We start from the raw sequence: 70,804 nt of genomic DNA, 5'->3' as shown, positions 1-70,804 counted from the left end.
GCTGTTGTTTCAGATCTCTTTTTCCTCAGGAGGGAACTGTAGCCACATGATTTGGGCACCACTCCCCTATGCCCTTCAGGCAGCCTTAGTAATGTGGGAACTAGCATTGGAGGTTCCTTCACCCCTCCATCTCCCCCCTCCACAATTTGCAGCTTTTCCTACGGTGTCTGGTATATTTTGTGTGGAGTAACCTTAATAAGTATGGATAGAACCTGCATATTGACTATTAGGGGGTATAAAGCTTGTCTCTTAGGTGAGTTCTTTCTTCTTTAGCCCTCTCTGCTCTCCAGATTCCTGTTCTTCCTGAAGAGGGGAAGCATCAGAGATCAGGAAATACATGGCTACTATCCATGCTGCTGGGTCCCAGGTAATGTACCATTCATGCTTCATTCTGAAAGCATATCCTTTGTTTCAGCACATAATCTGTACCCAAGAAACACTAAAATTAATCCATCTTTTATGGCCAAAGTTATTACATTTTCTCAGAACTCCATCCTCAGCAAGAGATTGGGGCATGAGCATTAATATAATTTCCTTGTTCTTTGTGCCTTTTCTCTTTCTCTCCCTCTCTCATTCTGGAATGAGAGGTAACTTGATGATTAGTAAAAGCTTCAAGGTTTGAATTAGAGTCTCCCTATTCCACAAAGTTTGTTCTTAAGAAACTATTGTCTGAATGTTGCCTGCTGATGAGGAATCAGGGCTGGGAAAGGACCTAGAGGGAAAACCTGGACCAGATGCCCCTCTGAGCCTGAGAATTCTCCCCTGGCTTGTGCTAGGGACACTGCCTAAATTTGTCAGCAAACTCTTTCCTTTTGGTCTTTTGGTTGTGGAATTCAGATATATCCAAACAATCAATCTAATACTAAGTGTGAAATGTATATTTTATCCCAGGCCATCCAAAAATATTTCCATTTGCTAACTAATTTTGTGGCCTTTTCTTTGATTCTTTGTTCATTTCTATAAAATGAGGGAGTTGCAGTACATGACTTTTAAGGTCCCTTCCAGCTCTGCTTTTATGAGCTCATGAACTGTGACATTAATTACAAAATATCACAACATATGTATAGTAGTACTGCAAATGATTTGGGTACCATTAAGCACAGGGGAGTGACTTTTATTGGTATCATTTGAACATATTATTTACTTTGTCCTGTATGAACATGTATTATTACATATGAGATCATAGAGCTGGAGGGAGTCTTAGAGATTATCTATTCCAGATTCCTTATTTTGCAAATGATGGATTTTAGGCATGAGGCATTTCCCATATGGGAACTGGTTGAGTAAACTTTATGTTTTTAGCTTGGAGAAACGACTTGCAGGAGCATGATCGTTGTTTTTCAAATATTTGAAAGGCAGCGTGGCTTAATGAATATCTGGGATCAAACATACTGATCCATACTGGCTGTGTGACCTTTGGAAGTCACTTAACCTTTAAGTGTTCTAGGCCAATCAATTGTAGTCAACAGTGTAAATGGAAAGGAAAAAGCAAAACTAAATACTTCGTAATTATAATAACCAAGCTTGGACCTAAAGAAGAGTTAAGAAAATAGACCTTCCTTCTTTGCAGAGGTGGGGGACTAGGGCTATAGAATACTGCATATGCTGCCAGATGTGGTTGATGTAGTGTTTTGACAAACTGTTTTGTATCTCTTTTTTTAAAAAAATTCTTTGTAACAAGGGATGATAGACTGGGTAGGGAAAGGTATATTTATAAATGATGATAATATAAAAAGATTAATAATAAATTTTTTAAAAAAGAGAGATTGGTTTAAATGGACTTCCTTCACATGGTGAGAGCCTTCTGTACTGAGTCAGGTAGGGGTTGGGTGGGGTGTCTCATGTTGTTTCAGGCATCTTTGATGTTCGAGGATTTAGCTGTCTATTTCTCCAGAGAGGAATGTGTGAGTCTGGACCCTTCTCAGAGCCCTCTTTGCTGGGAATCTGTGCCAAAGAACTGCAAGGATCTACTCTCATTTGGTAAGGCTTTCTATATTGAACAGTCCTGGTACATCACAAATTGCAGGGCAATTTGAGAGCTGAACTTTAATAATTTTGGAAGAGAACATCATTCCCAATCAACTTATAAACCAGTTTCCTGAATAGCATTGAACTCGTTCTCAGTTCTGAAGAGAAAGCAGTTTTTATATACCTTATTCTATATAGTAAGTTCCCTTGGGATCATGGGACTGTAATCAGACGGATTTTTTTATTTGTGGTTTGTTCTTTTTAATAAATTAGTAGAAAACTGAGTACATTACTTGGGAGAAACTTCCAGAGTTGGATCATCTCTAGGAAAGAGAATACATAACTTTTTGTCTTGAACTGTGATTTCAGTGGTGTAAGGAACTCCTAATGAGAAAACTCTGTCCACCAATGCAGATAGTCAACTGTTCTGCAACTTACAGTCTTAGAGAGTAGTTTGAGATAATTAGAAATTAAGTGACTTGCCCAGGGTCACACGCAAGTATGTGACAGAGAAGGGATATTATATTAATATATTAAGATGTGAAAACTAGGACCAGTAAAAACTGGGCCTTAACTGCAGAAGCTTCTTCAGTTTCGGGTGCCATGTGTTATCATCTTAGGTTGATACACACTGGTGTGTATCCCTATGATAGTTCTATGCCTCTCTCTCCTACGGTATTCTTGTTTCCAAATGCTCTTGAACAGGTACCCAGAGGTATTCATGAAGTTCCATTACACATTGGGAGAGGCTTTGCCTTTATGGTTATTAGTTACTTCTTATGATATTACTTTCCTGGCCCATCTTTTTAAAAAAAAAACCCAGATATTTTGAATGATTATTTATGGGGAGTTTCTGCTTGTTCCTTAACTACTTCAAGCCTGTAAAACATCATTGGAATGCATTACCTCAGCCATCTCTTAATCGAATACTTTGGCAAAACAAAAATTCTTTTGTAATATGAATAATAAGCCTATGATATATCTTTTTAAAAAATAAATTTGGGCTTTTAAAATTGAGTTTTCTTAAAGTGAAGAAATATCTATAGCTATTTATTTAATATTATGATATTGCATCTTATTCAAAATGTCCTCAAGTCACAAGTACTACAATTCATGATGTTTAAAACACAAGGTAATAAAAACATGAAGCAATGGCAATGCATTTAATTCATTTTATATTTATTAAGCACCTACTGTTTGCAGTGGGAAATAAAAAAGAAATATATGACAAGTTGCTTTTAGTTTTGTTAGGAAAAAATAAACAAAAAGTCAGTGAAGAATAAAGTACTAAGAAGAATACAACCAAGTGCCAAAATGTATTCATTAGATAGTAAGTGCAATTGACATCATCAAAAGAAGAGATCTGTGGAATTATTAAGGCAGGCTTTGTTGAGGAAGTGATACAAGCAGGCACAAAAAAAGTTGAATTTGTATAGCGGGAGCAGTCAGGGGAATAGAATGATCCAATGCAGAAATATGGGATCATGGCCAAGATCGTGGCATTAGGCGTTAAGGAGGTGGATCTGGTTGGATTAAAGACCATCCACTGGGGAACAGTGACTGGGAAGTAAAAGCAAAGCCAGATTACAAGTGGCTATGGATGTTAGGATGAATGAGGACCCAGTATACTAAAAATGGAAAGTTAAAGAGTGTTTTTGAGTTCAACAACAGCATGAGGAATATCATTATTTTAGAAGGATTTGTGCTGTGGATACTGCATTGGAGGGACAGAGACTAGAAGAGGTATTCCAAGGAAGAGGAAGTTGGAATCTAAATATGAGGTGATGAGATCTCGGACCTAGTAGAGCGGCTAGAAAGATTCAGATTTTGAAGAATCACAGGGTTGGACGGTTAACATAAAAAATGAAAGTGATTGGTATGATGAGCTTGGGTCATTGGTTGTACAATTAGCTGAAATGAGAAAATTGAGAAAGGAGATAGAGAAGAGGGAAGATGATGAGTTCTGTATAGTATATTAGAGAAATCAAGTTTGAGGTAGATGGGGCCTCCAAGTCAGTGTTATCCAGTAGACACTGAAAATTTTGTCAGAGGATCAACTAGAGTTTGGGGAGTCATTAGCATTCAAGTGAGAAAAAATTGACCAAGGAAGTGAAAAGAGAGAAGAGGTTGAAGAATGAGCTTTGGGGTAGCGGCAACAATTAGGGGTTGGGATGAGGACGAAGAGCCTGGTAGCATGGTACAATTAAAAGAGGACTGTTGTTGGGGTCAGCAGATCCAGGGTCAAGTCCTAGCTCTGCCATTCATTTGCTGTGTGACCATGTGAAGTCATTTATCACCACCATCCTTGACTTTAGTTTCCTCATCTGTAAGTGAAAGGAATGGACTAAATGATTTCTAGGGCCTCTTCTAGCCTACTGAAAGGGTAAGAATAGAAAGGGAATAGTGTATTATCAGAGAAACTAAGGGAGAAGAGAGTTTTACAGAAAAAAGGATGGCCAGTAGTGTTAAATTAACAGAGAAGTCAAAGAGAGAGAATGGGTGATGATCTAAAAGTGGTCTTACCCTCCCCACCCTCATCGGGGTTTCTCATGTCCCCAGGAGGAGATTGCTAATAAAACCTGGTAACTATGACCCTCTCTTAGAAATAAATCCACAAACCAGTGTTCCCATGAACAACAGTTCACATTTATATCATGCTAATAGTTTATCTTCAAGAAAAAGAAGTACACTATTCCCTGGGGGGAGTGGGGAAGAATGTGCCTCTTTCTCTTTCCTTGTTTGGGAGCGCTAAATCCTAGTCCTAACCATTTGATTTTGTAGCTGGGAGAACTTAGGCCTTCCCAAACATTGTCTTCTAACTCTACCCCAATATAGGCAAGATTCAACATAATTAGAACCCACTTGCAGACTTTTTTTAGGCACCACATAGGGAGAGGATGGTGTTTGGATTCTCTCTTTGTGTCAGCAGGAGACAACAATGAAAAGGAAGAGGAACATTTTCAACGAGAAAATCCAGAAAATGGGGAACTAGAAGCAGTGCCTTCAGAATGGTACAAAAGAGACAGTTCTCTGCATCCTAAATTGGGGAGAGACTGTAAGAATGAACCAGGATTCCTTGATCAGAAAAGGGTAGGTATGCCCACACCTCAAGAAAGGAGATTTATAAGTCTTTTGATTACTATTGAAAATTCCACTCAATTTGAAGAACTTTCCCACTTTGTAGAAACTAGAATCTCTTGTCTCCAAGAACAGGCAACATCAACATCCTTTAAATGTCTCCTGTGTGATAAAGCCTTCATCAAAAGATCATACCTTGTTTCACACCAGAGAAGCCACACAAGAACAAAAACCTATAAATGCATTGTCTGCGAGAAAAACTTCAATAAGAAGTCAAATCTCAGTGCTCATGAGAGAGTCCATACAGGGGAAAAGCCATATAAATGTGATGCTTGTGGGAAAAACTTTGCTCAGAGATCCAACCTTGTTGCACATGAGAGAATACATAAGAAATCCCAAACATATGAATGTGCTAATTGGGGAAAAAACTTCAGTGAAAGAACACATCTCATCCACCATGAGACTATCCACCTAATAGACAATACTAATAAATGTGATAAATGTGGGGAAAGTTTCATTTGTAAATCAAAACTTATGCAACATCAGAGAACCCATACAGGGGAAAGACCTTACAAGTGTTCAACATGTGATAAAAGATTTAGTCAAAAATCAGATGTTTTAATTCATCAGATAACTCACACTGGAGAGAAACCTCATAAATGTACTGAGTGTGGCAAAAGCTTCACTCAGAAAACAAATCTCGCCAGGCACGAGAAAACACATACTGGACAGAAACCCTTTAAGTGCATTGACTTTGGTAGGCCTTCACACCTTATCATACATCAGAAAATCCACACAGGAGAGAAACCCCACAAATGTAATCAGTGTGGCAAAAAATTTATTTGGAACTCAGATCTGATACACCATCAGAAAATGCATACTGAAGAAAAACCTTATAAATGTCTCATATGTAAAAAAAGATTCACTAAGAATTCAAATCTTGCTGCCCATCAAAAAATTCATACAGGAGAGAGGGCCCATAAATGTAACAACTGTGAAAAGAGCTTCAGTCGGAGTTCACATCTACTTACACACCAAAGGATCCATACTGGAGAAAAACCTTATAAATGTCTTATGTGTGAGAAGAAGTTCAACTGCAGTTCAAACCTCATTACTCATCAAAGAATACATACAGGAGAAAAACCATATAAATGCACAATGTGTGAGAAAAGTTTTAGTCGCAGCTCAGACCTTGTTAATCATGAGAGAACCCACACAGGAATAAAACCATTTAAGTGTGCTACATGTAAGAAAAGCTTCAGTCGAAGTTCCCACTTGATAACTCACCAGAGAATCCACACAGGAGAGAAACCCTTCAAATGTGTCAAGTGTGGGAAATGTTTCAGTGATAAATCATACTTCAGTTACCATCAAAAAATTCATATGCATTAAGACCGAAGAAATGAAAACTTATATTCTTTGAGTTGGCAGAAGATGCCAAGATGAATGGAACTTACCAGAAACTCAGTGAACAAAATTAGAATCTGAAGACTGAATTGTTTGGGAAATGTAAAGATGAAGTTAAATATGTTCATTGTATAAACAGACATATTTTACATTTGTGTTGGTGTTAGTTAAAAGATGAATTGTTCAAGGTTAATGACACCAGCCTGAAGCGAAAAAAATGCAATAGCTGCCTTTCATTCTTAATTTCTACATAGTTGTTCTATTCCTCCCCTTTTAATACCATTGTGACTCTCTTATGGCTGTGTTGTGGAATGTGTAGGCAAAGAAGCATTGGGATTGAATAAATAAAGAATAATTTTTTAAGTAGGCTGAGAATACCAATTTCATTGGAAATAGATAGAACCTTGGTGAACAAGATTAGAATTTGAAGATTGAGTGCTTTGGGTGGTGGAAAGATAAAGTTTAAAGTTCAGATTTATGACCAAATTTTCCATTTGTGTCGGTTGGTCAATACATCAGATGGACTTTTCAAGGTAAATGATACTAGCTTGATGAGAAAAACCAAAGAAGCCAGGTTTTATCATTGATCCCAACAATTAAAACTGTTTCATTTTTCTTTTCAGACCATTTTGTTTCTTCAGGTTACATTCTGGGCTAGATTCCCAGATGGCAAACTTGTCATTCTCTAGCCTACCTAGCTCCAATTCAGTAATGTCACTATTTGGTGATAGTTCCATTTTTCAGATATTTACAAACTACCATTCTGCTGCCTAGTCAAAAACTAAGTGGTATACGTGACTATAAAGTAATGTAAAGTCAATTGTTTTTTAAACAATCAGGCCACAGCTTTGAGTTCTCAGTGAGTGTTGGAACTTTCAAAGTAGTTCCTCCTTGGAAGCTACAAACATATTTCATTGATGCTGCTTATTGTTCAAGGCACATGTGGAACTCCTCTTTGGGAACTGGGTTTAGAGCCTATCTCATACTACTTCGAATATCCCAGCCATCTTTTGAATGTAGATTTGGTTTTTGGAAAGCTATTCTGAGCCAAGAATCCAGTTGTGACCACTTGGGTTCAAAAAGTAAGGTGTAAATAGGAAGTAAGGAGTAAATAATAATAAGTAAATGTGTAAAATGTAACAAGTCTGACTTTCTCTATGTCTGTTTTGAATGGAGCACCCAAAGAGGATTTGCTGAAGTGTTTTGAGCAGCTTCATTGGAATTAGGATATGGCTTCTCAAAGGGACTGCTGTTAGGGGATTGGAGAAGCAGTGTGGTATAGTAGAAGAAGCCTTGGAATCAGAAGATTTAGGGTTCAAACTCTGGTTCAGTCACTTACAAGTTATTTGTGGCCAAGTAACCTTCCCCTCTGAGCTCTGGTTTCCCCTCACTGTGAAATGGGGATAATACCTTACAGCTACTTTACAGGGCTATTGCAAGGAAACAGATTTGTAAACTATTCAGTACTCTTGGGGCATTATTTTTTTTAATTTATTGTTTTTATTTGATATTTCTAGTCCTCAACACTGATTTCCACAAGATTTCGAGTTACAAATTTTCTCCCCATTTCTACCCTTCCCCCAACTCCAAGATGGCATATATTCTGATTGCTATTCCCCAGTCATCCCTCCCTTCTGTCACCCCACTCCCCCCACCATCTCCTTTCCTCCTACCTTCCTGCAGGGCAAGATAGATTGCTATACCCCATTGCCTGTATATCTTATTTCCCAGTTGCATGCAAAAACAACCTTTTTCTTTTGAGCCTCTGATTTTAAAACTTTGAGTTCCAAATTTTCTCCCTTCTTCCCTCCCCACACACCCTCCCTGAGAAGGCAAGCAATTCAACATAGGCTACACATGTATCATTATGCGAACACTTCCATAAAAGTCATGTTGTGAAAGACTAACTATATTTCCCTCCATCCTATCCTGTCCTCCTTTATTCAGTTTTCTCCCTTGACCCTGTCCTTTTTCAAAAATGTTTGCTTTTGATTACCTCCTTCCCCACTCTGCCCTCTCATCTATTATCCCCTGTCTCTTATCCCCTTCCCCCCTACTTTCCTATACGGTAAGATACCCAATTGAATGTGTATGTTATTCCCTCCTTAAGTCTAATGAGAGCAAGATTCATCCATTCCCTTTCACCTGCCCCCTCTTCCCTTCCAACAGAACTGCTTTTTCTTGCCACCTATATGTGCGATAATTTACCCCGTTCTATCTCTCCCTTTATCCTTCTCCCAATATATTTCTCTCTCTTCCTTTAATTGTATTTATTTATTTTTAGATATCATCCCTTCATATTCAACTCACCCTGTGCCCTCTGTCTATATATATATATATATTCCCTTCAACTACCCCAATACTTGGAAAGGTTTCATAAGTTACAAATATCATCTTTCCATGTAGGAATGTAACCAAAACAGTTCAACTTTAATAAGTCCCTTGTAATTTCTGTTTCCTTTTTACCTTTTCATAATTCTCTTGATTCTTGTATTTGAAAGTCAAATTTTCTATTCATCTCTGGTCTTTTTTTTTTCCAAGAATGCTTGGAAGTCCTCTATTTTATTGAAAATCCATATTTTTTCCTGGAGTGTTATACTCATTTTTGCTGGGTAGGTGATTCTTGGTTTTAATCTTAGCTCCTTTGACCTCTGGAATATCATATTCCAAGCCCTTCAATCCCTCAGTGTAGAAGCTGCTAGATCTTGTGTTATCCTGATTGTGCTTCCACGATACTCAAGTTGTTTCTTTCTGGCTGCTTGCAATATTTTCTCTTTCCCCTGGGAACTCTGGAATTTGGCTATAATATTCCTAGGAGTTTTCTTCTTGGGATCTTTTTCAAGAGGAGATTGGTGGATTCTTTCAATTTATATTTTACCCTCTGGTTCTAGAATATCAAGGCAGTTTTCCTTGATAATTTCTTGAAAGATGATATCTAGGCTCTTTTTTTTGATCATGGCTTTCAGGTACTCTAATAATTTTTAAGTTATCTCTCCTGGATCTATTCTCCAGGTCAGTGGTTTTTCCAATGACATATTACACATTGTCTTTCATTTTTTCATTCTTTTGGTTCTCTTTTATAATATCTTGATTTCTCATAAAGTCACTAGCTTCCACTTGTGGTATTTTCTTCAGTGGTCTTTTGAACCTCCTTTTCCATTAGGCTAATTCTGCCTTTTAAGGCATTCTTCTCCTCATTGGCTTTTTGGAGCTCTTTTGCCATTTGGGTTAGTCTATTTTAAGATGTTATTTTCTTCAGTATTTATTTGGGTCTCCTTTAGCAAGTCATTGACTTGTTTTTCATGATTTTCTTGAATCACTCTCATTTCTCTTCCTAATGTTTCCTTTACTTCTCTTACTTGCCTTTCCAAATCCTTTTTGAGCTCTTCCATGGCCTGAGATTAATTCATATTTTTCTTGGAGCCTTTTGATGTGGACTCTTTGGTTTTGTTGACTTCTTCTGGCTGTATGTTGATCTTCTTTGTCACTAAAAAAAGATTCAATAGTCTGCATCCTTTTTTGCTTCCTGGCCATGTTCCCAGCCAACTACTTGACCCTTGAGGTTTTTGTCAGGGTATGACTGGCTTCAGAATGGCGAGTGCTTTGTCCCAAGCTTGGGGGTGTTGCGCTGCTGTTTTCAGAGCTACTTCTACACGGCAAGCTCTGCCACACCAGCACTCCTCCTCCCCCAAGAACCACCACCCAGGGCCAGGACCCAGATCCAACCAGGGCTATCTCTGCACCAGCAAAACACTCCCTGCACTCCTGCTCTGAATCGCTGCTTGATTCCTCCTACCAGGCCTGGGGCCGGAAGCAACTGCAGCCGGAGCTCTGGAAGCAACTGCAGGAGCTTCCTGCTGCTGCAGCCTCTATAATACACGACCTCCTCCACCCCTGGGGCTGGGGCAGACTGAGCACACTCCTCTCACCCTGTTCTAGCAGTTTTCCCACTGACCTGCTAAGTTGTCTTTGGTGTTTGTGGTTTGAGAAGTCTGGTAGCTGCCACAGCTCAGTGATTGAGGGCCCTACGGCTTACTCAGCCCCATCTCCTCAGTGCCTGGTTTGTCCCGGGCTGTGCTTCACTCCCAGCACAGTGTGATAGACCCTTCCCAGCAACCATCCAAGCTCTCTTGGGCTGGAGACCTGCTTCCCTCTATTATTTCATGGGTTCTGTAGGTCTAGAATTTGTTCAGAGCCATTTTTACAGGTGTTTGGAGGGATTTCGGGGAGAACCTAAGCGAGGCCGGCTTTCCTACTGCCATCTTGGCTCTGCCCCCTTGGGGCAGAGTTTGTAAGTTTATAAGTTGTGGTGTCTTTCCTTCTTTAGGAGTCATACTCCTTTTTCAGCTTCTTCAGTCTTTTTTTCATAAATGAATCCCTTCAACTCTGTATCAGTGTTATGACTTCTCTTTTTCCCCTTTCCTTGGTTCTATGAGAATGGAGCATCTCAGAAGTCTGTCATTTGAAAGGTCTTGTCTTGAAGAGCAGTCAACAGAGAAGCAAAGGAATACAATCAGTTCTGGATTTATCATGTGGGGACTGTCCTCAGTTCCAAATTATACAGATATTTTTGTTCAGATGCAACTGAATAGCTCCCTCTTTATATGGTGGTGTGTGTTCCTCAAAAATTTCATGTAAAGTTAAATTACTTTAGCTGTGCTAATAGAGTTTGCCATTCAAAGGAAGTCTGTGTGCGTGTACATGTGTGTGTGTACATGTATGTGTGTGGCAGGGTGTGTGTGTGTATGTGTGTGTGTGTAGGTGTTTTCTTAATGTAAATGATCCCCCTCAATCCTTGTCATTTAACTTTTTAAAAAAATAAATGTAAATGTCTGTATATTGGATTTGCTTGAAGGTATATCTGTATTGTGTACTCTTCATCACTACCCTTCTTAATGAAATTCTTTTCTTATTAACATTGACAGGTGCTTTAGTCAGCCAGTGGTCCTCAGATTATTCACTTTTGGACCCCTCTTTCGCAGAACAAGAGGACTAGCATCCACCAGAATGCCTTGTGCATTGGACAACTGTTTTGTTCTTATTGAATATCAACTCCACCTACTCCTGCTTGCCATGGCAAAAGAAACAAAACTGTTTTGATCCCAATCACGGTAATTTAGTAAAGGATAAATCTGTTTTCAAAACATTTGCGTGTGTCCTTGGTTGAGTCACTTAAACCTCCCTGAGCTTTAGTATCTTCATCTGTAACAACAATATTGAGAATAAGAGTTTCTATCTACATAATGCGTTATAAAGGCATTTCATTTAAGGCAAAATGCCTCGTCCTTCCTATATGATAGTCTTATAAAGTGAAATGGTTGGTTAGAATGATGTTGAAAGTTCCTTTCCTTTCTAACATTCCGTGATTGCTTTTGAACATAGTTTGAAATCGTCAATGTCCTTTAAGTCTATGTTTTCAAAAAGCAAAAAACCAAAAAAACAAGATTCACCCTTTTTTCCTTCAGCATTTTAGGTGAGGCTAGGGAGCCATTCCTCTGGCCCAATGGCAGTGGTAGGAAGAAATGTTAAACCATGACACAAAACAAAAATGAAAATATGTAAATATAAATTTACCTCCCAACCTGAGAAAAGGCATCTATGAGCTATCTGTATGGTGGAGTATTAGGCTGAAGTAAGTAGTATCCAGATCACAGAAAGCAATAGGCATACTCTGCTCTCTTGGTGAAACTGAATTAATAGCATTGTGCTCAGTTTTGGACACCACAGTTTAGGAAGGGCATTGGTAAACTGAAGTTTGTTCAGGGAAGAGTGACGAGGACAGTTTGGGAACCATGTCACAAAGGGAATGGTTGGATTAATAGAGGATGTCTAGCCTGGATAAAGACAACAGTTCCTAAGGGGAGACATACTAGCTATCTTCAAATACTAGAAATGTCATCTAGAAGAGTGAGTAGATCTGTTTATTATTCCAAAGGGCCGAAGTGGGAAAAGCGCCTAAAAGTTATAGGAGGATAAATATTGACCGATTATGAGAACCAGCAGCTCCAGCTAGAAACAGATGTTTGGGTTTACCCAGGAATTAGCTCTTGGTGCCAAATATATTTAAGCAGAGATGATTATTTGTTACAGATGTTATTTAAAAAATTCTACCATATATTGGAGGGGGTGGGGTGGGTGGGGAAGAAAGGGAATATGGGCCAAGCACTTCACTAAGGGCTTTTACAAATAGTATCTCATTTGATCCCCACAACAAACCTGGCAGGTAGGTGCTATTATCACCTGTATTTTACAGGTGAGTAAACTGAAGCAGGCAGAGGTTAAGGGACTTGTCCAGGATCACAGCTAAAAGAGTCTGAGGTCAAATTTGCACTCAGAACCTTCTGACTCTAGGCCCAATGCTTTGTGCACTAGCTGCCCCTAATATGACTTGTTATATATAAGCTGCCAACTTATATTAAGTTATACCTATACTTTATATGCCATACTTTATCTGAGATGTTAGATTAGATGAATAGAGTACTTATTAAGAATTTACTCTGTGTAAGGCACTGTGCTAAGGCACTGGGAATAGGAATAAAAGCAAGCAAGACAATCCTTTCCTTTAAGGAACTACCTTCTAAAGGCAGAATAACAAGTAAAGGAGGACAGGAAAGATTGGGTGGGGTAGGGATGGGAGTGGGTTAGGACAGAGGCAGACTGATGGCATGGTAAAGAGGTGACCAGGCTTGGAGGCCTGTTTCATAACAAGGCAAAGCAAACACTCATCTGTGAGAGCTAGGCAACCCAAAGGCAAAGTCCAAGGTGGGGGAGGGGGGCAAAGATGAGGATAATAGAAATGCTAAGGTTTCTTGCGACTTTAGGATTATCAGCTTTACTATAGCCTAATGCTTGATTGCCATCATTCTAAGAGCTTCTGAGGAGTCAATTTTGATTTCCTCCAGAATTAGTTAGATCTTTAGATGTTAGTTTCATTATTGAGTCTGAATATTGTGAATTCTCAGAAGTTCAGACACCATTTTAAAATGTAAGCATAAAAATACATTCCCAAGCCAAATATGAATCATTTTAAAACTTTGTCTGTCATTTCATACCATATATGTCATGGTTACTCTTCAAGATACTAACCAAGATTTAATAATATGTAATCAGGTGCTGTGGTGCTAATACCATGTTATTTATTATAGTACGTCACATAAATATGATATCAAAATACAATTATAGTGGCTCACATTTGTAGTTTATAGCTTATAAAGTATTTTCCTCACAATAATCCAGCGAGGTAGATAGTACAAGGATTATTAGGCCCATTTTTGCAGATAAACACACTGGAGGTTCAGTGATTTGCCCATAGTCAGACAGTAAGTGCTAGAACTATGACAAAGCTGGGTTTTCTGATCCCCAAGTCTAGTGTTCTTTATATGATACCGTGCTGCTTCTCTAACACTTCTATGGTCCCCTTATTTTGTTGTGCTATATAGGATACGTTATCCTGTAACTGACAATGAGGAAAGGTTACTTATCTGGCTTGTTTGATTATAGGAGCATACATATAGAACTGGAAAGGATCTTAGAAGTCACCTAATCCAACTTCCTCATTTTACAGATGGAGCGACCTGAGCCCAGAGCAATTTCGTCTCTCTCTCTCTTTCTCTCTCTCTCTCTCTCTCTCTCTCTCTCTCTCTCTCTCTCTCTCTCTCTCTCTCTTTCTCTCTCTCTCTCTCTCTCTCTCTCTCTCTCTCTCTCTCTCTCTCTCTCTCTCTTTCTCTTTCTTTATTTTTTTGGAGATCAAGATTTTGAGTTCCAAATTTTCTCTCCATCTCTCTGTTATCCCCCACCCCAAGGTGGCATGCATTCTGATTACCCCTTTCCCCATTCTGCCCTCCTTTCTATCACCCCCCCATCCCTGTATCTCCTTCCCCATTACATTCTCGTAGGGTAAGATAGAGTTGTATACCCCATTGCCTCTATATCTTATTTCCAAGTTACATGTAAAAACAATTTTTAACATTTGTTTCTAAAACATTGAGTTCCAAATTCTCTCCCTTATTCCCTCCCCACCCATCCTCATTGCGATGGCAACCAATTCAATATAGGTCGTTATGTAAAATATTTCCATAATATTCATGTTGTGAAGGTGTAACTATATTTCCCTCCATCCTATCCTGTCTCCCTATATTCTATTTTCTCCTTTGACCCTATCCTTTTTCAAGAGTGTTTGTTTTTGCTTACCTCCTCCCCCACTCTGCCCTCCCTTCTATCATCCCCTCCCTTATCTCTTTCCCCCCTACTTTCCTGTAGCGTAAACTACCCAATTGAGTATGTATGTTATTCCCTCCTTAAGCCAAATCTGATGAGAGTAATGTTCACTCATTCCTTTTCACCTCCCCCCCTTCCCTACCATTATAACAGCTTTTTCTTGCCTCTTTTATGTGAGATAATTTACCCTATTCTATCTCTCCCTTTCTCCTTCTCCCAATATATTCCTCTCTCATCCCTTAATTATTATTTTTAATTTATATATATATGTATGTATGTATGTATATTTCCTTCCACTACCCTAATTCTGAGAAAGGTCTCATGAGTTATAAATATCATATTTCCATGTAGGAATGTAAACAGTTCAACTTTAATAAATCCATTATGCTTTCCTTTTCCTATTTTCCTTTTGTGCTTCTTTTGATTCTTGTATGTAAAAGTCAGTTTTTCTGTTCAGCTCTGGTCTTTTCATCAAGAATGCTTGAAAGTCCTGTCTTTCATTGTGTATCCATATTTTCCCCTGAAGTATTATACTTAGTTTTGCTGGGTAGGTGATTCTTGGTTTTAATCCTAGCTCCTTTGACCTCCGGAACATCATATTCCAAACCCTTCAGTTCTTTAATGTAGAAGCTGCTAGATCTTGTGTTACCTGATTGTGTTTCCACAATACTTGAATTGTTTCTTTCTGGCTGCTTGCAATATTTTCTCCTTGACCTGGGAACTCTGGAATTGGACTACAATATTCCTAGGAGTTCTCCTTTTCAGATCTTCTTCAAGGGACAATTGGTGGATTCTTTCAGTTTCTATTTTCCCCTCTGGTTCTGGATTATCAGGGCAGTTTTCCTTGATAATTTGTTGAAAGATGATGTCTAGGTTCTTTTTTGATCATGGCTTTCACTTAGTCCAATAATTTTTAAATTATCTCTTCTTGGATCTGTTTTCCAAGTCAGTGGTTTTTCCAATGAAATATTTCACATTGTCTCATTTTTTCCATTCCTTTGGTTCTGTTTTATAATTTCTTGATTTCTCATAAAGTCATTGGCTTCTATTTGCTCTATTCTAATTTTTAAGGAATGATTTTCTTCAGTGAGCTTTTGGACCCCCTTTTCCATTTGACCAATTCTGCTTTTTCAGGCATTCTTCTCCTCATTGGCTTTTTGGACCTCTTTTGCCATTTGGGTTAGTCTTTTTTTTTAAGGTGTTATTTTCTTCAGTATTTTCAGGGTCTCTTTTAGCACACTGTTTACTTCTTTTTCATGATTTTCTTGCATCACTCTCATTTCTTTTCCAATTTTTCCTCTACTTCTCTTGCATGATTTTCAAAATCTTTTTTGAACTCTTCCATGGGCTGAGATCAATTATATTTTTCTTGGAGGCTTTTGATGTAGGATCTTTGACTTTGTTGTCTTCTTCTGGTTATATGTTTTGATCTTCTTTGTCACCAAAATAAGATTCTATAGCCTGTGTTTTTTCACATTGTCTGCTCATTTTCCTAGCCAATTACTTGACTTTTGAGCTCTTTGTCAAGGTGTGACTCAGCTTCTAGAGTGGAGAGTGCTCTGTGCCAAGCTTCAGGGGATTTCTGCTACCAGCACTCCTCTTTCCCCAGGACTGCAACCCAGATCCAAGCAGGGCAAAGCAAGAGAATCCTGCCTCAGCACCAGCAAAGAGATCTCTGACCTCCCGTTCTGATCAGCCACTTGATTCTGTGGTGCTGAAACTCAGGAAGCAGCCACTGCCCCTGCTGTTCTGTTAATGATCAACTTGGTGATCTGGGGGAAGTCCTTTCCTTTCTCCAAACCTCAGTTTTCTTTATAAAGTATGGAGGTTGGACTAAATAGTCATTTAATTCACACCCATCTCTAGTTTCCTGTGGTTTTGTGAGTCTGGCCCCTTCCTCTGTCATCCCCTTCCAAGCCTGGCTCTGTCTCTCTCCAGAAAACTTGACATGCTTCAGGGTCCAGCAGTGAGACCAAGACCTCAGAAGGTCCAGGGCATGCCAGGGCATGTTGCCAGGGAAGCTCTCTGCTAGACCCCAGCCCATGGTTTTGAGAAATGGTGCTTTTTAAAAAATCAGATTTGTTGTCTCTTATTTGGCTTTTGTATATGTTAATCTCTTGAGGCTGATTTGAAGCAAGGTCACAGATTCACAGAATCCCAGATTAAGAAGGGACCTCAGAGCTATGTGTTTCAATTTATCCTCTGAATGAGAATCCCCTGTACAACATAAACCACCATCCAGCCTTCTTTGTTTGAAGACTTCCAGTGAGGGAGACCCACTTCCTCATAAGGCAAGCCATTTCTGATTTTGGAAAGCTCCAATTGTTAAGAAGTTTTTCCTTACATCAAGCCTGTCTGCCTCTTTGTAATTTCCACCCATTGCTCCTAGCTCTCCCCTCCACTGGTAAAGAAGACCAATCAAATCTCTTTTCCACTTGACAGCCCTTTAAACAGTGAAAGACAGTTATCATATTCCCCTGTTGAGGCTTCTCTTCTGCAGGCTAAACCTCCCCATTAACTTTCACTGATCATCATGTTTCTGAGGCCCTGCACTATCTTGGTTGGCCTCCTCTGGATGCACTTATTCTTATTAGTGTCCTTCCTAAAATATAGAACTTAAGATGAAACAATATATTCTAGATGTGGTCTGACCAGGGCAGAGTACAGTGCTAATATCACCTCCCTAGTCCTGGATACTCTGCTTCGATTAATGTAGCCTAACGTTGTTAGGTTTTTTGGTTCCCAAAATATTCTTTGAATTCCTTCTTCCCTTCCCCTCTCTCCTTACCTTTCTCTATTTGTTCTCTTCCTCCTTTCTCCTTTTCCTTTTTTTCTCCTAACTTTCATCTCTTTTGCCCTCCTTTTCTCTCTCCTTTCTTCCCTCTCTTCTTTCTTCTCTTTTCCCCTTTTTTCTTTTGGTGACTTTCATTTTCATATTGATTCAGTTTGAGGGGAAGCTTACCATAATTCAGAGAATGCCTGAGACCTCAGACTGTGCCTCACATTGGGTGACAAAGAAATGATGCAGTTTGAGTGGGGGGGAATCAGGGACCACCCCAAGGACTGAAGTACAGGAGAGGTTCCTCTGGAATAAATTCGAGGACTCAAACATTCTTTAAGTGAAGGTGGAAAAGATTTATTGCAATGCCAATATAGGGGGCAAGAGTTATAAAGGAATCTGCAACTTACCAGGAATGATGCTAATGCTTATATAGGAAAAGTAATGGATCATCTGGCAGATATGCTAATTAAGTGATAAGTTAAGACCTTGGTCACTGTCAGCATTCACTACTAGAAGGGGTTTCTCAGGGGAGTATTTTTGGTCTGTTATGTCTATAGCAAGATAGCTTTGAGAGTGGATGACTATAGCTTGACCACTGGATTAAACATGATAGCTTTGGGAATCAATACATAATAAATCTGTGGTTGCAACATAGTCTTGTTTTTACAAGAGAATTTCTTCAGAGATCAGCTTGTTCTTGTGATGGAAAGGTAGTTTGTCTTACTGGGGCCTACTTGTGAGTTATTGCTAGGCATAGTGTCCTTGGGTTGCGGAGAAAACTGTCAGGGATAGTGTTTTCAAGGCAGGGAAAAATGTGATTTTAAAACTGGGGTCCAAGCAGAAGCACCCCATCAATAGTGTATTTGTTTATATTACTATAGTCAAGTATAATGTTCAGGCAGCTGGGTAGTATGGTGGAGAGTCCTGGACTTGTAGTCAGGAAACTGAGTTCTTAGCCTTTATCCCCTACTTTCCCCACCCCTTCCAATCTTCCCAAGTATTGTTGAGAGCACTGCTATCCTCCTAGTCCCCCAGACCTGAAATGTAGGTGTCGCCCTTGACCCCTCACTCTCGCCCATCCCCCACATCCAATCTGCCACCAACGCCTCTCAATTTTACCTTTCTAACATCTTTTGCATGCACCCCCTTCTCTCTTATGCCACCACCCTGGTACAGGCCATCATCACTTTAAACCTGGACTATCGCAGTGGCCTCCTGGATGATCTCACTGCCACAAATCTCTCCCCATTCTAGCCTATCCTCCAATCAAGATGTCAAAGTAATTTTCCTAAAGCACTGATCCAACCATGTCATCCCCCTACTCAATAAACTCCAGTGACTCCCCATCACCTGTGGAATCAAATATAAAAGCCTCTGGTGTTCAAAGCCCTTCATAACCTCTCCGGGACACCTTTCTAATCTTATTCTTTACTTAACCTCCCCAGCCTTGACAACCATGTACTCCCCCATCCAGAGACACTGGCCTTGTTGTTGTTCCTCAAACGAGACAAATCTCCTGACTGAGCATTTTCACTAACTGTCTCCCACACATGGAATACTCTTCCACTTTATCTCTGTCTGTTGGCTTCCTTCAAGCTCCAGCTAAAATCCCACCTTCTACAGGATATACACTAATGTGTATCCCTGTGATAGTTCTATGCCTCTCTCTCCTACAGATATTCTTGTTTCCAAATGTTCTTGAACAGGTACCCAGAGATATTTATGAAGTTCCACCCTGGGAGAGGCTTTGCCTTTATTGTTATTAGTTACTTCTTACAATATTATTTTCTGGCCCATCTTTTTAAAAAAAAACACAGACATTTTGAATGTTTATTTATCAGGAGTTTCTGTTTGTTCCCTAACTACTTCAAGCCTATAAAACATCATCGGAATGGGTTATCTAAGCCATCTCTTAAGTGAATACTTTGGCAAAACAAAAATTCTTTTGTAATATGAATAATAAGCCTATGATGTATCTTTTTCAAAAATAAGTTTGGGCTTTTAAGATTGAGTTTTCTTAAAGTGAGGAAATATCTATAGCTATTTATTTAATATTACGACATTGCATCTTACTCAGAATGTCCTCAAGTTACAAATACTACTATTTATGATGTTTAAAACACAAGGTAATAAAAACATGAAGCAATGGCAATGGATTTAATTCATTTTATATTTATTAAGCACCTACTGTTTGCAGTGGGAAATAAAAAAGAAATATATGACAAGTTGCTTTTAGTTTTCTTAGGAAAAAATAAACAAAAACTGAGTGTAGAATAAAGTACTCAATAGACTGCAACCAAATGCCAAAATGTATTAATTAGTAAGTGCAATTGACATCATCAAAAGAAGAGATCTGTGGAATTATTAAGGCAGGCTTTGTTGAGGAAGTGATACAAGCAGGCACAAAAAAGTTGAATTTGTATAGCGGGAGCAGTCAGGGGAATAAAATGATCCAATGCAGAAATATGGGATCATGGCCAAGATCATGGCATTAGGCGTTAAGGAGGTGGATCTGGTTGGATTAAAGACCATCCACTGGGGAATAGTGACTGGGAAGTAAAAGCAAAGCCAGATTACAAGTGGCTATGGATGTTAGGATGAATGAGGACCCAGTATACTAAAAATGGAAAGTTAAAGAGTGTTTTTGAGTTCAACAACAGCATGAGGAATATCATTATTTTAGAAAGTGCTTTGTGAATTGTTAAGTCCCACAGAAATGTGAGTTATTATTTTCCACATAGTTTGTTCCTCAGCCCCTTTATCTCACATACAACCCAAAAGAGAAATTGGAGCTGAGATCTTGCCCATTCAAAATTAAGGTCAGTGGTGAGGCTAGTATATCACACTTCCTTAGAAACATATAATATTTTCTAAGGAATCATTGGGTCACACCTGAAATATGCTCCTAAGTTAGTAACAAATCATTGTCAAGGTGACTGCTACTCCTAGCTCATCAGCGGGACTTCAACAGAATTCCAGGCACACACAGAACCCAACTGAAAAATAACAGGATTGCATTGTGAATGCTTAGTCAATCAAATCAGCAAGTATTCCACCTCTGACACCATGTGACAATGGGTAAATTCTTCTAGCTTCAGCTTACTCATATGTCATCCTGATCTGTATCTTGCCACTAGACTCAGATGGCTCCAGAGGAGAAAGGGAAGCTGGTGACTTGCACAGCCCTCCCTCACTTAAATACAATTTACTTGCAAGTCATGGCATAACCTTCCTGATGTCGTGATCCATTTACAGAACAAAGGATAAACAAGAATAACCACCTCATCTGTAAAATGGGGATACTAGCTGATATCTCTATAGCACTTTTGAGTTTTGTGTTTTTTTGAGTTTATATTTACACATCTTCTTTGACCTTCATAACTAATCAGTGAAATAAATTTTATTGACATCATCTCCATTTTACAAATAGAGAAAGTATGAGTCGAGAATCTCTCCTGATTCCAGGTACAGCTCTGTATCCACTGTGCGATGCTACCTGTATTGTCCTCCTCATTGGGTTGTCGTAAAGTTTAAATGAGATGTGTATACTGGCAGAATAGCTATCTGGGCACTACTTAGCTGAAGTTACATGGGTTGGCACCAATCCTTGTCAATTATATGTCACCTCACTTTACCCAGTCATGTAATGTCAAATGCAAGTATAATATATTCAGAATTCTGGCCCAGAAACAAAAAGACTTTTCATCAAGATTATATAGTACACTGGCTAAGAAACAGAGTGGTGGACCAGTCGAATAGGTTAGGTACACAAGACACAGTAGTCAATGACTACAGTAATCTACTGTTTCATAAACCCCAAAACTCCAGCTTGTGGAATAAGAACTCACTATTTGACAAAAACTGCTGGGAAAATTGGAAAACAGTATGGCAGAAACTAGGCATAGACCAACATCTTACCTTGTACATCAGGATAAGGTCAAAATGGGTACATGATTTAGACATAAAGTGTGAGACTATAAGCTAATTAGGAGAATAAGGAATAGTTTACCTGTCAGATCTATGGAGAATGGAAGAATGTATGACTAAACAAGGGATAGAGAACATTATAAAATACAAATGGATAATTTTAATTACATTAAATTAAAAAGATTTTGCACAAACAAAACTACTGTAATCAAGACTAGAAGGGAAGCAGAGCGGGGGAGGAGCCAAGATGGTGGCTGGAAAGCAGGGACTTGCTTAAGCTCTCCCCGAGGCCCCTACAAACACCTGTAAAAAATGGCTCCAAACAAATTCTAGAGCTGCAGAAGTCACAAAATACCAGAGGGAAGCAGGGCTCCAAGCCGGGAAAGCCTGGATGGTTGCTGGGAAGGGTCTATCGCACGCAGCTGGGAGCAGAGGGGACTATTCATTTTCATTTACCTGCTTAAGTGTATTTTATGTTTCTTAAATGCTATCCTAGTAGCTAATTTCCTTTTTGACTGTACTGTGATTGTATTTGTTTCGTTCACAACATAATGGAAAAATAAACACCTCAACATTATTAAAAAAATTACATTGGAGCAAGTAGAAGCTAATGATTTTATGCGAAATCAAGATATTATAAAACAGAACCAAAGGAATAAAAAAATGGAAGACAATGTGAAATATCTCATTGGAAAAACCACTGACCTGGAAAATAGATCCAGGAGAGATAATTTAAAAATTATTGGACTACCTGAAAGCCATGGTCAAAAAAAGAGCCTAGATATCATCTTTCAAGAAATTATCAAGGAAAACTGCCCTGATATTCTAGAGCCAGAGGGTAAAATAGAAATTGAAAGAATCCACTGATTGCCTCCTCAAAAAGACCCCAAAAAGAAAACTCCTAGGAATATTGTCGCCAAATTCCAGAGCTCCCAGATCAAGGAGAAAATACTGCAAGCAGCCAGAAAGAAACAATTTGAGTATTGTGGAAACACAATCAGGATAATACAAGATCTAGCAGCTTCTACATTTAGGGATCAAAAGGCTTGAATATGATATTCCAGAGGTAAAAGGAGCTAGGATTAAAACAAAGAATCACCTACCCGGCAAAACTGAGTATAACGCTCCAAGGCAAAATATGGATTTTCAATAAAATAGAGGACTTTCAAGCTTTCTCAGTGAAAAGACCAGAGCTGAATAGAAAATCTGACTTTCAAACACAAGAATCAAGAGAAGCATGAAAAGGTAAACAAGAAAGAGAAATTATAAGGGACTTACTAAAGGGGAACTGTTTTGTTTGCACTCCTACATGGAAAGATGATGCATGTAATTCATGAGACCTTTCTCAGTATTAGGGTACTTGAAGGGAATATACATATATATAGACGGCAGGCACAGGGTGAGTTGAATATGAAGGGATGATATCTAAAAAAATAAAATCAAATTAAGAGATGAGAGAGGGAGAAAGGGAGAGATAGAATGGGGTAAATTATGTCACATAAAAGTGGCAAGAAAAAGCAGTTCATTGGAAAGGAAGAGGGGGCAGGTGAGGGGGAATGAGTGAATCTTCCTCTCATTGGATTTGAGCTGAGGAGGGAATAACATACACACTCAACTGGGTATCTTACTCCACATGAAAGTAGAGGGAAGAGGATGAGAAAGGGGGGATGATAGAAGGGAGGGCAGATAGGAGGAAGAAGGAATCAAAAGCAAACACTTTTGAAAAGGGACAGGGTCAAGGGAGAAAATTGAATAAAGTGGGACAGGATAGGATGGAGGGAAATACAGTTAGTCTTTCACAACATGAGTATTGTGTCAGGGTTTTACATAATGATACATGTGTGGCCTATGTTGAATTGCTTGCCTTCTTAGGGACAGTAGGTAGGGAGGGAAGAGGAGAGAGAATTTGGAACTCAAAGTTTTAAAAGCAGGTGCTCAGAAATAAAAGTTGCTTTTGCATGTGACTAGGAAATAAGATATACAGGCAATGGGGCATAGAAATCTATCTTGCTCTACAAGAAAGTAAGGGGAAAAGGGATGGGGGGGATTGGGGTGACAGAAGGGAGGGCTGACTGGGGAACAGGGCAACCAGAATATATGCCATCTTGGAGTGGGGGGGAAGGTAGAAATGGGGAGAAAATTTGTAACTCAAAATCATGTGGAAATCAATGCTGAAAACTGAAAAATATTAAATAATGAAGTATGGAATTTAAAAAAAAAAGAAGGGAAGCAGAAAGGCGGGAAACAATTTTTATAGCCAGTGTCTCTGATAAAGGCCTCATTTCTAAAATATATAGAGAACTGAATCAAATCTATAAGAAAACAAATCATTCCCCATTTAATAAATGGTCAAAGGATATGAACAGGCAGTTTTCAAATAAAGAAATTCAAGCTATCTAGAGCCATATGAAAAAATGCTCTAAATCACTTGATTAGAGAAATGTAAATCAAACAACTCTGAGGTACCACATCACACCTATCAGATTGGCTAACATGACAAAACAGGGAAATAATAAATGTTGGAAAAGATGTGGGAAAATGGGAACACTAATGCATTGGTGGTGGAGTTGTAAACCAATGTATCCATTCTGGAAAGCAATTTGGAACTATGCCCAAAGGGCTAGAAAAATGTGCATACCCTTTGGCCTAGCAATACCACTTCTAGGTCTGTATCCCAAAGAGATCATAAAAGAGGGAAAAGGACCCACATGTACAAAAGTATTAATAGCAGCTCTCTTTGTAGTGGCAAAGAATTGGAAATTGAGGGGATGCCCATGAATTGGGGAATGGCTGAACAAGCCTAGAAAGACTTCTATGACCTGATGCTGAGTGAAGTGAGCAGAACGAGAATAACACTGTGCACAGTAACCACCACATTGTGTGATGACTGACTTTGTTAGACTTGACTGTTCTCAGCAATGCAATGATCTAAGACAATTCCGAAAGACTCATGATGGAAAATGCTATCCACATTCAGAGAAAGAACTATGGAGTCTGAATGCAGATCAAAGCATACTATTTTTTCTTTCTTTTGTTGTTATTTTTTTGTTTTTCTCTCATGCTTCCCCCTTTTTCCTGATTCTTCTTTCACAACATGACTAATGTAGAAATATGTTTAATATGATCATACATGTATACCCTATATCAGACTGCAGGCCGTCTTTGGGCAGGGGAGGGACTAGAGGGTAGGAAAATCTAGAACTCAAAATCCTATAAAAGAGAATGTTGAAAACTAAAATATAATTAATTTTTCAAAATGGTTATACAGTCCAGCAATTATTTACAGCAGCTTTTTCTGGCGGAAGAGTGGAAATTTAAAGGATGCCGGTCAGTTGGGGAATGGCTGAAAAAACTGTGCTATGTGACTGCCGTGGAATTCTAGTGTGCCAAGAGAAATGACGAGCAAGATGCTCTCCGAAAAACCTGGAAAGACTTCCATGAATTGATGCAAGTGAAATGTGCCACATACAAAGTAACAGCACTAGCATAAGATGATCAGCTGTGAATGAGTTACCTATTCTCAGCAATACAATTCAGGACAACTCTGAAGGACTTATGATGAAAAATGCTATCCATCCCAAGAGAAAGAACTGATGGTGTCTGAATACAGATGGAAGCACACTTTTTTTTAACTTTATTTTTCTTGAGAGCTTTTTTTTGGTCTCTGTTTTCTTTCACAACATGATTAATATGAAAATATGTTTTGCATGACTATACATGTATAACCTTTATCTAATTGCTTGCCTTCTCAATGAGAGGGGTAGGGAGGGAAGAAGGAAGAGAATTTGGAACTCAAAGATTTAAAAACAAATGTTAAAAATTGTTTTTACATGTAATCAGGGGAAAATAAAATACTAAATAATTTTTTAAAAATCTGTTTTTAAAAAAAGCTCATATAGTACAAATCCCTAAGTCATCATGGAATCTAGGAAGCCATCTAAAGATATTTGGTCATGCTATTGAGGGGAGGACAGCTAGGTATTTCAGTTGATAGAGTGTTGGGCCTGGAGACATTCCTGAGTTCAAATCTGGTCCCATACACTTAACTAGCTGTGTAGCTCAGGGCAAGTCACTTAACCTTGTTTGCCTCATCTGTAAAATGAACTGCAAAAGAAAATGGCAAACTACTTTAGCATCTCTGGCAAGAAAACCCCAAATGGGATCTTGAAGAGTCAGGAACAACTGAAAGAGCTGAACAACAAGAAGATGCAGATAGATAAGGATATTATAACAATAGTCATGTCTTTATGCTACAGCGATATTTGTGATCTAAATAACAGCAAAGTTGAGGGGAAGAGGTCCATAAGGGAAGGCGCCTCTAGGTGGCAATATCTGTAAATGTAAAGCACATTGCAAGTCTTAAAGGGCCAGATAACTGTCAGTTATTGAAGGCCTGTGGTGATGTTAGGTAGACTCTTGGAAACAGAGATGTCTAAGAATTAGTTTCACAGGTTACACTCCAGCAAAGGAAACAAGCCTTACATCCTTAGACATTTGAAAAACTGTGCACAGAACATTATAGAATCTAATACAAAATTACATGTGGAAACAAACACCTAGAGAGAGAGGGCCTGGTGTGATGCTATCCCTAATGAGGGTTATGGCCGGAAGGGCGTTTCTCCATTAGCCCTATGCAGCTTGGCCTTGAATAATATCTCTGCAGGCATGAAGGACCCTTCCTCTCTGAGGCAGCTAGGTGGAAATGTGGATAAAGCATTGTATTTGGGAGTTTGGAAGACCTGAGTCCTAATCCTGCCCCGACACTCTGTGTGACCCTGGGGTAAATCACAGAATCCCTCGAGTCCTTGTTTTCCTCACCTGTTAAGTGAGATTGGACGCCACCTCTAAGGTCGCAGCTCTAAACCTATGATCCTTATGACATTTCCTCACCTATCCAACTAAAATAGGACCGTGGGGCCAGGACGATCAATAGGAGACCTTTCATCAGAATATCACGAATGCTCTCTGGGAGTTCAGAGGAGGCCACAATCGTGGAGGCTTCGTAGAGGAAGTGGGACTTGAGGAGGGTGGCCCTGAAGTTAGAGTAAGATTTCAAGTGCAGTTCTTTCCAGGGGTAATGGAGAAGGGCTCCGGAATTAAAGTGGTCCTGAGTAAAGGTGGAGGGGCGATAGTCCATATGAAAGACCAGCCGGAACTGGGGGAATGCAGAGGAAGAGGCGGTGTTTGGTAGATGGAGAGGGGAGCCGAAAACAGAAAAAAAAAGGGGGGTCAGTTTTACGTACGGATGTTCTCGGTGAGCAAGGGGTGTAAAGTCTAGGGCATAGGGTAGCTAGTAGAAGAAAACAGGAAATCAAGACGACAGCTGGTAAGAATAGAGAAACAGACCGCTAAACAAGGTCAAAGGGTGAACAAGCCCGATGCACACTTGTGAAGGAAGTAAAACGCAGGCATCCAACGAGGCCGGCGGCTTAACCACGCCCGCTGTCCCCAGCTAGCCCCCAGCCCACTTGGCTTCAACTGAGGATAAGCTTAGGAAGAGAAAACGCCAGGGCCGGCTCGCCTAACAGCTAGCTAACCTTACACCGATCCCAACCTGAAGACCTCTCAGAACGCCTCAGCCGCGGTGGGGGAACTCTCCAGTGTTCTGACACCTGCCGACAGCTTCGGGAACTACAACTCCCAGGGGGCTGTGCGACTCAGCCTCAGTGCGCCCCGGCCCAAGACAACCACCGGTCTGTGCAGGGAGCCACGGCCTAGAGGCGGGGTCGGGCCAGACATCAGTGGGGGTCGCAGGGTCCTCCCTCCGTTTCGTTCCTCACCTCCCAGCAGTCCTCGCGCTTGCCGGCTCTGGGCTTCAGTCTGTCTCCACGCCGCCCCTCCCCCTCAGGCCCCGCCCCCCCCAGCCCCAGTCCGCCCAAGGAAAACGGCCCGGGAGGGCGCCGGGGGACGGACCCGGCCCGCTCCGTCCGCGGCCAGTCACCGCCGGCGGCCTCTCCCGGTGCCACCGGTCACAGCTTCCTCTCAGGGCGGCGGCAGTGATGAAGCCCCCGGAGGGGGACGCCTCGGGGCGAGGACGGGGACGCGGGAGGGCCCCGCTGACCCCCGGAGCTGCGTCCTCAGGCCCGAACGAAGGCGCAGGTGGTGAGCTGCCGGTGCTGGAGCCAAAGCGGTACCTGGCCATCCTCCCCGACCCCGCTGAGGAAGCCCTGGGGACCGGACCGAGGCCGTGGGTGAGAAGAGAACGGACCCTGGGCTTGGTGGGGAAGACGTGCATCGGCAGCCCCCGCGTCTGCCGATCCTCTCTGCATTTTGCAGGTACAAGTCCGTGGAGAAGATGCTGCTCTGACTCAGTTTGTATGGAAGCAGTGCACACTACGGGCTAAAAGGCTACGGGGTTCGGAGTCCCAAAGACCTGGGTCCAGATTCCACCTCTGACTCTCGCTGGCGCTGTGGCCCTGGAGGAGTTATTAACCAGCACGTGCCTCCAGCAGCACTTTAGTCCTGGATGGGTGGAGGGGGACAAAAATCACACATCCTCAGAGGTCTATTGCTTTTCCATTTATTTATTTTTCTTGCTTTATGCCTTGCAGAGATCACTGTAAAAGATAGCGTCCATCTTCATTTGCTGAGAATATAATGTGAGAGAACATTTGAAAGAACACTGGCTCGAGGCAAGGAAAGTTGAGTTCTAGTTCTGGCTGGGCCTGTTCACCAGCTGTGTGCCCTTGGGCAAGTCACTTACCTCCGGTGAATCTAATTTCCTTCTCTAAAATGAGATGGGTTGGACTCGATAATCTGTAAAGGACCCTCCCCTCCCCCAACCCCTATGAGATCCTGAAACCTTTGAGGTGTACAGACAGTGGCTATACAAATTCAGAGAAGGGTGGTTGGGCCTAAGTGAAGGAAGTGGGACTGGAGCTAGACCTGGAAGAATGGATCTGGATTATCAAAGACTAGGTGAGAGAGCATTCCAGGTTGTGGGAACAGCATGAGCAAAGGCTAGGAGTCCCATCCAGCTAGAGACATAAGCTGTAGAAAGATAAGGTTATGTTGTAGCAACGTTGGGCAGCTAGGTGGTGCAGTGGGCACAGGGCCCAGCCTGGAGTCAGGAAGACTCATCCACCCTGATGTTCATCCTAGATCCTTACTCCAATATAGCTGATAAAATAATCTTCATAAAACACCATTCCTCTGTTCATTATTCCTTATTCCCTCCAGGATAAAATACAAATGTGCTAACCTAACTTTCCAACCTCCTTTTCCACACTTATGCATATTACATCTTGAGTTCAAATCTTTCCTCAGACACTTATGTGGGTGACCCTGTTTGCCTCAGTTTCCTCATCTGTAAAATGAGCTGGAAAAAGAAATGGCAAATGCCTCCAGTATCTTTGCCAAGAAAACCCCAAATGGGATCTTGAGCTGGACAAGACTGAAACAACAACACAAGGGAGGTTGGGCCCTGAATGCCAGGCAGAGGACTCTGAACTGTGGGCACTGGTGAACTCCTGAAGGTTTCTGAATGTAGGAGTGACAGTGATAGTTTTGTTTTAGGAGTATCCATTCATTCAATCGTTAGGTTACTAGAAGCGATTTATAGAGCACTTGCTGATCTAAACTGGTAAGGGTGAGGAGGGGTCCTCACTGGAAGGAGTATCTCAAGCCAATGAAATCATAGTTCTGGACAAAACACAAAAAACCCCAATCATGGTAGCCCTGTATACAAGCCTTGTTTATAATGGGGGAGAGACTGAAGGAATGGAGCTCAGCTGCTACTACTAAAATGGAAAGAAAGAGTGAGATACACAGGGGAGTTTCTTCTCTTAAGGTGATTTTTCCTGTTTCTAGTTTTATCTTTGACTTTCTGAGCATTCCCAACTCCATTTGGTCTTCATAGGGCTTGTTTTCAGGTCGCAGACAGCGTTCGAGGCCAGTAACTGCTTTCAGAGGAGATGACATCACTGAAAACAGGACAGGAGGCCCACAGTCTCCCACTGGAGCTGAAGGTGCCTACAGAGCCCCACCCAGGATTACAAAATCAATGGTGTCTTAGGCCTAAAGAAGAGACAAAATCTCTAGATGACAGGGGAGGAGATATCTATTTAAAATGACAGGAAATTATCCCTAAGTCAGTATGTCTCCATTGAATGGGACAGAGATGCCTGGAACAGAACTATGGAAGTCCATGGTAAAATTAGAAATGATTCCTAGAAGTCATCTAAAGGTTAGTGATGACAAAATTTGATCCCTAATGGGTAAGTGATCAAAGGGTACAAACCGTTCTCAAAAGAACTGCAAACTAATGACAGCCAACCATATGAAAGATTGTTCCAGATCGTCAATAAGAGAATAACTCTGACCTTTCATTTCATCCCCAGCAATATGGCAAAGATGGGGATGGTCAGCATTGAAGGGGTTGTGAAAAGATATCTACACTAACCCTGTCTGTGGACCTGTGAATTAGTCCAACCCTTCTTCAAAGTGGTTTGGAATTGTGCTCAGAAATGACAAACCAGTCGTATTCTTTGACCCAGAGAAGCCATTGATGAGATCAAGGTCAGAGATAGAAGTAGAGGTCTAACACACAACAAAATGTTTATACCAGCACTTTTTAGAGTCCAAAAGAACTGGAAACAAAGTAAATACATGTCAAGTGGGGAAGCCTTAAATTGTGGTATGTGAATACAATGGAATACTATTGTGTGTGAGAAATGAGTATAAGAATACAGAGGAGCAAGGAAGACTTTCCCAAGCTTCTACTTCATTAAAAAAAAACACATAACTAAGGGGGAGGATTGAATAGCTCTTTTAGAGGAGGTAAAAGCACAGCAGATTCTAGTTTCTGGAAATTTGGGTTAGTAACTAAGCATGCCAATAAATCATTAATTTGGTTTAAATGAAAACTTTTGTGGTAGAAGGCCCAATACTGCTTATCTTTTCTAAGGACTTGGTCTTGGTGAACTTTCCTAGAAGGAAACTTCTTTTTCTACTTTCATGCTAAGGAAGTTATCAAATTCTAAATCAATCCCATTTATATATTGATTTAAAACTTGCAAAGCACTTAACTGAATCCAAACTTCACAGAACAAATCCCTTAATAAAAGGATTTGTTCTGTGGAACTTGGACTGTCATAAGGCCAGACCCAAGGACCTAGAACGCCTCACATGGCCTGGAGGTTGCAAGTTCCCCATCCCTCAAACTATAGGTTCCCAAAATAGGCATCATTGCTCCCTGGGGGGCACTGGAATGATTGGAGGTGGGGTAGCCTCTGGTGCAATTGGGGGGCGTTGAATAAAACTAAGGGGGCAGTGGAAGCATAAGGAAAGAAGAGAAGAAAATTTTGAAGAACTGTTCCTACATATTTCATCTGTTGTGTAACAGAGTTAAAGTCATAATGATTACACTATTTTCCAAATAGACACACAAAGTGCAAGTTGTAACCTATCAGTGGTCAAATCTGCAGACAGGGTCTTAAGAACCAAGTGTTGGCAGTGCACATTTAGTGTGTTTCTCGCACTGTCGGGAAGTCCAGCCAGCACTGGCAGGAAAATGTGCTTGTGATGACTTGTCTACAATATGATACGATACTGTTACAAGACACAGTATTGCATCATCAAAATTTCAATGCTGGAAAAAAAAACCACAAATTTATAATAAATTATTAAATTTAAGATGCATCATTTTAATATATATACATATGCCTATATATATCAAAATGATGCAAATTTCAAAAAAAAAAATCATTACAGGGTTAAAGAAAACAGATTTCCAGGGGGCACTGAGTAATTTTTTTTTTTTTTTGGCACAGAGGCAGTAGGCCAAATAAGTTTGGGCACCTCTGAACTACACTCTTTGTCTCTACTTCATCTCCCATTCATTTCTTAAAGCCTGGTAATGCTGGTTTCCCATACCACTACTAGTCTGAAACTGAACTTTTTACAAATCTACCAGCAATCTAATTGCTAAATTCCATAGCTTTTTATTCACTTGTACTATGTGTCCTCTTTGTACTTTTTGATAACGGTTGACACCCCCTCCCTCTTGGGTACTCTTTTCTTAATTGGTTTCCATGACATTTTTCCTGGCTTTCCTCCTACCTTCCGGTCCACTTCTCAGTAACCCTTGGGTGATCATCATATATGTCCTGCCCATAGCTCTTTCCTGGGCCTTCTTCCCTTTTCTCATTTTACCTTGATGATCTCCAGTAGGTTCAGTTAGCATTTCTATGTAGATGACTTTCAGCTCAGGCAGATATCTACATCTAAGATCCCTCTTGAATTCTAATCCAGTTTGCCTGCTGGCTATCTGTCTGAATGTCACATTATCTCAAATTTATTATGTTCAAATGTAATTGATTTTCTTCTGTTACCCAAACCTGGCCCTGCCCCAAACCCCCTTATTTCTGTACAGCATGCCACCACCTGGTCCTCCAGATACACAACTTCCCAGTTTTCCTTCTCTCCATCCCCCACATCCAGTCAGTTACCAACTATCCTAGCCCAGGTCTTCATCACCACCTGCTTGGCCCATTAATGCTAGCTTTCTGATTGGTCTTTCTGCTTCAGTGTCTCTCCCCAGGCCTTACTCCAACGTAGCTGACAAAATTATCTTCCTAAAATGCCATTCCTCTGTTCATTATCCCCTATTCCCTCGAGGATAAAATACAAATGTGCTCACCTAACTTTGAAAGCCTTTTACAGACTGGTTCCAGTCTCCTCACTGCATATTGCTCCCCTCAGAAGTGCTGTGTTCCAGCTAAGCTGACTTGGTAGCAGTTTTCCAGACTTAGCATTCAGTCTCCATGCTGTGTCTTTGGCCAGGCTCCCCCTTATTCCCAGAAGGTGCTCCTTCCTCACCTTTGCTTAGGTTCCTTCTGGTTGAGTTCATGACATGAACTCCTACAAAAAGCCTTTCTGGGTCCTCCTAGGACCTATCATTGCTCTCTTCTTTACTTCATTCTGTTTACTCATGTGTGTACATCCTGTGCCTAGCTAGTAAAGCATAAGGTACCATCCTGTATACGATGGTACCTTGGAAATAGTTGGCACTTACTGTTCATTGAATTGGTGAATTTTGTGTCACACCCTCTGGCCTCCAGTAGAATATAAATTACTGGCAAGTGTTCTAACCATTGTTCCCTGAATCAAATTGGAACCCACCTTCCAGACCCTAGCAAAGTTGCCCCACCTTTTTAGGGCCTCATCATTTGCTTTTTGTTTGGAGACTCCTTGAAGCTCTAGTGGATATTCTCATACTTAGGATCAATCTCTTCTGAGCCAGAATTCTTTTTCCTAACAGACTTTTCCTCTACTTTCCCTGTAAGTATCCACCTTGATGTGTCACAATCAGTGAGAACACCAAGGGGTGACAGTTAATAATAATAAAAAAAAAAGATTCCATTGCAACCAGAGCAACTGCTTTAATGCTGGTGAGTAGTGTATGAACACCAAAGGGGTGGGAGCACTAGCCCCATGCCAGTAAGTGGCTTCATTTGGGGTACTTGACTTAGACCTTTGTCTTTATCCCCTGCCTTGTTTCTCAGGAACCTAAATCACCTTAAAGAAATTCATTTTCATCTTCATGCCTAACTGTTCATCTGGACAGAGGCTGAGACCTGAAAACAACAAAGCCAGGAAACAGAAATGTTCTGATTCACCCAGGGAGATAAGGAAGGGGGAGGGCAGGTGGTAATATAGGATTGAGGAAGGCTTTAAGAAGGAAATGTTGTGGGACAGAAAGTCTCCAGCCTCACAGGGCAGGTTATCCAGCTAACATTTCTGCTACTTAGCTGCCTGGCCCTTTCTGACCTTGAAATGAGACTGAGGAAGAGAGGCATGGACCTAGGAATGCAGTTAAGGCTAAACTGCCATGGAGAAACCAGGGTTCAGCCCTGTGACAGACTGCTGTAAATTGGAATTAGTTCTTCGTATAAGTAAGTAGCTGTGTAGTCATATGCTACACATATGCTACCTCTGGTTTTTCTCATCTAAAATGAAGAGACTGAGCTAGATCATTTTTAAGGTCCTTTGAAATTCTTCAGTTCTGATTATGTGATTTCTGTGCAAGGCTATGCCTAATTCGGCTCAGTCAGGAATGTACTCTGCATTGAGAATTCCCAAGAATTCTTTATTTGTATCCCCAGAACCTAGCTCCAAATAGGCACTTTTAAAATGCTTGTTGACTGACTGACTGATCTGCAGGTAGCTTCCTCAGAAATTTACAAAACCATAAAAACTAACCAACCTACTGAACTTAATATCAGGAAGTTTTTATTATGTGTCCATTTGTGTGTCATGTAAAAAAAAAAATCAGATACTTCCTGTCCATTGAGAGCTTATTAATGTAAGACAGTTAATACCAACATGTTGTTTTTCTCACCTTACCACCATTTTTTAACAATACCAGTTGCCAAACTATCCCCCTTGTACCCAAACATTTCAAATGCTCACCACATCACGGAGCCAAGAGATGACAAGATTCTGTCTATAATAAATAAGTTTCCAGTTTCCCATGGCATCTTAACTAAAAGATAACAGACTTGGAGCTGATCCTTTTTCTTTGAGGCCTTAGGAAAGTTCTCTTTTGTAAGGCTGCTCTTGTTCACTTTTCCAGGTAAGGGAATTCTATACCTTCCCTTATGCACTCCTTCTAAAACCTGGCAAGATATTTACTGGAAAATTACTCCTCACATCTAACAGCAGTTCTCCTTCATGAGGTAAATTCCAATGCAATTTTATTTCATTAGCGATGGAGAATGCCTTGCTATCCATCATATTCCATAAATTATCAGTTAAGAGATGCAAGAGCTGACTTATTTTTTACTCCACAGCTTTTTCTGCAGACTGAAAAATGAACGAACGGGATTTGACCACTAAAGATTAAGAGGTTAAGGCAAGAAGTTAGAGTGACAGTCATTCTTGTGAATGGTGTTTATAAGCAAGAGGCCCAAGAGAAAATCTTGTTGAAATGCTTGGGATATCTCTGCTGCACAGAATTTGGAATAGGAACTTTGGAACGGGAAATTGGTGTACTTGCAACAGTGAAGATGATGTGTGTGCGCGCGCACCCTTTGTTTTAGGTAATACTATTTCTGATAGTAACTTTAACTTGTGTTTTTAAGAGAAGCAGAAAAGACTAATACATGATCAGCATTCCTTTCCACACGGTATGTGTATGAAGATGATTATTCTCTGGTTTCAGACAGCATCTGCTACTTGAAAAGTTGGTTTCTCATATGGTATACCTATTTTCTCAGATACAGTACTAGTAAAGCTGTCTGTATTAGCAAGCACGCTAGCTCACCCAGGATGGCCTGCTTGCAAAGGTTCTTTGATCTGCTTTTCTAAAGGAAAGACTGTTTCAAAGGGGTTAATAATATTCTTTTAATTAAAGATATGTAAGTAAAGAAGGTAAAGGTTATTCACTAGTTCAGGGGAAAGGGCAGCACCCTGAACAAGAAAAAAAATATGAGTAGAAATTAGCACAGAGATCCAAGAGAAAGGGCTCCAACTGTCTAAACAAAGTAATAGATACATAATCACCAGACAAGGGAGCACCAACATCTGGGTTCACAAAACCTAGGGGACTCCTTAACAATGGCTACCCAGAGTCTCATCTGGCCAAATCACAAAAACCTCAGGTGCACATTCTTCCCATGAGTGAGCCCCAAAGGAAAATCTCATCTTAGAAGATATATACATATACACATACAACTAATAGGCTCAGAGGCAGAAGGCATCACTACATGATTCAATGCCTGTCTTAGTACCAAAAGGTGTGAAAGCCTTCCTGCAAGGAAGCTTCTCCTTAGGCAAGCTCCTTCCTCTTATGGGCTCTGTGTGACTCAGTATGTATCAAAGCTGTGAACTGGGACACAGGTCAACGTAGAAAGACAACTGTGACTGAAATACCTGTGCACCTTTAGACCTGGGAAGACAGCCCCTGTTCCAAGGGAAAAATGGAACACGAGGTCACACAGGCCTATTAATGGACTGGGCAAATATATTCCATTAATGCTACACTGGCATATAAAGAATCTTCTTGTCATAAACGAGTCATTATGTACTAGAAATATCACCATTCCCTCTTGCATAGTCTATTTAAATTCACTTAGAGAAAATGGGGTTTAAACTTTAACATGTTTCAAATATTGATAAATTCATATGAGTCTATGTTCTTTTAAGGTATTAGCTCCACTTGGAACTTTCCTTCAGAACTAGGACACTGACTATTTCCTTTTCTCTGTGGAGTTTCTGGTGTCTTAGAAGGCTTGAACGCCTACTGAAGTTCTTCCCACACATGCTACACTTATGAGGTTGCTCACCTGTATGGGTTGTTTGGTGCATAATGAGATGGGAATTCTGACTGAAGCTTTTTCCACATTCATGACACTTAAAAGGTTTCTCTCCTGTGTGTGTTCTTTGGTGAGTAAGAAGGTTTGTGTTTTTACTGAAGCTTTTCCCACACCAGGAGCATCTATGTGGCTTAATTCCTCGATGTGTCATCAAGTGTTTATTAAGATCTGAGCTCCATCGGAATCGTTTATCACATTCTTGACATTTATACGGTCTTTCTTCAGTGTGGACTCTCTGGTGCTTAATAAGCTCAGAGCTAACTTTGAAGCTTTTTCCACATATAAGACATTTGAAAGGTTTTTCTCCTGTGCAGGCTTTCTTGTGGACCTCCATGAGTTTTTGTAGACTTTCTTCCCCAGAAGCAAATTTTTTCCATCTTCCCACAGGTAAATTTTGTTTTGGCTTTCCTTCCCCAAGCTGCTTTTCATAAACTTCTTTCAATTCTGCCCTCTGGAGAACTTCCTCATCAGTCTTTTTAAATATAGATAAAGTACTATCTGGTGCTTGTACTTCTAAGGGAATAGGATGTACTGCCTTAGGCTTTTCTTTCTCATTTGTGGCCTCAGCCTCATTAGGATAAATAGGAAAATCAGTCATTTCTATTTTGGGGAAAAAAGAAATCAGAAAAAGAAAATAAATTAATGATAGTTGATAAAAATAAATAAAAGAACAAAATTTCTAAAATTGCTAAGATCTTGAAAGTACTGAATACCAGAATATTTCTTTCTGGGTTAGTTTGACCCATTCTCATTCATTGCTCACCTGTATTAGACTCTTTTGGGATCTCATTGGATTCCTTAGAATTTGTGACACATGGCTCTTCCTCTTGCTCCAAACAGGATATCAGTTCACGTTTGGGAATCATAAAGAGAGCTGAGGAGAAGAAACAAGTAGCAGTCACCTTGACAATGACTTGCTACTAACTTAGGAGTATATTTGAGGTGCGACCCAGTGATTCCTTAGAAAATGTTATGTTTCTAAGGAAGTGTGATGTACTAGCTGAGGTTCTTCAGCTTCACCACTGACCTTAAATTTAATGTGTAAGATCTCAGTTCCAATATCTCTTATGGGTTATATGTGAAACAAAGGGACTGAGAAACAAACTATGTGGATAATAACTCTCATTTCTATGGGACTTAACAATTCACAAACCACTTTCCTTGCAACAATCCTGTAAAGCAGTTTTTATCTCCATCTTACAAATGAAAAAAAGAAACATGTATATTGTCAGAAATCATATAGCTAGTGAGTATCAGAGACAGAATTTGAACCCAGGTCTTCTGACTAAGGCTAATACTATTTAATACTGCCTTTGAAGGATGGTCATATAACATATTCTTCCCCCTGAATGCTCTATGTGATTTAATGTATTTCTTGAAGAGGGAGAGGAGCAACAACTAAACCCTAGAGAGCACCGGACATGTCTCTCTCAAATCAACTGGTTTTTAATATTGTGTTTCAGCCTCTTAACTATGAAGGTAGATTTGATCCTATAATAAATGGGGACATGAAGGGAAAAGGTTCAAGGTCTGTGACCTCTGTACTTGAGCTGACTTAGGTAGAAGTACAGAAAGAAGATATCCAAAGATATCAATGTGGAAATAAAGTAAATGCACAAACAAAATCATTGTCCAATTTGTTCCATTCCCAAAATTGGTTCCATGAAACGATGACCTGAAACTTGAAGGTTTTGGGATCAGAAATTATCCTGGGCTGCCCTCAACACTTGGGCTACTGATGACATGAAAAGGCTTAGATGGAAATTCACCAGCCTTGGGAAAACACTAAGCCAGACATCAATCAGCTTTTTAAAATTTTTTCTCTTTGTCATCAACATCACTAGATTGAGGGAACGATGGAGAGATAAGGACTTCCATTTTTAAGGAATTGTTCCCTTGGAAAATATGTGATTCAGAAGAGAGGACACAAACTTCTAAATGGAAGACAGGGTAAATGCCTCAAACCCTCTATTTGAAGTTTGAAAGAGGGAGTAATTAGAATTTGAAGCTTCCTGTACTATAAGAGCTCTATGATAGGCAAGTCTTTCTGATAGGTTTGTGTGTGAATTTTTTTCTTTAAATTTAATTTTGTTTTTATTTAACAAAAATTATTTCTCTTCCCCTTAGCTGCCTTCCACCATTAAAAAACAAAACAAAATTCTTGTAAAAAATATGCAGTCAAATGAAACATTATTGCATTAGCCATGCGCAAAAGGTATGTGTCAGTCATTGGGGCGTATTCTAAGAAAGGTGAGCATGAAGGCATAGCCAAGATGGCAGAGTGATGGGCAGCAGGGCAATACACTTCCCTACACAAATTCTAATACACAGATCTAGAAAAAGCATACCACCAATGGGGAATTCCAGAAAATGGCACAGTGAGTCCTTTGTCTGACCCAGGTCAGAATAGGAAGACAGACAGAGAGGTCTTTGAACACTGGGGATGAGGTCAGATGAGGAGCATGTTGTGGAGAGCACTCCATTATTATGAAAGGCTGTGCAAGGGCAAGACCCATACCAGGGCACTGTGACAGGGACAGGTGCATCCTGGTGACTTTGTTGCCCACTACTGAGTTGTAGGTCAGAGATCCAGGGTGGACTGAGAAAAGGAAGTGCCCAGGGGATTTGACATTCTCAGGTAAAGAGCCCCTGGGCCTGTATGGAGAAAGTTCAGAAGCCAGTAGCAGCAGCCATGTGGCTCAGACCAAAGTCTCACTTTCAGCCTCTAGCCCAGCCTACAGAGGAATAAACTCAGCAGGAATCCCAGATCAAAGGAGAGTCTATGGTTCTACCCATTTGAACAAAAAATGCTTTCCAGCTGGCAGACAGGGGCAGAGTCTAGTAGTGGTCCACTTCTGCACAGAACCAAATTTAGGCTGGCAACTTGCAGATCAGGAAGGTCAGCAATCAGACTTCGCCCTGGATCAGACCACTTTGGGAACAGTGAAAGCTTACAAGTCCTCAGCCTGTTCCTGAGATTCTAGAATAACATAACACTAAATACCTTAAGAAATAAGCAACAAGACCAGTCCAGACAGACTTTCCCTCTGGAACTGTGGCAAAGCTCAGCCCTAATATCTAGTATGAAGTCTGAAATCTACAAGTAGTCTGGAAGAACTGGCAGGGAGGAGGAGGGAAGAACTACACCATAATGAACTATTATGATGGCAGGGTCTCTCAAGACACAAACACAAAAAGAAAGAATTACTCTAAAATATCTACAAGCTATGCCTCAGAGAAAAACACTGCTTAGACATGAACTCAAGTGGAATTCCTAGAAGATATGAAGAGTTTAAATTTTTTTTTTAATATATGGAATGAGAATGCTTGAGGAAAAAAACTGGAAGAGAAGTGAGAGCTGTGGAAGTACAAATCCTCACCCAAGCAAAAATCTTCCTGAAATTTGGAAATGATTCACGTAGAAACCAATGACTCAAAGAAATAACAAGAAATATTCAAATAAAATCAAAAGACAGAAAAATTATAAGAAAATATAAAGTGTCAGTTTTCCTGTGGCAGAACCAAGATGGCAGCTGGAAAAAAGGGACTTGCGTGAGCTCCCCACCAGGTCCCTCCAAACACCTATAAAAATAGCTCTGAACAAATTCTAGAACTGCAGAACCCACGGAACAGCAGAGGGAAGCAGGGATCCAGCCCAGGACAGCCTGGATGGTTGTGGGGTAAGGTCTATCTCACAGAACTGGGAGCGGAGCAGAGCCCAGCGTGAGCCGCACCTGGACCAATGAGACTGGGAGTCAGGCAGAACAGGCCCTAGTGCCCTGAATCAGTGAGCTGTGGCAGTTACCAGACTTCTCAACCCACAAACACCAAAGACAACAGAGAAGGTTAGTGGGAAAAGCTGCGGGGGACAGAGTAAAAGGAGTTTTCGGTTCGGCCACTTCCCCAGGGGCAGAGGAGGTGGTGCAACTCTGAAGCCGCTTCCAGAGCTACAGCTGCTGTTGCTTCCAGCCCCAGGCCCACCTGGTGGGAGGAATTAAGTGGTACATCAGAGTGGGACTGCAGATTCTGCTTAAAATCCAAGTTGCAGTCCGGAATGGCAGTTCTCGGGGGTGGAGCAGCGCTGGTGTGGCAGAGCTTATTGTGTAGAAATAGCTCTGGAAAACAACAGCACAGACCCTCAAGCTGGGGACAAAGTACTCTATACTCTAAAAGCAGTCATACCCTGCTGAAAAACTCAAGAGTCAAGTAAGTTGGCTGGGAACATGGCCAGGCAGCGAAAACGGACTGAGATTCTGTCTCAGACTTTGGAATCTTTCTTTGGTGACAAAGAAGACCAAAACATACAGCCAGAAGAAGTCAACAAAGTCAAAGAGCCTACCTCAAAAGCCTCCAAGAAAAACATGAACTGGTCTCAGGCCATGGAAGAGCTCAAAAAGGATTTGGAAAAGCACGTTAGAGATGTAGAGGAAAAATTGGGAAGAGAAATGAGAAGGATGCGAGAAAACCATGAAAAACAAGTCAATGACTTGCTAAAGGAGACCCAAAAAAATACTGAAAAATACACTGAAGAAAACAACACCTTAAAAAACAGACTAACTCAAATGGCAAAAGAGCTCCAAAAAGCCAATGAGGAGAAGAATGCCTTGAAAGGCAGAATTAGCCAAATGGAAAAGGAGGTCCAAAAGACCACTGAAGAAAATACTACCTTAAAAATTAGACTGGAGCAAGTGGAAGCTAGTGACTTTATGAGAAATCAAGATATTATAAAACAGAACCAAAGGAATGAAAAAATGGAAGACAATGTGAAATCTCTCATTGAAGTTTGAAAAGGGCAGTAATTAGAATATGAAGCTTCCTGTACTATAAGAGCTCTATGATAGGCAAGTCTTTCTGATAGGTTTGTGAGTACATTTTTTCTTTAAATTTAATTTTGCTTTCAATTAACAAAAATTATTTCTCTTCCCCTTACCTGCCTTCCACCATTAAAAAACAAAACAAAATTCTTGTAAAAAATATGCAGTCAAATGAAACATATTATTGCATTAGCCATACGCAAAAGGTATGTTTCAGTCCTTGGGGCGTATTCTAAGAAAGGTGAGCATGAAGGCATAGCCAAGATGGCAGAGTGATGGGCAGCAGGGCAATACACTTCCCTACACAAATTCTAATACACAGATCTAGAAAAAGCATACCACCAATGGGGAATTCCAGAAAATGGCACAGTGAGTCCTTTGTCTGACCCAGGTCAGAATAGGAAGACAGACAGAGAGGTCTTTGAACACTGGGGATGAGGTCGGATGAGGAGCATGTTGTGGAGAGCACTCCATTATTATGAAAGGCTGTGCAAGGGCAAGACCCATATCAGGGCACTGTGACAGGGACAGGTGCATCCTGGTGACTTTGTTGCCCACTACTGAGTTGTAGGTCAGAGATCCAGGGTGGACTCAGAAAGGGAAGTACCCAGGGGATTTGACATTCTCAGGTAAAGAGCCCCTGGGCCTGTATGGAGAAAGTTCAGAAGCTAGTAGCAGCAGCCATATGGCTCAGACCAAAGTCTCACTTTCAGCCTCTGACCCAGCCTGCAGAGGAATAAACTCGGCAGGAATCCCAGACCAAAGGAGAGCCTATGGTTCTATCTATTTCAACCAAAAATACTTTCCAGCGGGCTGATAGGGGCAGAGTCTAGTAGTGGTCCACTTCTGCACAGACCCCAACTTTGGTTGGCAACTTGCAGAGCTCAGACCAGGAAGGTCAGCAATCAGACTTCGCCCTGGATCAGACCACTTTGGAAACAGTGAAAGCTTACAAGTCCTTAGCCTGTTCCTGAGATTCTAGAATAACATAACACTAAATACCTTAAGAAATAAGCAACAAGACCAGTCCAGACAGACTTTCCCTCTGGAACTGTGGCAAAGCTCAGCCCTAATATCTAGTATGAAGTCTGAAATCTACAAGTAGCCTAGAAGAACTGGCAGGGAGGAGGAGGGAAGAACTACACCATAATGAACTGTTACAATGGCAGGGTCTCTCAAGACACAAACACAAAAGAAGAGAACTACTCTAAAATATCTACAAGCTATGCCTCAGAGAAAAACTTAGGAATGAACTAAACTAGAATTCTTAGAAGATATGGAGAGTCAAAAAAAATTTTTTCTTTATAAATGGAATGAGAATGCTTGAGGAAAAAAACTGAAAAAGAAGTGAGAGCTGTGGAAGAAAGAACTGGAAACAAGTACACACCTTACCATAAGAGGTAGAAATCCTCACCGAAGCAAAAACCTCCCTGAAAATTAGAAATGAACCACACAGAAAACCAATTATTCCACAAAATAACAAGAAATATTCAAACAAAATCAAAAGATAGAAAAATTAGAAGGAAATATAAAGTGTCTCATAGAAAAATAACTGACTGGAAAACAAATCTAGGAGAAAAAGTTTAAGAATCATTGGACTATCTAAACATCATGACTGAAGCAAGACAAAGAACAAAGCCTATTTCAGGAAAACTACCTAAATGTCTTAGAAGCAGAGAATAAAATGGAAATCAAAAAAATCCACTAGTCAGTGACATCCTGAGAGAAACTCCCTAAATGAAAACACCTAGGAATATTAAAGCCCCAAATCTAGAACTTCTAAGTCAAAGAAAAAAATACCGTTAGCAACCAGAATGAAGGAACTGAAGTATGAAGGAGCTACAGCGAAGATCACACATGACTTAGCAGCTGGAGAACTTGGAGTATAATATTCCTGAAGGCAAAAGATCTAGGTTCAAAACCAAGAATAGCTTACCCAGCAAAACTGAGTACAATGCTGTGGGGGTTAGGGGAAGGGGAGAAACTTTTATTGAAATACATTACTGCAAAACAGTCATGTTGAAAAAACCAGAGGTACAGAAAATCTCTGAAGATCACCCTTGGGAGTGAAGAGAAACGTAAAAAGGTAAACATTAAGGAACAATGAAAAAGAAGTAAATGACAATAAACTTTGTACATTCAAATACGGAAGATAACATATGTCCCCTCTGATCTCTATCATTATCAGTGTTCATAGAGGGTGTAATTAGACATGGCCTGGAAGTTTTGGTCCAAAACCAGGTTATAGATTTACTGGAAAATTAATCCTCACATCTAATGACACTTCCCCTTCCTGAGGTAAATTCCAACACAATTTTGTTTCATTAGATATGGAGAATAGCTTGCTATACATCATCCATAAATTATCAGTTAAGAGATTTAAGAGCTGACTTTTTTTTTTAATTCACAGCTTTTTATGCAGAGTAATTAAGCAAAAAAATGAACCAATAGGATTTGACAGCTAAAAGTTAAGAGGGTAAGGCAAGAAGTTAGAGTTACAGTCAGTCTTGTGAATGGTGTTTATAAGCAAGAGGCCCAAGAGAAAATCTTGTTGAAATGCTTTGGAGTATCATAACTTAGGATATCTCTGCTGCACAGAATTTGGAATAGGAGTTTTGGAATAGGAAATTGGTGTACTTGCAACTGTGAAAATAATGAGTGAGACAGAGAGAGAGAAGGAGAGAGAGTAAGTGAGTGAGAGAGAGAGAGAGCCCTGTCTTTTAGGAAATACTGTTTCTGACAGTAATTTTAACTTGTGTTTTTAACAGTGGCAGAAAAGACTAATACATGATCAGCATTCATTTCCACACTTTATGTGTATCAAGATCATTCTTTGGTTTCAGACAGCATCTTCCACTTGAAGAGTTGGTTTTTGGTATAGTATACTTATAATTTTGTCAGATACAATCCTAATATAGCTGTCCTATAAAGAATTTTCTTCTCATAAACAATTCATTATGTACTAGAAATATTGCCATTCCCCCTTGCATAGTCTATTTAAATTCTCTTTAAAGAAAAATGGGGTTTAAACCCCATTAACATTTACTTTTACATTAACATTTAACTTTAACATTTTTCAAATATTGATAAATTCATATAAATCAATGTTCTTTTAAGATTTCATCTCCACTTAGAACTTTCCTTCAGAACTAGGACACTGACTGTTTCCTTTTCCCTGTGGAGTTTCTGGTGTCTTAGAAGGCTTGAACACCTACTGAAGTTCTTCCCACACATTCTACACTTCTAAGGTTGCTTACCTGTATGGGTTGTTTGGTGCTTAATGAGATAGGAGTTTCGACTGAATTTTTTTCCACATTCATGACACTTAAAGGGTTTCTCTCCTGTGTGTGTTCTTTGGTGACTGAGAAGGTTTGTGTTTTGACTGAAGCTTTTCCCACACCAGGAGCATCTATGTGGCTTAATTCCTCGATGTGTCATCAAGTGTTTATTAAGATCTGAGCTCCATCGGAATCGTTTATCACATTCTTGACATTTATACGGTCTTTCTTCAGTGTGGACTCTCTGGTGCTTAATAAGCTCAGAGCTAACTCTGAAGCTTTTTCCACATATATGACATTTGAAAGGTTTTTCTCCTGTGTAGACTTCCTTCTCCCCCTTCATGAGTTTTTGTAGACTTTCTTCCCCAGAAGCAAATTTTTTCCATCTTCCCACAGGTAAATTTTGCTGTGGCGTTTCTTCTCCAAGCTGCTTTTCATAAACTTCTTTCAGTTCTGCCCTCTGGAGAACTTCTTCATCAGTCTTTTTAAATATAGATAAAGTACTATCTGGTGCTTGTACTTCTAAGGGAATAGGATGTACTGCCTTAGGCTTTTCTTTCTCATTTGTGGCCTCAGCCTCATTAGGATAAATAGGAAAATCAGTCATTTCTATTTTGGGGAAAAAAGAAATCAGAAAAAGAAAATAAATTAATGATAGTTGATAAAAATAAATAAAAGAACAAAATTTCTAAAATTGCTAAGATCTTGAAAGCACTGAATACCAGAATATTTCTTTCTGGGTTAGTTTGACCCATCCTCATTCATTGCTCACCTGTATTAGAATCTTTTGGGATCTCATTGGATTCCTTAGAATTTGTGACACATGGCTCTTCCTCTTGCTCCAAACAGGATATCAATTCAGGTTTGGGAATCATAAAGAGAGCTGAGGAGAAGAAACAAGTAGCAGTCACCATGACAATGCCTTGTTACTAACTTAGGAGGATATTTCAGGTGTGACCCAGTGATTCCTTAGAAAATGTTATGTGTTTCTAATGTACTAGCTGAGTTTCTTCAGCCTCACCACTGACCTTAATTTTGAATGGGCAAGATCTCAGCTCCAATTCCTCCTATGGGTGATATTGTGAGATAAAAAGACTGAGAAACTATGCGGATAATAACTCTCATTTCTATGGGACTTAACAATTCGCAAACCACTTTCCTTGCAACAATCCTGTGAAGTAGTTAGTTTTTGTCTCCATCTTACAAATGAAAAAAAGAAACATGTATATTGTCAGAAATCCCATAGCCAGTGAGTGTCAGAGACAGAATTTGAACCCAGGTATTCTGATTAAGGCTGATACTATTTAATACTGCCTCTGAAGGATGGCCGTATATAATATCAATGAAGTTGGGACTTTCTGACTGTTTTAAAATGATTAATTGGTGTTTTTGATTGAGCGTTACTAGGTGCTAAGCTCCAAGCCCAAACCCCTGTTAGGCCCCAAGCATATGTGGGTGTGAATTAGTAACTAAGGTGGGGCTCCAGATGGGGTCAGTGAAGGGTAACTAGAATGAATGGTGCAATCCTTGATTGAGGAGCAGAATTGTTTTTACCTCTTTCTATTCAATGCTAAATGATGCTTGACTGTTAAGCTTGTGTGATTGGCTTTGCAAAAACTACTGTATGTTGGTCTATGAGTTAAACTATTATCATCACAGACTGTCACATCCCATGTGATCTTCTCCATTAATCAGAACCTAAGGAAGTCTCTTGAGCTTAAATAAGGGAGAAATCATAGATCTGGGGATGAGGTCAGATGAGGAGCATGTTGTGGAGAGCACTCCATTATTATGAAAGTCTGTGCAAGGGCAAGACCCATACCAGGGCACTGTGACAGGGACAGGTGCATCCTGGTGACTTTGTTGCCCACTACTGAGTTGTAGGTCAGAGATCCAGGGTGGACTCAGAAAGGGAAGTACCCAGGGGATTTGACATTCTCAGGTAAAGAGCCCCTGGGCCTGTATGGAGAAAGTTCAGAAGCCAGTAGCAGCAGCCATGTGGCTCAGACCAAAGTCTCACTTTCAGCCTCTAACCCAGCCTGCAGAGGAATAAACTCAGCAGGAATCCCAAACCAAAGAAGAGCCTATGGTTCTATCTATTTGAACCAAAAATGCTTTCCAGCGGGCTGATAGGGGCAGAGTCTAGTAGTGGTCCACTTCTGTACAGACCCCAACTTTGGTTGGCAACTTGCAGAGCTCAGACCAGGAAGGCAAGCAATCAGTCTTTGCCCTGGATCAGACCACTTTGGGAACAGTGAAAGCTTTCAAGTCCCCAGCCTGTTCCTGAGATTCTAGAATAACATAACACTAAATACCTTAAGAAATAAGCAACAAGACCAGTCCAGACAGACTTTCCCTCTGGAACTGTGGCAAAGCTCAGCCCTAATATCTAGTATGAAGTCTGAAATCTACAAGTAGCCTAGAAGAACTGGCAGGGAGGAGGAGGGAAGAACTATACCATAATGAACTGTTACAATGGCAGGGTCTCTCAAGACACAAACACAAAAGAAGAGAACTACTCTAAAATATCTACAAGCTATGCCTCAGAGAAAAACTTAGGAATGAACTAAACTAGAATTCTTAGAAGATATGGAGAGTCAAAAAAAAATTTTTTTATAAATGGAATGAGAATGCTTGAGGAAAAAAAACTGAAAAAGAAGTGAGAGCTGTGGAAGAAAGAACTGGAAACAAGTACATACCTTAGCATAAGAGGTACAAATCTTTCCCCAAGCAAAAATCTCCCTGAAAATTAGAAATGAACTATATAGAAACCAATGAAGTAACAAGAAATATTCAAACAAAATCAAAAGATAGAAAAATTAGAAGGAAATATAAAGTGTCTCATAGAAAAATAACTGACCTAGAAAACAAATCAAGGAGAAAAGGTTTAAGAATCACTGAACTGTCTAAACATCATGACTGAAGCAAGACAAAGAACAAAGCCTGACATCCTATTTCAGGAAAACTACCTAAATGTCTTAGAAGCAGAGAGTAAAGTGGAAATCAAAAAAATCCACTAGTCAGTGACATCCTGAGAGAAACTCCCCAAATGAAAACACCTAGGAACATTATAGCCCAAATCTAGAACTTCTAGGTCAAAGAAAAAAATACCGTTAGCAACCAGAATGAAAGAATTGAAGTACCAAGGAGCTACAGCAAAGATCACACACGATTTAGCAGCTGGAGAACTTAGAGTATAATATTCCTGAAGACAAAGGATCTAGGCTTAAAACCAAGAATAGCTTACCCAGCAAAACTGAGTACAATGCTGTGGGGGTTAGGGGAACGGGAGAAACTTTTATTGAGATAGACAACTTCCAAGTATTCTTGTTGAAAAAACCAGAGGTGCAGAAAATCTCTGAGGGTGAAACATAGGAGTGAAGAGAAATATAAAAAGGTAAACATTAATGAACAATGAAAAAGAAGTAAACAAAGATATACTCTGTACATTCAAACATGTAAGATGATACCATGTGTCCCCTCTGATCTCTATCATTACCAGTGTTCATAGAGGGTGCAATTAAACAAGGCCTTTGTAAGTTAATGGAATATGAAGATCTTCCGTCCATTAATAGGCCTACGTGACCACGTGTTCCATCAAGGATGTCTTACCGCTCTGGCCCAGCTGGGATACATCCTGAGTCACATAGAGCCTGTGGGGAGGGAACTTGCCTAAGTGAAGCTTGCTTAGGGGGAAGCTTGCTTGCTAAGGCTTTCACACCTTTTAGTACTAAGCTAATTAGGCATGGTGTGATGCCTTCGGGCTCTGAGCCTATTAGCCAAAAGTGGGTACATATATTCTGAGGTAAGATTTTGCTTTGGGGTCTTGCTCATGAGAAGGACCTTTTGACCCCCTGGACAGGACTCTAAGTAGCTGTTTGTTAAGAGACACCCTGACTACTCAGATGTAAGTGCTCTCCCAATCTGGTGGTGTATGTAGGTAGTTGTATTACTTTGTTCAGACAGTTAGAGCCCTTTCTGTTGACCTTTGTGCTAATTTCTGTGCTTCTATTTTCACTGTTTGTATTTTCTCCACTTTGAGGGTGCTAACCTTTCCCCTAACCTAGTGAATGTAATTAAAATAAGTTGCTTTCCTTTAGAAAAACAGATCAAAGGACTGTGCTGGCAGGTCATCCTGGGAGTGCCAGGGTGCTTGCTGTTACAGCCTGGAAGTGCTTCCATTATGTCTTGATGATCTTTAAAGAAAAATGTAGAGAGAACACACTGGGAGGTGTGGACAAGGAAAGGAAGGTTGATGGAAACTATCTACAAATTAAAAGGAGGGGTGGGATGAGAGATGATATCTGAACCTTACTCTCATCTGAACTGGTCAGAAGAAGGAAGAATACATACACAGAGTTGGGTACAGAAATACATTTCACTCAACAAGGAAATAGGAGGTAGGGAGGAGAAGGGAAGAGGAAAATTTAGAAGGAAGGCAGCTTAAGGGAGGGATTAGTTTCAAACAAAACAAATTCTAAGAATGTAAAAAAATATAACTCTTTTTGAGACAGTAAAGAATAAGATTCTGAGAGGGTACACATAAAAGTGGGGAATGGATGAACAAGTTATGGTCTATAAATGTGATGAACTATTAGTATAATGACAAACCAATATCTCAAAGGACTAATGATGAAACATCCTACCCATCTCCTAATAATGAGAAAAGTGAAGGATTCAGAAGGCAGAATGAGACAAATATTTTTTAGGACACGGCCAGTGTGGAAATGTGATTTGACTGACTATACATGTTTGTAATGGGTTTTCTTTTTCTTGTTTCTCAATTGGGGGTAGGAAGGAGAGAAGGCGGATCTTTGCTGACTAAAACAAATAAAATATGTTTTTTCAAAGGTGAGCATATCAGAGAACCTCCCCCAACTCAGCTTTAAGATAAAGGAGTTCTTACCTACTGAAATCATATTGTTGTAAGTCTCTTGCATGACATCCTTGTAGAGGTCTTTCTGAATGGAGCCCAGTAATTGCCATTCTTCCTGAGAGAAATACATGGCCACATCTTCAAATGTCACAGGACTCTGAAATGAGAACAAGCCCCTGCTCACAACCTGCCACCACCTGACCACTAGTCCCTGGATAATGAATAAGACCCAAGGAAATTAAATGTGTAAAAGGAATTCTGCATGGATGATGTTGGTGCCTCATGTGTAACCCCTGGGTAAATGGCAGGGGGAGGTATGGAGGAGGCAGCCCAAGGAATAAACAAACAACCCATAAGGTTCCCAGCTCCTCTGCACGACAAGCCCAGTGGGACAGAAGATAACAGATGAAATTTCCTAGAGGAACTATTGAACAGAAAGGTTCATGGGAAACAAAGAATGATGCTGAGAAGCTCACATTCAGTTAGGAAACAATGTGATTTCAGAAGGGACCTTGGGAACTGCAGCTCACCTGGGACTCAGGTGTGAAGAATACAGATGCCACCTCCCAATCTCTGGTAGGTCTCTCTTCAGGAAGAACAGGAACCTGGTGAGCAGGCAGAGCTGAAGAGGGAGAGAAAAGCCAGGGAGTAATGTGTTTCTATCTTTGGTGTCAGGGGACACCTTAGGTTTATTTGTGAAATATAAGAGATCCCTTGATTACTTCAGTAGGGCATGGGAAGAGGTGGCCTTTGCACTGCAAATCTGAACAAATATTCCATCAGTCCAAAAGGAAAATGAATAATAAAGTGGAATCTTTTTTCACATGGAGGCAATAATCCTTACCCCCATTATGGCATACAATGTCATTTTCCCTCTACAAGTAGCTGTTTTCTAGACTACAATTAAAAGGGTTTTGAATTGAAATTCACAGATTGATAGAATATTTCAGTTATCTAGACACTCCAGTATTCACCATGAAATTTAGGAGTTTGGCTTTTGACTTTTTTCTGGCAGTTCTCATACACACTGCCTTATCACTGAAAACCTTTGTCCTGCTCCCCTAGAGAACTAAGACTTACCTACCAGGACCATGTAGTATCCTTCTTCCCTGCCCAAGTTTCCCCACCCCACCACCTTTTTTATCTTTCCTGAAAGCAGAATCTGCAACATTGATCATTTCTATGTCCTACCTTGCCCCTAAGCACTTTGCTTCTCCACCCTTACCCCCAACAAATAACTTTCCACTCTGTGGCTATGTGTGAGACCTGCACATCCCTCACTGCAGAGTCCCTCTTCCCTTGTGTTGAACTGTAGTCTCCCTGAGGGTAAGGTTTGTGTTTTCTGCTTCTGTATCCACTCCAGTGTCTAGTACAGCTCTGGGCACCAAGGAAGTGTTCAATAAATGCTTGTTGACTGAATCTCACCACCCCTAAGAGGAGGAAAGTATTGAGGAAGCTCCTCACCCCTCTCCTGCACCAGCTGGAGCTCTTTTTCAGGGTCACAGCTCAGTGGTTCCTGTAGTCGTGGGTGGGTACTCCACAATTCCTCTTCCTGGAACACCCCCATACGCTGGGGCTCTGCTGGCTCCAGATGGAAGCTTAGTACTTCCGATGCTCTTCCCAAGGGTGCTGCCTTCTCCGAGGGTACTTCCTGTCCCTGCTCATGGACTGTAACCTGGAAATTAATCCCCATCCTCTATTACCACAGGGCTTGGGCTAGAGAGCAACACTCATTTTGGGGACAGAGCAGTAGTTAGGGTTCAGTTCTTCAAAAAGAGATTCTGTGAAAAGTCAGGAGGCACATTGCCTCATCAAGATGTAGAGGTGATGTTGGGCCCCCAACAAGAATTAACAGTGGAATACAACTCCTGGCAGGTCTGACCAAAATAGAAAAGCTTTGGTATTAGCCTGGTGACAGGCATATATCCATTGTCTCAAGAGGAGCCTAGCTAAGTTTGGAGAAGCTTGTCAACAGACTACCAGTAACATTTATCACTAGGTAACAATTTTTTTACGCAGTAAGTTATATAGTTCCTTTACTGAGATACAGAGAGTTTGTGACACGCTGGTGAAAGTTACAGTAGCACCTACACATGATGAAATCACCAATCCTTTGAAATGCTAGTCAGTTTCCTACTATTCTTTGCTTCCTCTTGGTTTCCCCATCAAACCAGAAGCTTCATTTTGGCTCCTGCTCCCTACTTATACAACCACCAAATTTCCATTTTGGGGTGGGGGTGGGGTGGCAGTGTTGGAAGGGAGGAAGGAACTGCTTCCTTTCCCAACTGATCCTGTTGAACTGTTTGTGGTGCAAAGCATGGATCGAGACCTGAGTATACAAGACTGAAAGATTATGCCTGATGTTCTCCAGAATGGGGCCCAGAGGAAAACGGAGGGGTTTCTGCTTTTACGCTCCTGAGGGCAATGGCTCATTTTTCTATGCAGACTACTAGAGGAGGAAAACTAACTTTTTCTTTGCCCAGGAAACGAGTTGCCTGGTGTGAAGCAGAGATGAACTTAGTGCATATACCATATTCCCCCATGTATAAGACACACCCCTTTTCAAAAATTTGGGGTCTTAAAAACTGGGTGCATCTTATACAGTGGTTGTAGATTTTTTTATTTGCATTTCCCACTTTTTCACGCTTGTTGTCTTTGTGCTTATTGTTTTGCATTTGCTACCAGTATATTAGGTTACATTTTGCCACGTTCTGCCCAGAAATGGCTCAGAAAAGATTTTCGTACAGTGCTGAATTCAAGTTAAAAGTGATCCAGTTTGCAAAAGTAAATGGAAATCATGCTGCTGAACATAACTTTGGTCCTCCTCCAACTGAGAAAACAATCCAAGACTGGCTACAGGAAGAAGAAACCCTACTGAAAATGCCATGGCAGAAGGCGGCCATGAGAGGCAAGTCAGCAAAATGGTCTGATTTAGAGAGGGAATTGAAGATATGAAGAGCAAAGAGCAATTGAAATTCCTGTGTCCACAAAGATGGTTCAGCATGAGGCAAGAAGAATTGCTGATGAAAAAGAAGTTACTGATTTCAAAGGAGGACATAATTGGTGCTTCAGGTTCATGAAAAGGAATGGACTAAGCAGGCGTACACGCACCAGACTTGCCCAAAAGATGCCTGAAAACTATGAGCAGAAGGTCCTTGAATCTTATAGTATTATGGGATGAATTTTATGCTGATAAAATTTGAGTTTGATAACTTTATGTAATACATTTTTTTTTTCAAATTTTGGGCCCCAAAATTAAGGTGAATCTTATACATGGGAGCATCTTATACATGGGGAAATACGGTATATTATTTCTTTCCCTTCATTGGATTTTTCCTGTTTTCTTATCTTTCCATTTCCCTTTTTTCTTTCTCCTTTACTTTGATGCTATTCTGGAGTTGTTTACTTTTTCCTTTCCTTTTTTTTTTTTTACATTATTTCTTACCCCTTTATTTTCTTATTTTCATTCCTTCCTTGGTTGTTTGTATTTTCTCTTTACCACCTGAAAGAATTCAAGTCTTGCCTTCTTGATCAACCTAGATTGTCCCATCAGCTTTTCCTCAATCTACCTAGGCCCAATCAACTCCTCTATCTCAGGATTCCCTCAGTGTCCCTATTATCCACATTACCAGTTCATACCACCAATTTTTTTTTTATTGTATTCCACCTGGACATTCAAACGCCTATATCTGTTATAATCTTACAATACTACAAACACAAATTGAATAAAATGAAATATTACTTTTTGAAACAGAAAATCAGTAAGCCTAAGGCAACAGAGGGCCTAACTTAGAAGCCCAGGGCTGTGACAGACAAGTTACTGGACAACAACCCCTATAAATAACCCTCTGTTCCACCTCCTAGTAACCTTGCTGATTCCATATGGGGCTGATCTTGGCAAAACACTTCAATAATCCAAAATTTGGAATTTCTGATAGGAAATAAAAAGGGACTGAAAAGACACTGCAAAAAATAAAACACTTGAAATTAAGAACAAAATAAAGTTAAGGCCATGGTTCTGGCCTTAAAAGAGGATAGAAAGAGTTCCCTTTTCTTAGCTAAAGAAGAAAGAACCTTATGAGATTTCAGTAGCATTGACAGATATCCTGAACACTGACTCTCACTAATGATAAAGTCTTTTGCCATACGCATACAAATTTGCAAAGTTCTGGAGGAACAAGAGTGATATTTTCTATCTCACCCTCCATTTTTCCACTTTTCTCATACCTCATTGTCCAATTGAGGAATCTTCTTTCTGTCTTCTTTGCTCTTTCTTATAAGTGTACTCTGCAAATCTTCTACCAATGTCACTGCCTCCTTGATGCTCCTTGGGCAGTGCTTTTGAACTCTGGTCTTTGTCTCCTCAGGAAGAATATTTATGAACTGCTCCAGCAGCAACAGCTCTAAGATTTGCTCCTTTGTGTGGATCTCTGGCTGCAACCACAGATGGCAAAGCTCCCTAAGTTGCCTAAGTGTCTCCTGCGGACCAGCTGACTCCTGGTACTGGAAGCTCCTAAAGCTCTGTCGGCAGGTCTCAGAAGCAGGTTTATTCTGTAGGACAGATTCCTGACTCTGGATTGAATTCTCTTTTAGGTTTTGTCCTAGAGGCCCTTCTTTCTCCCATAAAGGCTGGATGTGGGGAATCAGATCGTCAGCCATCACTAGCTCTACGGCCATCATCCTGTTCAAGAACTCTTGCAGTCAGTGGCCCTACTGGTGCTCAAACTTCCAGTGCTAAGTGCCTCTTCTGGTATAAAACTAGGATAATCTTCCTGAGGGCAGATTGAAAAATATGAGCATCAGCAAGGAAGACTCAAGAAGCATTATTCATTCGGTGCTACCTGAGAGCCTTAAACAGAGTCTCCATTTCTGACATTCTGTAAGGCTGGTGATAGTTTGTACCTTATTTTAAGGTGTTTTGTTTTTCCTGCCTGATTTCCAAACATCCCCCTTCTAGCTATATTTCTACTCACCTAAACTTCCCACATCTAGAAGGTCAGAAGATCATTTAACTTTCAGTACTAACCAGAATACTGTATTTAAAAGAGCTTTGGGATTAGCCAAAGATTCCAGTTATCTGTTTGCCTACTAGCAATGATCCCACAAACCAAACATTGATTCTTATAAATATTAAATTGTCACAAAAAATATTCACAAATAATAATCCCAGGGGAGAACCTTGGTCCTCTCACCTTGATCTTCTCAGTGTTGTAAAGAGGAGATCCAGCTTATTCATTGTTATCTGGAGAGGCCATCAGCCACAGCAATGGACTGTGGATGTAAAATCAGAAAACTTGGGTTTGAGTCCCAGGTTCAAGACTTACCAACAAGATGACTATAATCTTTTGGGGTCTCTGGTCTTTTATCTGTAAAATTGGGGATAATGAAACTTACACAGAATTGTTATGGAGAAAGTTTCATGAACTGTAAATATGGATTACTTTATTATTAATATGTTCGGTATATTGAGGATATCTCATGTGAAAAAAATAAAGCAAAGAACAGAATATGAAGACGTGGGAAAGATAACAGAGGCCTCAAAAGCAGACCTATTCCTCTGTAACCCTGTCCCTTTCCTCTTCCCTGAGTCATTCTGGCTGGGTCTAGTGGCTGGAAAGAACCCCAGAACCTGTCCCAGATGTGGCCCAGCTCTACTAGGCTCCCAAAGAGCTGATATCGATGAGAACAAAACTTTTATCAAATTGGCTGTACGGACACACCTTTAGTCACAACCCAGCCTGCATACAAGCAGCCAAATTCAAGGAGATAGCACCTTTCAGGGTCTATGGGCTGCTTGCCACCAAAAGTTGATCTACCAATGTAGGCCACGCCAGTGTCCCTACTTCCCAGAACCACTACAGAAGACGTGTGCCTGAGAAGCATCTGCTGCTACCCCAAGAGCCACGGACATTGCTGTGTCTATCTGTGTTCACTACAGCCACCTCTAAACGTCCTCCTGCCAGTGACTGTCAAGAGTGGGAATGAGAACGCGTGCCGGGCCTCTCACAGAAGCTCCTCAGTTTCTGGACACCAGAGATGAGTCTCCAGGTCACCCTGTGTGGCACAGGAGGCTGCGGGGCACCTGACTTCCCTGGCACCGCAGGTTAACTCAATTCAACATATTTCTTGGAGACGAATTACATGCTTGGCAGGCACCGTGCTAGAGGAATACTCAGGCCCAAATAAGGGGTGTGTGTGTGTGTGTGTGTGTGTCTGTGCGTGCACGCACACGTGTACAGACACAGACTGCGGCCAAGTCCCTGCTTCCTCCTCCGTAAAATAGAGACACTGGGCGAGCCAGCAAACGCTAGGGAGCAGCGGGCTGCTCTCATCGCCAGCGAGCTATCCCCGTCCCGGTGGGGCTGCGGGCAGACAGGACCAGATGATTTCTTCGCTCCCTTCCAAGTCTCTGCGCCGTGACAGCTTCAAAAGGGCGGCGTGGCAACCACGCCTGGGCCCCGCCGAGAGCCCACCCAGCAGCAGCGCAGAGCCCCTCCCCCCATTCCCAGCCCCCCGGACCCGCGCGACGTCACCGTAGGGTTAGGGTCACGTCAGTTTGCGTCACGTCCCTTCGGGGGAGGGTCGTATGAAACCAGGGCCCAGGACGACCAGACGGGAAAGAAGAGATTCCGCGGCGACCTCGGTCCGCACTGGCCACCCCAAGCCCCGCCCGGCGCCGGGGCCGTAAGGAGGGGCTGCTGACTCCCCAAGCTCATCACCCCCGCCCACCATGTACGGCGCCGCTCCCGGGGGTCTCCTTGCCGCGATCTCCTACCTCTTCCTGGGGCAGCGTCCTGTTGACTAGGCCCCGACCGGACCCGGAAGTGACGCTCTGCCGACGCTTGGCGGTTTAACCCTGCCCGTACCCTGATACCCTTTGCTAACTGCGCGGGGGCCCTCCAGTGTGTTAAGAGTCAGAGGTCCGAGGGTGGGGGAGGTGTAAATACCACTGATTACCGGGTCCGCCCGCATCCTAGAGAGGTCCCGGAAGTGCCTGGTCAGGTGGTGCTCCGTGGAGAGGACTGTTTCCGGGTTCTACGAGTATCTGCGTCCCATTCTTCCGGCGCTCTGCAGTCGGCTTTCTGGGTTCCTCTGATCGGGGAAGGACGTTGGAGGGGCCCGGAAGCCGATCGGAAGGATTTCTGCGGTGGCCGCGGAGCCTCTCCTGGTAAGGGCCGGTGTCTCGTCCTCAAGGCCTCCCGCCGCAATCCTCTCGGTCCCCGGCACGGTCTTGTTCTCCTCGGGGCCCGGGCTTGTCGGCGTTTAGTGGGACTCCGACGCCCCCGGGTCAGCCGGCCCCTCCCGTGGTTTATCCGGAGAAACCTCTCGTTTCTAGGGTGCCATGCGGCGAAAAGCTGCCCGATCTCCACGTAAAGTCCCTGACACGGGTGGTGCACAGAGTGTTTCTCTTACGGAGGAGAACGCGGGTCCGGGGAGGTTAAGGAGCGTTTAAAAGCACAGAGCGAGTGAAAGGTAGAGCCTGGAGTCCCGCGCACCCCCACCCGCACCGCTCGGCAGGCCCCTGTTTGGGAAATGCAATTGACGTAAGGCTGGCGAGAAAAGCTGTAGGGGAAACTGATGCTCTGGGGGTTTGCTCGGGGCTGAGAACACGGTCAAGCCTGCCTCGGGAGGACAGGTGGTTTGGGGCTGAGAGGTCTTCAAAGGGAGCCCTTTACTGCAGTCAACAACCTGCCAAGCTCTGGCTTGTTTAGCACCAGGAAGATAAATCCATGTTGAATTAAGGATGTTGCGGGAGGCCCTTTAAATAGGGCATCTCTTGGCAAACAAGGTTTAGAGAAGGGAGGAGAAGAACGTGGAAAAGAGATAAATCTGCTGTCAGTTCCTCAGATTTCGTTGTTATTTTTGCCTGCTTGTGCTCTCACCTTCCACAGTTACCCGTTGAAGTTTCTCCCATTGGCAGTTTGTTGGGGATGATCCTAGTTCATGCCGTGCGTTTGGTTCTCGGTTCTCTATAAAGTAAGAGAAGTGGCTTGTGTCATGGATCCCTTTCGCAGCCTACTGAAGCCTATGGGGCCCTTCTCAGAATGTAAAATGAAATAGGTAGGATTACAAGGGAAACCAATTATATTGAAACACAGTTGTCAAAACAGTAAACACGTTCACAGACCTCAGGTTAAGCACTCCTGTAGGAGAATATCTCTTAAGATCCTTCCAGCTCTAAAATCCAATGAATTTTTGAATTGCTGTGATGGGATCAAGACATGCGCGTTCCGTGTGTAGCTACACTGATGTGCGTTTACCTTTGTATCTTATGATGTATAGCATACGTGTGGTAGTTTGCCAACTAGAGTGAATGGTGCAGTCCTTGATTGAGGAGCAGAATTGTTTTTACCTCTTTCTATCCAGTGCTAAATGTTGTTGACTGTTAAGCTTGTGTGATTGGCTTTGCAAAAACTACTGTATGTTGGTCTATGAGTTAAACTATTATCATCATAGACTGTCACATCCCATGTGATCTTCTCCATTAATCAGAACCTAAGGCAGTCTCTTATGCTTAAGTGAGGGAGAAATCATAGATCTTGAAGGTAGCGTTCCCACCTGAGAGACTTGAGAGAAATCTGCACAGCTAGGAAGTGAGTTCAGGTCAGTCAGAACTATCCTTAAGGGAAATAAAATAGCTGAAATGTCAATCTTTCATTCCCTGACACACTTTTCTTTCTTCCCAGTATTTGGAAAGGAAGACAGCTAAAATTCCTGTACCCTCTTATGTATTTGTGGATCAGGAGTGAGAACAAGCAGCAGAAGATTTCTCAGAAACTGAAGTCACAGAGAGTGTTACCCAAAAGACCTCAAGAGATTGTGCTAAAATGGAGGAAAGATGGTGAGAATAAAAGAGTTGTGGAAAAATCCCCTCGTTAAGAGATTTCCCAACAGAAGAATTTGCAGAAAAGAATAAACCAAAAATTCCAAGTTCCGCCCTTAAACGTGCCTTCTGTCTGCTAAAACACTTCATGATCTTGACTCTAACTCACCAGAGTCTACACTGAAGAGAAATTAAAAGTATCCCAAATAGAAGAATTTTTCTCAGAATTCTGCATTGATTCAACTCAAGGAGATCAAGGTAGAGAAGAAATCTTTTAAATGTTCTAAATTTGGAAAACCCTTTTGTAAAGCCTTCACACTTGGGCACCCTATTACTACCATACTTCTGAAGCATTATAAGCATCCCAAGGGCGGGGAAGATCCTCACTGAAAGGTATTCTTAAGAGTGATTCATTAGAGACCCCACCCCAAGATAAGAGAAAAGAACCAAAGTATAATGGAAATATGGTAAATATAATGGTATAATGGAAAGATCACTGTGTGGTCAGGTCGTTCTGACCATTACTAATTATGTGACATTAGGCAGTAAGTATCTCTGGGACTCATTGTCCTCATCTGTAAAATGGGAGGTTGGACTAGGCGATCTCAAAAATCTTTTCAACCTCTAAATCCTATGATGTGAGTGTGGGAAAAGCTTCACTTAGAGCAGAAATGTCCCTACCAAACGTGAAATTAATAATCAACGAACATAATAAGAGATTTGTCAAGACATGTTATTAAATATGGTAAAATTGTATTTATTTTGATAACAGGCTGCTTTATTGACCTCCCTATTTAGCAAAATGTCCTCTGTCTCCAGTTCTCAGAACATCAAAATAGCACGTATGGCAGGTCCTGGAAGACTAAAGACCTGTCTCTGCTTCCTGAACTGTTGCCTCACTACCTGTATTCACTGAATTGTACTAAATTTTTTTTTCTCAGCAGCGAGGTGAAGCCGTAGCATTGGGAAAGAAAGAAATGTGTGATCTCATTCTACCAACTGGTTCCCCCTCTTACCCTCCTTTCAGCTCCCTGTTAGAGCTTCTGGGCATCTTTTGATTTTTCTTTGCTTCTACCTCCTTTTTCTTCTATGGTCTCTGTTGTCCTGTACAACTTCTTTCATGTGGGGTTAGAGGGAGGGTTCCAGGATGCATTGTGGACTTCTTTCCTTCCTGATTGTCTGTACTTGAGATGGACAAGAAGTGAGAAGGTATTGAAACTTTCCTCAAAGTTTACTAATATGGTGCTATAATAAAAGTAGGGAGGAACAGGAAGAGGATCCCCAGTAGTGGCAGTCTTTAAAAGTCATGACGGGGGAACCTCTGATGTTGATTGTTAGGTGATTACCTTCTCACTAATCTACACTACCTACAGTTGCCGTTTTATCAGTATTTTTGTACTGATTATCTGTGCCCTCTTTTTTCACCTTTTTACTTTTTGTCATCCGATTTTGCTGTTTCTCTCCCAGCTTCTCTTGTTTCTGTATATTGAAATAACATTCAATATGAATAAGAGAGGAAAATACACCACATTGAATTTAGAGGAAAAAATGAAGGTCTTGAGTAGAATTGAATCTGGGCACTCTCTTAAAAGTGTAATGGATGAATTTGGAATTAGTAAATCAACATTTTATGACATTAAAAAAAATAAGAAATTGATTTTGGACTTTGTGTTAAAGCAAGATATGCCATTAGTTGGAGCAGAGAAAAGAAAAAGAACGACTGGTGCCAAATACGGTGATGTTGATGACGCAGTGTACATGTGGTACCAACAAAAGCATTCAGCTGGTGTTCCTGTTAGAGGTGTGGAACTTCAGGCTGCTGCTGAGAGATTTGCACAGTGTTTTGGTCGAACAGACTTCAAAGCCAGTACTGGTTGGCTTTTCAGATTTCGAAATAGGCATGCAATAGGGAACCGAAAAGTGTGTGGGAAACAAATTCTGAGTTCAGTTTCAGAAAATGTTGAACCATTTAGACAAAAGATATCCACGTTCATCAAAGAGGAGAGACTATGTCTGGCTCAGGTGTACAATGGGGATGAGACAGATCTCTTTTGGAAATCCATGCCAGAAAACATTCAGGCAAACAAAAAAGATATATGTATGCCAGGGCGGAAAATAAACAAAGAACAATTGTCAGCTCTTTTGTGTGCAAATGCAGATGGGACCCACAAGTTGAAGTCAGTTATTATTGGAAAATCAAAGCAGCCTGGGTCTATTAAGGATGATGTAAATGCTTTATCAGTAATATACAAATCCAGTAAAGATGTCTGGTTCACCAGAGAAGCATTTTCAGAATGGTTCTTTCAAAACTTCATTCCCGAGGTTAGAGATTTTCAGCTTAATGTCTTGAGGTTGGATGAAAAGGATGTAAAAGCAGTGTTACTCCTAGACAGTTCTCCAGCCCATCCTTCAGCTGAGTCTCTAATTAGTAATGATGGGAAAATCAAATGTATCTTCTTCCCCCCAAATACTACATCATTGATTCAGCCAATGAATCAGGGTGTGATCTTGAGCTGCAAACGACTTTATAGGTGGAAGCAGCTTGAAGAGAGTCTGGTAATCTTTCAAGAGAGTGATGAAGAACAGGAAGTAAGAGGAGAAAAAACAGTTGCAAAAATCCAAGCTTATAACATAAAAAGTGCAATTTCTAACTGGGCAAAGAGTTGGGATGAAGTAAAGCAGATAACAATAGCAAATGCATGGGAAAATCTGCTGTGCAAAAAAGAACCAGAATATAATATTCAAGGCTTAGAAGATGGTGATTATAGAGAAATTTTTGGACAATGTGGTGATGTAGAGAGCAATTTAGATGATGTCAGGGTGTGGTTAACTGGAGGTAATGAAGCACATTGCCGCCCCAAAATGGAAGCTGTTCCTAGGAAAGTTACCGAGGAAGAAGAGGTTGTTGAAGAGGAGGTAGAACAACATTCAGCAAAGTTTAAATTATCCAGTGTTCGAGAGAATTTGGACTGTCTTCTTGACTTTGTTGATGCTACTCCAGAGTTTCAAAGATTCTATTTCACACTGAAAGAGATGCAACAAGAACTAATCAAAAAACAATGCCAGAGAAGAGCCTCCTCTAAAATGGGTAACTTTTTAAAACCAAGAGTTTGTAATATTAAAGATTCCTTTCATTTGCCTTCAACTTCTGGGTCCAGTAACTGAGTCTTCTATGTCAAAAGACTTGTGTTTGATATCTGTTTGATATGACAGGCTTGGTGTGAATTGTAATTTTTTTCATTAACTTACCTCACATATGAGTGCCCATTTATATCTTTAGCTTATATTGTGTATGGTACTTGAAAGTAATAAATTTGCATTTCTTTAAAAACATTCACCAATTTGAACGTTTACTGCTTTAGACAGTGGAGGTTTCATAGTGCTAGAAAAAATGCATAGACATAATGTGGGAAGATCTTTAATCCAAATCCCAACATTACTTCCTATCATGATGATAATACAAAGAGTAAGAGGTAGAATTGTTACCAAGTAAGCATGATACAAAGATATGCTGGTGAACATTTTTTTCATTTGAGACTTTTTAAAGTATATATTACATGTATATAACTTTGCTGGGCACTGGGAGAGATACAAAGTTTGTATAGGACAATGTTCCTGCCCTCCTGGAGCAGTCAGGTAAGAGAATAAGATGTAACAAATGTCTAATATGAAATGATAAATATACAAGAAACATGCAAATAAATGAGATTCAACAGGGGAAAAGTCATTATTGGGAGTAGAGGCTTTATGGAAGAGATATCATTTTAAGTTAGACTTTGAAGAATAGGTAGTAATTCAACAGGTAGAAGGGACATATAGATGGCAGAGGCAGTTCCCTCAGACGTTGGAAACAGTATGAGAAAATAAAGGCACAGAGGTGAGAAAGCTTAGGCCATGTGTGAGGATGGCAAGTAGCCCTACTTGGCTATAATATAATAATAATAATAATAATAAGCTTCTGGAAGGGAAAAAAGCTGGGAACAAAAGATGGTGCCAGTGTTTGGTCTTCTCAGTAGATAGTAAAATAACAACGAAGAGTTTTGAGCAGAGGAGTGATATGACCAGATCTTTGTAGAATGAAGATGTGTCTAGCATCGGTGTCAAGACAACAAATGTTAAGCACTTACTATATGCCAGACACTGTTAAATGCTGGGGATACAAAGAAAGGATAAAAATAATCCATGCTTTCAAGAAGATACAGTCTAATGGGGGAGATATTAGGTAAACAACTATTTTCAGAAAAGATATGAGAAGATAAATTGGAGATAATCTTAGAAAGCATGAACATGAAGGGAGATCGGTTGAGGCTTATGTAGAGGTAAGATTTTAGCTGAGCTGCATATACCATATGCAATTTGCTCTTACTGCTCCTATTTGGGAAGTAAGGGAGAGAAATACCCTTCCCCTATTATCTGTTTCAGGGTGCTAGGGAAATATTAAAAAGCAAGTCCTCAAGAGCTGACTGTCCCAGAGTACATCCAGCTTGCTTTTTTAAGGAGGGAAGCTACTCCTTAACCAAACCCCTCATAACTCTTGTGGCTTCCCTCTTAATTATTTCCTATAATCTGTATAGCTTTTTTGTATATATTTGCATGTTGTTTCCCACATTAGATTGTAAGCTCCTTGAGGGTAGGGATTGTCTTTGTGTAACCCTAGTGATTATCACTGTGCCTGTCATGCAGGCAATTAATAAATATTAATTGAAAATTGCTATGTCCAGTCCCCTTGATTGGGGACTCCACATCCACCACTCTAATATTTCTTCTATTAAGTACTTGTTTGGTTTAATAAGTCACCCAGGGGTGCTTTAGAATACATTGGCGCATAGCCCCAATTCTGGACAACTTTGGTAATTTGGAGAGGATCCAGAAGTCTATTTGATATAATTTTTGATTGCCTCTCCCACTGCTGTGCACTGAGTGTCAACAATGCATTTGATCCTCAGTCCTTAGAACTCCTAAATTTAAGGAAATGGCAAACTCTTTAGTATTTTTGCCAAGAAAACTCCAAATGTGGTCACCAAGAGTCAGACACAACTGAAATGACTTAACAACAAAATTTAATAGTGGGTTTTTTTTTTTGTTTCTTTGGCAAGGACCTAGATTTCCCATACTTGTGTATACCTGGAGCTTTGGTCACTTACAAACATACAATTGTAAATATTCAACAAAGCTGTATAAAGTTACAATCAGCCTCTTTGGCATTTAAAAAAGGCCCATCCCAACATGAAGGTAATTAGAAAAGAGAAAAAAAATTTTTAGACATAGAATAGAAAATATGGAGATAGGAAGATCCATTGTAAGGCACTCGTAGTTCTAGTGAGTCTTCATGAAGGTCTATACTAGGACAATAGTCATGGGATTAGGGAGGAGGATACCAATGGCATAAGTGTTGTGGTACAAGCAACAGGACTTGTCACGATTGGAATTGAGGGGAAAAGAACAGCAAAAATAATAACATTAAACGTTTGAACACAAAAGATTGTCCTTTAGTAATAGTGAAGTCTGAAGAAGAAGCAGGCTTTAGTGAAAACAAGGTCTTCTGAGGTAGTGGTTGTTTTGCACCTTTGGTCAAAGTGTATGTACATGTTTGTGTGTGTATGTGTGTATAGTCGGTAATCCTAATCACATATTAAGCATTCACACTATGTATCAGAGTATGTTAAACACTGGAGATACAAAGAAAATTCTGTGCCGTCAGGGAGCTTGTACTCTACTTAGGGAGACAATAATTGCATAAATAATAGAAATAAAAGCTCTTGGGGGAAAATTGAAAACAAAAATAATCTTTGAAAAAATGGTAAACCTTACCTAAGAAATGTATTCCCTGAAAACTAGAATTAACCAAAACAGAAACCATTGACTCTGAGACAAGAACAAAAAAGCAAAAGATTGAAAAAATAGAAGAAAAAAATCTGATCTAAAAAAAGAACCTAGAACATAACTCAGGGAAAGATCATTGAAGAATCATGAGACTCCCTAAAAACCATGTTAAAAAAAAAAAGCTTAAACACTATAAAGAGATCACAAATGAAAACTGCTCATATCTATTAGCACTAGTGAGTAAAATGAAAATATAAAGAATTTATTGATCTTGTATCAGATTTCTCTGATAGGGTTTGGTTTCCAAGAGCCATTCCCCAATAAACAAGTAGTCAAAGGATATGAATGAACAGTTCTCAAAAAAAAAAAACTGTGAAGTATTTATCCACATGAAAAATTCTCCAAACCATTATTGAGAAATTGTAATCAAAACAACTCAAGTTTCACATCACAACCTGAAAATTGGCAAAAATAGCAAGGAATGGCGGCAGTCAATGTTGAAGGGCTTGTGGGAAAACAGGCTCATTAATACAATGTTGTTGGAGCTATGCAATGGTGCAACCATTTCGTAAAGCAATTTGGAATTTGCAAATTAAGTGACTAAAATGTCTATACCCTTTGAACCAGAGATGCTGTTACTGGCTTATACCACAAGCAAGTATTGATAAGGAAAAAGTGCCCATATACTCTAAAATATTTATGGCAGCATTTTTTTTGTGACAGTTAAAAGAGTTGGAAAGAAGTAGATGCTCGCTATTTGGGGAGAGGCTAAACCAATTGTGGTACATGAATGTAATAGAATGCTACTGTTCTGTAAGAAATGATGAGTATGATGAATACAGAGAGTCATGGAAAGATCTCTGTGAACTGATGCAAAGTGAAGTAGAACCAAGAAAATAACACCAAAAATGTAAATAGAACAACTCCACATCAAAAAGCATGAAAAGCTAATGTAACAAAATTATAAAGATCAAAGAGGACTCAAATGGAGACATCAGGAAGGAGAAAGGAAAGGACGTGGAAACAGTGGTGATGTAAGAAAGAAAATATCAATTAAAGACATTTAAAAATACAGAGCAGCTCCTGAAAGAAATCCCCAATAGAAAGGCCCCAGGAATGTCATAGCCAAAAATACACAGCTGCCATGTCAAAGAAAAAATACTTTAGATATCCAGAAAGTTTAAATAAAGAGTAACCATAGTCAGGATCACACCCAAAATGGCACCTTCCACTATAAATGAAAGGAGATTTTCAAATGTAATATCCCCAAAGGCAAAGCATATGGGCTTATAGCTAAGAATAATCTATCCTACAAAGCTAAGTATAAATCCTATAGGATTTCCTGAATTTTCAAACATTCCTGAGGTGGGGAAAAACACAGCTGGATAGGAAGTTGGAAATACAAACATAAGAAAAATCAAGAGAAATCTGAACAGAAATATATTTGAATAATTGAAAGGGGCTATGTGATACAGTACTAACATTCTGAAAGAGAGAAGAAACAATTGTCTCTTTAGAACCTTAATGTCTCAAAGGGCATTGAGGGAAGTTATATTAGAAAACCAAGGGACTGACTGAATTGATTCTGTTCTGAAGTTTTTAAGAGGGGAAGAAGAAGGGAGAGTAAAAAAAAATACATTAATATAGAAAGGAGAATGAAGGGGGTAAAATTTACAATTTCTCACACCTGGGGTAGATGAAAATAAACATGGAGGAAGGGGTTGGGACATTGGATATCACATATACTTCACTCTCATCTGAATTGGACAAAGAAGAATTGAAAACTAACACACAGAGTTTTGTGTAGAAATAAACTCAACAGAGAAACACGTGGGGAAAAGGAGAGATATTGTTTAGAGGAAGAATAATAGCAGGGAGGGAATAATCAGAAGCAAAACAAACCTGATCTGAAGTGGAGATTAAAATGAAGAGACCTCGAAACTAAGGGATGCCCATCAGTTGTGGAATAGCTGAACAAATTGGAGTATATAAATATAATCTAATATTGTTCCATGAAAACTGATTAACAAAAAAAAATTGTGGAGAATCTTGGGAAGTTTGAAATGATGCAGAATGAAGTAGGCAGAGCCAAGAACATAATTTATACAATAATAATTTGAACAACAGGAAGAACAAAAATAATGACAATGATAATATTGTGCTAGGTACTATGCTAAGAACTTTACAATTATTTTATTTGATCATTACAACAACACTGGGAGATAGGGGTTATTATTATCCCCATTTTACAGATGACAAAACTGAGGCAAATAGAGTTTAAATGATTGTAACAACAATGCTACTTGCTGCTACTGTGGCTGTGTAAGACCAATAACATCAGCATACAGGAGGGCTACTAGTACAGGTTTTTTGATCTGCTTTTCTAAGGAAAGCAACTTTCAAGGGTTTACAATCTCACTTTAATTAAACATACATAGATCATTCACTTAGTTTGGGGGGAAAAGCCAGCACCCTGAACTTCAGAGAGAATACAAACAAAAATTACAAGCAGAAATTATATAAATAGAGCAAAATAAACACCAATCAATGGACAAGCTTTTGTCTGACCATAGCAATACATACATCCATGTGACTCAAACTCATGTGACCTAGACCTTCCCTTGACTTAAGCAGGCCATCAAAGACTCCCAATTTAATCAAAGACTCTTGATTGAAACAAAGGCAAGTCCTACCCTGCTTGCCACCACATTCCACCCCTAGGTCACAGTAAGAACAATCTTCTTAATCATTTCCAGGTATCCAAGAAATGTCTTTCGTCTTGACTTGAGGTTGACTTCCAAGTCCCATGGCTCTTCCTCTGTGGGCTGACTGCTCCCAACTCTCACCTGGATTCACATGTAGGCAGCTCTCCGTTCCTGCACCAGGTCTCAGCTCACAGGGATTGCTCCACTCCAAGCTCCTGCCCCACAGCAGGCTCCAGAGGTTCCTGCTCACAGCTTCTGTTTCTGGGAGAACAAAGCTTAACAGGTCGCAACACACCACCAACACCACCATCTCAATTCACCTGTGAAGTTCAGAGGCTCTGTGTTAACAGCTCTGTTCACTTTAGCAGCTCTCAAAAAGGGCTTAAGCTAAGCCTCCTTCCCATGGGCAGGTCGCTGCCCTACAGCTCCACTCACCTCCAAAGTTTCGAGGCTCCTTCAGCAAGTCTCTGCCATCAAAGATCTCCTTGCTCTCAAAGATATCTTCCCAGCTCTTTTAGGTTTCCTCTCAGCTCAATGCTCACAGCTCATTCTTCTTCATTTCTTCTCTTCTCAATGCCAGCAGCTCTCTCAGTGTCTGCTTATCTCACACTCTGGGCTCTCCTTATATACAGTTCTAGCCAATCTATCTGGTTGACTAGAACTCAGATCTCTGATTAGCTGAATTCGTGCACATCTGATTGGCTAAAATTCGACGCACATTCAGTCCAGCAAAATTCCACTTTGCTTAACATTACAATGATTTGCCTGGGATCACAGAGCTGGTCAGTGTCTAAGGCCACATTCAAACTCAAGTCTTCTTGACTGCAGGCCTGGTGCTCTATCTACTGTACCACCCACCTAGCTGTCAACAGCAACATTGAAATGAAAAACAACTTTGAAAAAATTAGGAACTCTGATCAATGAAATGACTAATCACTTCTTCAGGGGATCCATGATGAAGCAGGAGACCTACATTTTTGGACATAGCCACTCCCAATTTCTTTAGCTTGGCTTTCCTTATTTGTTGCAAGGGGTTTTTTTTTCCCTCTTTCTGTTTTTAATTGGTAAGAAAGGGAGATGGAAGGGAAGATAACAATAGTAATGCAAAAAAATGGGGGCTATTGGAACATTTTTTACAATGCAGAGAACAAAAGGAGATTCTGAAAGAAGCACAGACAAGCACAGTTCTTAAAGTAACTTATTGAAATTATCATATACTTTTTTTTAAAAAAGCAATCCATATAAAATGGAGATTTACCTTTTTGTATAAAATCTTTTTTGTGTTCTGTATTTATTGAAATGGGCCACCAGGTGGCCCAGTGGATTTAGTGCTGGCCCTGAACACAGGAAGACTCATCTTCCTGAATTCAAATCTGAGCCTAGACACTTATGGACTGTGTGACCCTGGGCAAGTCACTTAACCCTGTTTGCCTCAGTTCCTCATCTGTGAAATGACATGGAGAAGGAAATGGCAAACTACTTCAGTATCTTTGCCAAGAAAAGCCTAAATGGTGTCACAAAGAGTCAGATACTACTGAAGAACAACAAAATTTATGGAAATGTTCTTATTTAAGTTTAGAATTTCATAAATTAATGAAATTCATAAATCCCATTTGCCTGTGTAAATAAATAAGCAGAGAAAAGATTGAGTCATTCTGTATGCAAGGAACAAATCATTGTCTCTGTCATACTCAAATAGACCCCTCAAGGTCTAAGGCCTTCACACCCTTACCTAGGGTTTCTTCTGGGAACATCAGAATTTGGCTCTTTTCTGTATCTTCTCAAAAAGAGAAAGGGCCCTCAGCTCCAAGGAACTTGTCAAGGTAACAAAAAAATTAAGCATAGAACAGTCTTTGTTTTAGCCAACAGCAACAACAAAAGAACCCACAAAGTATTCACACTCAAGCCTATAAACAGTCACCAGAGTCCTTCCATTTTTGGTAGATTCAGTCTCTCAGGAATGTCTACAATATTTTAATCTTGGTAGAGCTCTCCCCAGGTTGGAAAGGTGCGTGGGGTTGGAGTAGGTAGACTAGTACCGCATCCTATCACAGGGTTGTTTTTTGTCCTTCATTCCAACCATATTACTCACTGTATCCAAGAAAGGTCAAGTCTGGGTTTACTCCTCCACCTCAGAGCTCAGTCCTTTGCTGCTCCAAAGATAAAAGGTCCTGTTTGGTTTAGTATTTCCTCTTGAGAGTCCAGGACACCTCACTGTTCTGCCACTTCTTCCATCCCCTGCTTCCATGCAACGCCATGATTCCTTAAGTCACATGGTTCCCTGAAGGCATGTCTTATAAGATTAGGGTTAGTGGTATTGAGACCACCATAACAGGCTTCCCTTAAAGGAAGTTTATAAGAATCTCTTCACAGAAAAATACTGACAATATTTTTTAAGTTTGGTGGAGTTGTGTTTCAAAAAATAATCTTTCCAGCAGTTAGCTTCTTTTTCTTCTTCCACCTGTATACCCCCTAAAATCCCGTGTGCCTCAACCTGACATGCTAAGTGGCCAACTCCAGGTGGGCACTAAAATCATCAGGTATCCCAGGTAAATCCCGCCATGAGAAGGGCACTTTGGAGCATGCCTCTCCAGTTAAATGCACCCATGTTTCTGTACTCCCCAATGCAGCATCACCCTTACCTGAGTTATACTCTGTTAGCGTGTGTGTCTGTCAGAGTGGTATAGCAGGATTCCTTCTCCCTTTACTCTTCTCTCTCTTCCCCATTGCTTGCTAATAAAGCTTTGCACTGAATTGGTTCCCATTGTTTTACATGTTATTCTCAGCATCTGAAAGTTTCGCCTAAAATCCCTATCTAGGTGGAGTCAGGTTTTTTTTCCCTTTTCTGTGTTTGGACATCTCCAAGGATGGGCAGAAATTGAAAACTAATTGTAAGCAAGCAGAGGGAACATAATATTAACATTCAGGAAAACAGTCTTGGGAACACAAGGACTCAAAAGGGAAAAAGCAGGTCTTGCTCAGGTTCTGGTTCTGGATCCCGTGAGAAAGCCGTCAGCATCCGGCGCTGTCCCTCTCAGGCTCTTGGAACCGCAGGGCAAGGTCTCCTATAGGCCCAGATGTCCACTCCTCACACGGGGCTCCAAGAACGCATGTGATTTGATGATTAAGAGAAAAAAAGCACAACATAGGCCCCAGCCATGCAGGGCCAAGTTCAAACAAATACAAGAAGTAGTTCAGTATCCCAGCCACACAGGGCTGAGTCCAAACAATTACAATAAAGTTTTTCCCATAATTCACAAACTGCACAATTACATTGGGTCAGGTACAGACCAATTACTAAGATGACTCACCATAGAGGGGGAGATTTGCATGTCACATGTTCTACATGGACAACAAGAAAACTTAAACCTGAACCATACAAAGTAATGCAATCATCATTAACAATCATATATGACATCATAAACTTTTAGCCATGCCATGTCTGTTTGATGGCATTTACAAATAGTCCACAAACCATCCTTAACAAAGCCAAAAATGTTTGTGATTCAATTCCAGCAATTAATTGTACATTTTGTATACAAAGTAACTTTAAATTACAGTCACAATGTCCATTCAAAGCAGTATTTTAAAATCCCAGATGCCTGATAGTAGTTATCTGGTCCCTTGACAGTAAAAGAGAATTCTGCTTCTCTAGTTCAGATCTAGAAATTCTCAGACAATCTTAACTCACTATAACTTACAGATACTTTACCAAGGAGATATATTTTCACTTGTACCACTATCCTATACAATTTTCTTGTGCTAGCATCCAAATTTAAGGTCTTATCACCAAAACACACTTATCAGCTCGAATTTCCAGAATTGATAAATTTTGGAGCCAATCATACACATCTGTACATAATTCTTAGGGAAATCAATCTGATCCTATTGCCTTTTTCAAAATTTGCTATCCCTTCCTTCTATTAGACATTGATCACATTACATCTTTGCCTTATTTGCTTTGCCTAATCATTTCCCCCTTTTTGGAGGATGTTATCCCTATATTATTTTAATGTTTTATTTGTCCATGAACATAGGTTAAAATTGTAAGCTATTCATACCTGTATCCTATTATAATAACTCAGAGATATTTCAATATTCATCTATCTATTACCTAACAGATTTAGCATAGTGCTTACAAAACTTCTTGTTAATATAAATTTGCAATGAAAGAAACGAGTGACCATGTCATATATCTTAACGGAAGGAAAGAACTTCCTTACCTCTGTTTGATTCCAGGCATGAGTCATATCTGATAGCCAATCTTATAGTCACCAGGTGCTGAAAGCAGGGCTTAGGAGTAAGCAGGTGGGGACTTTCCTTTTCAGAAAGGAAATAGCAGCACTGGGAAATAGAGTCAGGAAGATCCTACCTAGGCCAAGTCCAAGGTCATCTTCACAACTGTTTCCCAGGGAGACATCCACCTTAAAAGTTCTCAGCTTCTAATGCCTGCCATGCTATTACTGGCTTCACGTGACCTTCCTATAATCAGGGCTTAAGACAATATTAAATTGTAGCCCCATAAAATCTTAAATAGCAAATAAATATCCTTCAGATGAGACTGCCCAAATTTCATTGAGCTAATAATTATCAAATCAAGCTACATAACTTTTCCATCTTCTCAATTACTTCCTCACACTCATCTCCAACTTACCTTAACCATCTGAAACTATCATTCTCAGGACAGGAGAGGCTTAGCTAACTCCCATTTGTCCCCAAACTTTCTTATCTGCCTTTCCTATTTCCCCTCAACCTTAATTTACCTTTCCAAATCTTTCAAACCCATTACT

At 40.5% G+C, this 70,804-nt stretch overlaps 4 protein-coding genes across 13 annotated transcripts in view; 3 read left to right on the top strand and 1 right to left on the bottom strand.

The window, feature by feature from the left end:
* The window catches only part of LOC118831125 (zinc finger protein OZF-like), a 7,430-nt gene extending 992 nt beyond the window's left edge, over positions 1-6,438 (top strand). The window contains exons 2-4 of the mRNA XM_036738283.1: positions 274-367; positions 1,854-1,980; positions 4,898-6,438. Of these exons, the coding sequence (XP_036594178.1) occupies positions 338-367; positions 1,854-1,980; positions 4,898-6,438 (1,698 nt within the window). The 5' untranslated portion in view covers positions 274-337. The remainder of the gene's footprint in view (positions 1-273; positions 368-1,853; positions 1,981-4,897) is intronic.
* Positions 6,439-26,624: 20,186 nt separating this feature from the next.
* Positions 26,625-28,526, top strand: LOC118831124 (translation initiation factor IF-2-like). The gene is made up of 4 exons (XM_036738282.1): positions 26,625-26,633; positions 26,940-27,072; positions 27,167-27,570; positions 27,656-28,526. Exons 1-4 carry the CDS (start codon positions 26,625-26,627, stop codon positions 27,773-27,775), a joined length of 666 nt encoding a protein of 221 aa, XP_036594177.1. The 3' UTR covers positions 27,776-28,526.
* Positions 28,527-34,986: 6,460 nt separating this feature from the next.
* On the bottom strand, positions 34,987-55,525 carry LOC118831343 (zinc finger protein 75A-like). 6 transcript variants are annotated; one of them, XM_036738651.1, is made up of 10 exons: positions 55,438-55,518; positions 53,855-53,933; positions 52,890-53,434; positions 50,127-50,337; positions 49,193-49,284; positions 48,693-48,819; positions 44,559-44,669; positions 43,766-44,395; positions 36,458-36,568; positions 34,987-36,294 (listed from the first exon to the last, which is right to left on the bottom strand). In XM_036738651.1, exons 3-10 carry the CDS (start codon positions 53,340-53,342, stop codon positions 35,528-35,530), a joined length of 2,502 nt encoding a protein of 833 aa, XP_036594546.1. In that variant the 5' UTR covers positions 53,343-53,434; positions 53,855-53,933; positions 55,438-55,518; the 3' UTR covers positions 34,987-35,527. The 6 variants fall into 6 exon arrangements, with proteins under 6 accessions (XP_036594546.1, XP_036594545.1, XP_036594544.1 ...); XM_036738650.1 differs by lacking the exon at positions 55,438-55,518 and adding an exon at positions 55,392-55,426 and having other exon boundaries at positions 52,890-53,933; XM_036738649.1 differs by lacking the exon at positions 55,438-55,518 and adding an exon at positions 55,196-55,268 and having other exon boundaries at positions 52,890-53,933.
* A 70-nt stretch (positions 55,526-55,595) lies between these two features.
* Positions 55,596-60,823, top strand: TIGD7 (tigger transposable element derived 7). 5 transcript variants are annotated; one of them, XM_036738661.1, is made up of 3 exons: positions 55,596-55,830; positions 55,999-56,135; positions 57,350-60,823. In XM_036738661.1, the coding sequence occupies exon 3, from the start codon at positions 58,990-58,992 to the stop codon at positions 60,649-60,651; it is 1,662 nt and encodes a 553-aa protein (XP_036594556.1). In that variant the 5' UTR covers positions 55,596-55,830; positions 55,999-56,135; positions 57,350-58,989; the 3' UTR covers positions 60,652-60,823. The 5 variants fall into 5 exon arrangements, with proteins under 5 accessions (XP_036594556.1, XP_036594555.1, XP_036594554.1 ...); XM_036738660.1 differs by having other exon boundaries at positions 55,999-56,206; XM_036738659.1 differs by lacking the exon at positions 55,999-56,135 and having other exon boundaries at positions 55,597-55,830.
* Positions 60,824-70,804: the final 9,981 nt, after the last annotated feature.

The sequence above is a fragment of the Trichosurus vulpecula genome, chromosome 9 (genome assembly GCF_011100635.1).
Source record: "Trichosurus vulpecula isolate mTriVul1 chromosome 9, mTriVul1.pri, whole genome shotgun sequence".
Lineage (NCBI taxonomy): Eukaryota > Metazoa > Chordata > Mammalia > Diprotodontia > Phalangeridae > Trichosurus > Trichosurus vulpecula.
The sequence above is the reverse complement of the archived record's forward strand: the minus strand, read 5'-3'. Positions and strand labels throughout refer to the sequence as shown.

Coding starts and splice junctions, on each gene's coding strand:
- LOC118831124 (XM_036738282.1), top strand. Junction 27,073..27,166: donor CCGGCCCAAGACAACCACCG/GTCTGTGCAGGG, acceptor CTCACCTCCCAG/CAGTCCTCGCGCTTGCCGGC. Junction 27,571..27,655: donor GGACCGGACCGAGGCCGTGG/GTGAGAAGAGAA, acceptor TGCATTTTGCAG/GTACAAGTCCGTGGAGAAGA.
- LOC118831343 (XM_036738651.1), bottom strand. CDS start 53,342: ATGATGGCCGTAGAGCTAGTGATGGCTGACGATCTGATTCCCCACATC. Junction 44,396..44,558: donor CCCAAAAGATTCTAATACAG/GTGAGCAATGAA, acceptor TCCCCAAAATAG/AAATGACTGATTTTCCTATT. Junction 36,295..36,457: donor CCCAAAAGAGTCTAATACAG/GTGAGCAATGAA, acceptor TCCCCAAAATAG/AAATGACTGATTTTCCTATT.
- TIGD7 (XM_036738661.1), top strand. CDS start 58,990: ATGAATAAGAGAGGAAAATACACCACATTGAATTTAGAGGAAAAAATG.